At 38.5% G+C, this 60,948-nt stretch overlaps 4 protein-coding genes across 8 annotated transcripts; 2 read left to right on the top strand and 2 right to left on the bottom strand.

The window, feature by feature from the left end:
• Nucleotides 1-374: 374 nt before the first annotated feature.
• Nucleotides 375-5,920, bottom strand: plekhb2 (pleckstrin homology domain containing, family B (evectins) member 2). 2 transcript variants are annotated; one of them, XM_073862182.1, is made up of 8 exons: nucleotides 5,815-5,920; nucleotides 5,471-5,517; nucleotides 4,229-4,385; nucleotides 2,749-2,851; nucleotides 2,233-2,272; nucleotides 1,998-2,078; nucleotides 1,800-1,917; nucleotides 375-1,710 (listed from the first exon to the last, which is right to left on the bottom strand). In XM_073862182.1, the coding sequence occupies exons 2-8, from the start codon at nucleotides 5,501-5,503 to the stop codon at nucleotides 1,577-1,579; spliced, it is 666 nt and encodes a 221-aa protein (XP_073718283.1). In that variant the 5' UTR covers nucleotides 5,504-5,517; nucleotides 5,815-5,920; the 3' UTR covers nucleotides 375-1,576. The 2 variants fall into 2 exon arrangements, with proteins under 2 accessions (XP_073718283.1, XP_073718284.1); XM_073862183.1 differs by having other exon boundaries at nucleotides 4,229-4,379; nucleotides 5,465-5,517; nucleotides 5,815-5,904.
• Nucleotides 5,921-6,584: 664 nt separating this feature from the next.
• kiaa1614 (KIAA1614 ortholog) lies at nucleotides 6,585-55,922 on the top strand. 4 transcript variants are annotated; one of them, XM_055218424.2, is made up of 12 exons: nucleotides 6,585-6,822; nucleotides 8,436-8,820; nucleotides 9,055-9,251; nucleotides 12,222-13,076; nucleotides 14,624-14,693; nucleotides 17,524-17,664; nucleotides 23,436-24,574; nucleotides 24,764-24,902; nucleotides 25,229-25,481; nucleotides 27,353-27,477; nucleotides 28,574-28,746; nucleotides 55,810-55,922. In XM_055218424.2, the coding sequence occupies exons 4-12, from the start codon at nucleotides 12,257-12,259 to the stop codon at nucleotides 55,812-55,814; spliced, it is 2,865 nt and encodes a 954-aa protein (XP_055074399.2). In that variant the 5' UTR covers nucleotides 6,585-6,822; nucleotides 8,436-8,820; nucleotides 9,055-9,251; nucleotides 12,222-12,256; the 3' UTR covers nucleotides 55,815-55,922. The 4 variants fall into 4 exon arrangements, with proteins under 4 accessions (XP_055074399.2, XP_055074398.2, XP_055074396.2 ...); XM_055218421.2 differs by lacking the exon at nucleotides 55,810-55,922 and adding an exon at nucleotides 29,915-33,912 and having other exon boundaries at nucleotides 6,588-6,822; XM_055218423.2 differs by lacking the exons at nucleotides 9,055-9,251; nucleotides 55,810-55,922 and adding an exon at nucleotides 29,915-33,912 and having other exon boundaries at nucleotides 6,587-6,822.
• stx6 (syntaxin 6) lies at nucleotides 38,086-46,323 on the bottom strand. Its single transcript, XM_055218440.2, has 8 exons — nucleotides 46,115-46,323; nucleotides 44,524-44,692; nucleotides 43,663-43,758; nucleotides 43,514-43,576; nucleotides 43,304-43,432; nucleotides 43,119-43,225; nucleotides 42,832-42,926; nucleotides 38,086-40,766 (listed from the first exon to the last, which is right to left on the bottom strand). The coding sequence occupies exons 1-8, from the start codon at nucleotides 46,147-46,149 to the stop codon at nucleotides 40,690-40,692; spliced, it is 771 nt and encodes a 256-aa protein (XP_055074415.2). The 5' UTR covers nucleotides 46,150-46,323; the 3' UTR covers nucleotides 38,086-40,689.
• On the top strand, nucleotides 48,088-49,739 carry ier5 (immediate early response 5). Its single transcript, XM_055218439.2, has one exon. The coding sequence runs from the start codon at nucleotides 48,437-48,439 to the stop codon at nucleotides 49,229-49,231; it is 795 nt and encodes a 264-aa protein (XP_055074414.1). The 5' UTR covers nucleotides 48,088-48,436; the 3' UTR covers nucleotides 49,232-49,739.
• Nucleotides 55,923-60,948: the final 5,026 nt, after the last annotated feature.

The following is a 60,948-nucleotide window of genomic DNA, read 5'->3' as shown; positions in this document are numbered from 1 at the left end:
ATTGAAAGTTGACTGTTTAAGCACACGTGCTAAACTGTTCGCTTTAAATGCTTATATCTTCTGTATGCGAATGTTGATTCATACCAAAAATGCTTTTTTGCATAGTTGTGTTTGACACATGAAAACATCTCGGGTTACGTATGTAACTGTTGTTCCCTGAGAAGGGAACGAGACGCTACGTCTCCCTTGCCATACTTCCTGCGTCCCTGTAACGCCGTCTTTGGCAATATTTTAGAAAGTGATATACTTCCTGGCTCCCGCGTCACCCTATTTTTGTTGTTAAACCTCACCATTGGTCCTTGAATTTGAAGTTAACTAAAGTGTGGGAACCTTGGTTATTTGAATGTACCGAACAGACAACATGACAAGTCGTCTTAATTTAATAGTTTATTAATAACACACTGCTTATTTAATATATATATCGTGTATACATTTTACAACATAACATTAATATGTTGCAATGAAAGACTTTGTAAGGGCTAAGCAAAGCAAAAAAGAGCAAAAACAAACAGCACAATTAAAAGGACTCAATCGAATATGTTTTTGGATGCAAGACTTCATTTTTCTGAATCATCGGTCTCAAAGCCAAACAATGATCTGAAATCCATAACCTGAAACATCCCGAATGAACAGAATTTTACATAGTATGATTAAGCTTTAACACTTGTTACATAAATAAGTTCAAAGCACTGATACACACAACAGCAAAGAACAAATTCAATCACACAATTTTGTGCAAATGCTACAATAAATTCAAGAGTATATTCAAAGCCACATTACCAGAAAATACATCTGTGCGTCTCTAGTAACTTCCCTGTAGTTATCCCACCTGAAGCGTTCGGTCACAAACATTGTGAATAATTGTGCTAATTCATTTGAGATAGCTAAACGTTTTAGATGAACTCAAAATATCCACACGTAAACAGGAGTCGAGACGAAACATAGCATTTAAATGACAAACAAACAAAATAAATAATTTTATAAAGGATGTTGTAAATTCTCCAGAAATGCAAAATAAATACTGAGCACAACAAAATATTAAATAAAGGCCACCAACAAAAAACAAACATGAAAATATGGGAAATGGAAGTGGAAGGATTAGTTTAATTCATTCGTGAATAATAACATGACCAACTCCAACTGGCACATATAATAATCATCAACTAACATAATGAGTTATACTGTATTACAACCCTTCCTTCCAACTTAACCATTAAGGTACTGTTTAATAAAAATACGTTTTTAAGTATTAATCTAGAAGTATGTCACAATATCTATTTTGAGTGAACCGTTTCTTTAATGCAGATCAAAAAGAAAAAAATATTTGGTTTGCCCATCATCAATTTAATCAATTTTCAGGGACTGTACCATTTCAAGATTAAAGTTATTGATATAACTAGTACTTTTTGACTCAACTCTACTATTTGGAGTGTCAAAAGTATCAATAAAACTTTGGTATGAAGACAAATTGATTAGACCTACAGCGTACGTTACATGTAAAGGCTAAAGTTAAACAACTGCAGGTTGCTTGATCAGAGGGGACTTAAGGGTTAAGCTTAGTTTAAAAAAAGAGACATCAGAATACAGAAAACAGAGAGCCAAGGGCCAATCCTGTCGCAGCGCCGGCTAACATTCCCAGAGCAACGTCACCTGCGTCATCCCGGCGACGCTCCTGCACTACAACATGGTTGACGCCGGGTGTGTAACCACCTGACAAGAGAAAATAAACTTTATATTTGTTGCCTTGTAGAAACAAGGTCATGTAAAGCCTCTGCAAATGTAAATAAAGGCATCATCACCTTGATAATGATAAGGGTAGTTGACTGCATACTGCTGTCCATCTGCCGAGTACACCATCTGTGTAGCATAAGGTGGAGGATGGGGCACGTACCCTCCATAGCCATCAGGGTAGTAAACCTAATCACAAAAATAAAGCCAAAAATTTAATGTTTGCTTATGAAAGATAAATAGCTGTCAGATTGCTTAAAATATGTTACCTGCGGAGATGGATTTAATTCAGAATAGGGAGGAGGGGCTGATGCTTCCTCAGCAAAACCAATCTGATTGGGTGCCACAACCTACAAACAGAAATATAACAGAACAGAAGTCCATAGATTTTGGTCCAAAATAATTGTGGAAAAGTTTGCAGATTCCCTCCTGGCTATTGGAAAGGTAAACATGCGTTTGCTTTCCCCACCCATAATAAGGTTATGAAAGCACACAGTGACTCACCATATTGACTCTAGCGTCCTGTAGAGCTATGGTCCATGCCCTGATAGAAAACAAATAAACAATGATTTCCAAATTTCTTTTTTTAAGATGTCAAATAAATCTTTGGTGTCTCCAGAGTACATATGTGAAGTTTTAGCTCAAAATATCATGTAGATAATTTATTAAAGCATGCTAAAATTGCCACGTTGTAGGTTTTTGAGCAAAAATGTGCCATTTTTGGGTGTGTCCTTTAAAATGCAAATAATGAGCTCATATCTGAACTAAATGTCAATGCCGTGGTTGGATAGGGCAGATTAAGGGGCGGTATTATCCCCTTCTGACATCACAAGGGGAGCCAAATTTCAATGACCTATTTTTCACATGCTTGCAGAGAATGGTTTACCAAAACTAAGTGACTGGGTTGATCTTTTACACATTTTCTAGGTTAGCACTTGGGACCCAATTATAGCACTTAAACATAGAAAAACGTCAGATTTTCATGATATGTCCCCAAATGTAGGATTTCAAATGACTCACAAAGCATCATCTGCACTGTCTGCGCAGATGCTTATGACACGACCGTCCCGGCAGACGATCTGCAGGAGGGAATCTTTGCTTTTGCCGTCAGGTGGCGTGAGCTCTGAAACCAATGATAAACAAACAGTTTGTCAACTTCACATTGCATGTCTGTCATGTGACATGTAATAGCATTATTAATACAGTGCTTTGATGTCATGCTGGAAAAATGTGTAACACTTTACAATAAGGTTCATTAGTTAACTACATTAGTTAACATGAACTAATAATGAACTGCACTTATACAGCATTTTTAATCTTTGTTAATGTTAATTTCAATATTTTATTAAAATCTTGTTAATGTTAGTTAATGCACTGTGGACTAACATGAACAAACAATGAACAGAATTATCTTTATTAACTAACATTAAAGGAATAGTCCATTGTCTTAAAATAAAAATCCAGATAATTTACTCACCACCATGTCATCCAAAATGTTGATGTCTTACTTTGTTCAGTCGAGAAGAAATTATGTTTTTTGAGGAAAACATTGCAGGATTTTTCTCATTTTAATGGACTTTAATGGACACCAACACTTAACACGTAACAGTTTTTTTCAAAGGACTATAAATGATCCCAAACGAGGCATAAGGGTCTTATCTAGCAAAACGATTGTCATTTTTGACAAGAAAACTAAAAAATATTCACTTTTAAACCACAACTTTTCGTCTAGGTCGGTCCAGCGCGACCTAACGTAAATGCGTACTGATGTAGGGAGGATACGTGTTACATATATAAAACGCATATTTGCGGACCATTTTAAACAATAAACTGACATAAAAGTCATTTTTCTTGTCAAAAATGACATCGTTTTGCTAGATAAGACCCTTATGCCTCGTTTGGGAGCGTTTGTGGTCCTTTGATACTCCGTTGAAAAAAAACTGTTACGTGTTGAGTTGGGTGTTGGGTGTTGGTGTCCATTAAAGTCCATTAAAATGAGAAAAATCCTGCAATGTTATCCTCAAAAAACAAAATTTCTTCTCGACTGAACAAAGAAAGACATCAACATTTTGGATGACATGGTGGTGAGTAAATTATCTGGATTTTTCTTTTAAGAAAATGGACTATTCCTTATAACAACGATTAATAAAGACTATAACAAATGTGTTGATCATGGTTGTTCATGTTAGTTAATACAGTAACAAATGTTAGCTAATGAACCTTATTGTAAAGTGTTACCGAAAAATGTGACCCTTTATGTGCAATTCTGGCTAAAGTCTTACAATCTAATTGCAGAAAAATGACTTTACTCAGTCAATATTAAAGATATCAATGTTATCTTTTCACTGAATGTTCTTTACATTATCTAGGTAGGATGATTTTATGCAATGACTTTATCTGGGTTTTTACAAAAATAAACTAAAGAGGCCACAAAATAATTTCCAGTATACAATTAAATGACGGTTTGCATGACTGTAGATGAAGTGTAATTCACACTCACCTTTACACGCATTGGCGCTGCGGATGTTGATGCAATCCACCTTCATGTGAATCTGATCCTCCATGTCCCGTCGCTGCTGGTCATCGTAGAAGACCAGACGTCCATCAGACCAGAGGTCAAACCAGTTCCTCTTCCAGCGACGCAAGATGGTGCTCTGATTAAAAAAAACAACCGTAAAGTTTCAATGAGCTATCAACCTTCATAGCATTTCTGGACATCAAAAATTTACAAGGACTTTAAAGGGATAGTTCACCCAAAATTGCAAATTCTGTCATCATTTACTTACTCTCATGTTGTTACAAACCTGTATAAATTTCTTTGTTCTGATAAACATGAAGTAAGACATTTAAGGAAACTGATCATAACCCCCATTCACTTCCACAGTAGGAAAAAAGAATACTATGGAAGTGAATGGGGCTCATGAATATTCCTCAAAATATCTTCCACTGTTTTCATCAAAACAAAAAAATGTATACAGGTTTGTAACAACATGAGAGTAAGTAAATTATGCCAGAATTATTAATTTTGGGTGAACTATCCCTTTAAGTAGGCTGGTCGTCAGCATACTAGTGTTTAATACACTAAATGCTCACAAGGTAGGCAACTTCCTAGACTTGGACACTATAGGGCCCGAGAAAGAGAACTTATCATGAAATAAGTTAGCAAAAAGAGGAACAACTTTTGACGCATGCATTTTTAAAGTGTTTAAATAAGAAAGCCAAACCTTAACCTAAGAAACCTTTAACATTTTACACCTCTCAATAATTTATTAATGTTAGGTTTTAAATTATAAAAGTGCCATTTAGTCTCTTGGATTAAGTACAATAAAGATCCTAATAGATCATTTAATACGACCTTAAAATAACTAAGATTAAGTAATGAGTTAAAGGGACAGTTCACCCAAAAATAAAAATTCTGTCATCATTTACTCGCTCTAATGTTGTTACAAACCTTTCTTTTATCTGATGTACACAAGACAAGACACTTTGAGGGATGTTTGTAACCAAACCGATCACAAGCCCCATTCACTTCTATAGTATTCTTTTATCCCCACTATGAAAGTGAATGGGGCTCATGTTCGGTTTGGTTACAAACATTCCTCAAAATATCTTCCTTCGTGTTCATCAGAACAAAGACATTTATACGGGTTTGTAACAACATGAGAGTGAGTCAATTATATCAGATTTATCATTTTTGAGTGAACTATCCCTTTAAAGTCAGTTTCAATAAAAACTCACTCTGTCTGTGCAGCCACCCGCTTTTCACAAACGCCATCCTCCAAAAACAACCTGCAAAAAACAACATAACACATTGACTCCAAATACATGCGAGGATATTTACGCGTATAATAGCAAACATATGTAGATATTTGACTGTAAATACAGTTAGTTATAGTTTAACTTCGCCGACTGTCAGTTTTTGAGTTAGCACGAGCTCGACAGCTGCGACTGTTGGAAAAATACGACAACAAACCAAAAGCAACACACGTCCGCGTCCAAACACCTTTCAAAACCAAGCCAAACACTTCATATAACAAATGAATCTACCGAATGCGACTAATAAATTGCTAAAATAAGGAAACGTACCCTATTTCTGTGTGTAAATATTTGAAGCGCGTGCCCGACTAGCGCTGTGACATCAGCAGCATCCCTTTCCTATCAGCTCAGCTGATGTCATTACATCATATGACCAACAAGACTTTTAATAACTGTTTACAATTTTTACTGACTCGAAAAAATCGGGGCAGATAAAATAATATGACTTTTATCGTTTTTATAGTAAATTATAACTGAATCAAAAAATTATAAACACATTCGTGACGTGTTTATTATTTTTTGCAAGGGATTTAAAAATAAAAATAATAATATATAAAAAATTGAACGTCGAAATAAAAAAATTTAGGCTTTTTTACGCCATATGTAAATTAGCATTATTAAATGGTTAAAGTTACTTACTGTTATTTGCAGCCATTTAGCTGTCAGTTATTATTATAAAATTTGTATCTAATATTAAAAATATTACTATAAGTCCCAATTATCCACTACTGTTTATTTTCTAATTATGGAAAAGCCACACATAGGCTATAAGAAACTGCTAGAAATAGTTAATAAAACAGTATCTTTCTATTACCACTAGATGGAGCAGTTTGACCGTAATTGGGTGAAGTGTGAGTAAATGCAAACATAACCAACAAAATATCATGTAAACCAAATTGTTTTGTGATCCATTTTATAATTTACGTTCCATAAAGTCAAGTTTACAATTACTGGTAACAGTTTTGGGAATAGCCACATAATCTGACTTCAGGGTCCGATTAAACAGCTGGGATCAGTGGATGACGTCACAAATCCAGTGACGGTTATAATCTCATCTGAGCCATATTCACTCATGCTGGTGGAGAGGTCAGTGAGGGCCAGATTGAAATGTTGCCTCGCCAGATTTAGTTTTGTTTTAATCTTTGGACAGATTATCCAACCGAACCAATTGTGAGCAAAGTCATTGAAAACTTTAGATAGATATATACTCAAGAGCATTTATTCTATCTTGAGTGATAACTATGCGGTAAATACGGCACGATCACGATTGATTGGCAGGTAAGTGTCAGAGAAATTCGTCTGTCATAATTTTTTTCCCGTTGCATTTTGGTCACTAATTTTACACGTGTGTATTTTAATACTGACTTATATGAATACATTCATGTCAAAACGTGTTAGTATGTTGTTTTAACAGTGCTTTAGAAGTTGTATTATCAAATGTAAGCACACAGTAGGCCTAGTGGTCGAACGTGATGTCAAAATTAAAAGTGAGGTAAAATGTCTTTCCTTAATGCCCCTTTCAGATTAAATACATTTTTCAATACATGTGTGGTACAAAACGTATGAAACCGTGAAATTCAGTTTATATGCCAAACACACTAATGCAACATGCATACACCAATTTTACTCGTCTTAAAAATGCATATTAAATATGCATAATATATCTTTAAAAAGCAAATATGTTCATTGTTCAAAATTGGACATCACATTTGGCCACTACTGTATATAAAAGGCTGTTTAATGTATACAAAACACCTATATATTGTGATTATATTATATAACATGGCTACTTGTCACATGGTAATTGACACACATATTAGTTTTAAAATAATTTATTTTAAAACAATATTTAGTTAGTAACCTAGCAATTAAAAAAACTTTATTTGCCTTAGAATTTTATGTCGTCCGGATCAAAAAAAAAGTATAAATCATTTAAATTCAAATCATTATATACAGTACTGTGCAAAAGTCTTAAGCCACCACCACCCGATTTGTTGTTTTAGCAAAGTTTAAAGGTCCATCCATATTTATATTTCCCCTTTTTTTTTTATTAAAGGGCACCTATTATGGCCTTTTTTCAAGATGTAATATAAGTCTTAGGTGTGCCCAGAATGTGTCTGTAAAGTTTCATCTCAAAATACCCCACAGATCATTTATTATGGCAAATCCAAAATGCCCCTATTTGGGGAGGAGCAAAAACGCACTGTACCTTTAAATGCAAATGAGCTACAGCTCCTCACTTCATTACAAACAGACAGTGAGCGCTTTAAGTTAAAAACAATCTGATTACTACAGTCTGAGACAATTGTATCTAGTGGACAGAGTACAACTTGCTGAGGGTGGAAACTTTGGTAATGCAGGACTGTAAGTGGGCGGGGTGTTATTAATGTGACCTCACATTGATAAGAGAATCAAAAAGGAGTTTCTAATGAAACTGCTTTGGTTTAATGGAGATTAAAAACAAGAAGCGGGTGGATTTTTTGTTCATCGTAGGGTGGACTGCCAACACACATGATGTCCAAACACCTTGTAAAAGTGGATTTTGCTTAGGTGCCCTTTAATATACAAATAGATAATACAGGACATATGTACACAAAATTAAAAAACAAAACAATTTTCAGAACTAATTATATATGATATATAAAAATGGTAAAATAAGGTACTTTGAGCTGAAATGTGATGTGACTAAAACCACAAATATGCAAAAAATATAACTATAACATAATAACTAAATTAAGCAACTTGGCTCTGTTTGTAGCAAGTGCGGTTTGTCCATACCCCTATTACTGAGCTATACTTTTCTCTTCAACCAGAAAAAGGTTAGGCAGGGTTCTGTCTGTTTCTATGGCATGCACAAATGAGAAGGTCTATTCATTTTTTTTGTCTTGCAGTTCATGCGTCCTTGGACCCAGCCCAGTGCTCTCTACATCTGGCTTTCCTTCATAACTGGCCTCAGATCAGCAATTCAAGTGCTTACTGTGCAAGAAAAATAATCAAGTTGGACCATACAGTGATACTGTCATAATGTCAAGGTCACCAAGATGTCCAGCTCATGTCCAGAACAAAAAAGAGAGGCGCAAGTCCTATCCACGTTCACAATCAACAAAGGAAATTCCTTGGCAGTCGGAATATGTGCCTGGAGATTTCCGAACTTCCTCTGCCCAGCTTTTAAGAATTCTTCCATCTCCTTTCCTCCCCAATTGAAGGGTAGAATTACACCCCTCCCGCCGGTGGGCGGAGCCACCGGGCAGCTCCTCCAATAGAACCTTTTCCCAAGTCAGTTTTTCTCTAAGGTGGTCATGACTGTCTCCATAGTAACCTAGGGATCTTTGCACATGTAGTCAACTTTTACAGCCGGTCCCTTACCGGGTAACACGAGAGGAGTCGTGTGAGAGTGGTGTGCGATGAGTGATTTCCTGTGCTTGTGGAAGAGAAGGCAACTGATTAAAATGCCAACTTTGCTTCCTTAAAAAGTGGGAGTGTACCAAGCATACTTTTCCTCACTTTCAGCTGTCTCACAACAGCTGGAGCAAAAGAGAGAGAGGGAGAAATGTGGCTTTGAAACGCTCAGAAGTGAAAGCAAAGCAGAATCTAGACCATGATGGGATTTGACCAGCTGCGTGTAACCAGCGTTTAAAATCTTAAAATGGGTTTTGAAAGGGTACACATGGCTGCTTTGGAAGTCAGAAAGACGAAATAGGAACGAGGTAAGATCCTTAAGAATCCTTCTAAATTATTCCTCCGAATTTTGCCTGTGTGTAGATGTAAAGTTATAGCCGTTGGTCTAGCTTTCGTAGCCACCTGTGTCTGAGTCAGGGCTTTGGATGAAGTGCTGTGTGCTCGTGACACGGTTTTTCTTGACCTATGTCTCTGTTATCCCTCGTGTTAAATAAATGTCAGACGAGTGGAGTGGTCCCTTGCGAGAGACCCTTTACCACCATAGATGATTGTGTTTTCATTCCTGGTTCGACACTGTGACCCCTGTGTGTGCTGAGGGTCAGCGCCCGTGGGCTTATAAACAGAAGAAGATCTTGTGATCGTATTGAAAGCATTAAAATCCTTTCTTATTAGATGATGAAAGTGTAATTTAAGGCACACAAGGTAAACAACTCAAGCAAGAATTAAAAGCAAGCATCATCTATGATGTTTTTTATTTATTTACTGTAAGGAAAAAAATGCAGCATAAAGTTAAAACAACTTGGTTATGCAAGTCAGTTCAACCTACTTTAAGTTTTGACTTGTTGACATAACTTAGAAAAACACGTTAAAATTGCTTAAGTTAAAGTAACTTAAAATATATATTGATTAAAATATCATTTTTTACAGTGTTCCTTTAAAATACTTTAATTATTTTTCTCAAATTTTTTTTGTCAACAACAGCTTTTTTTTAGTTAAGAGATACAATCCTATTTTTTTATACTTGACAACATTAAGTCAGAATGTTTGTCCTTTTAGTAGATACATTTTTCTAATCTTTTGACAAAGTCAAGGTCGCTGGCCAATGTTGCAGTCACTAGTCATTGAACAACTAGATGTAATTTTTCGAGACACCATTCCTGGTGCTCACTGTTAGCAGCTCGAAAGGTCACTTTGCTGAAAAAACAGCTAAAAATACCCTAAGTTGGTTTCAACTGGTCTCCCAGCCTGGTTAAGTGGGTGTTGAAGATACTTTTTTAGCTGTTCAGGGCAATATTGACCCAAACTCATACCTATGTAATTTTGTTATATGTTATAATTTAATATGATAAATCTCTGCCTTTTCTAAAAAATTTAATAAATGTTTACACGCATGTCAACGCCTCGTGTGAGATGTCACAATCATCTTTAATAAAACAGGTTATGGTGAAAATAAAATTGAAACGGGGCTTTTCTCCCTTTTTAAAATATACAGCTGTACAACATGCGAGCGGGTTGGAAAGCTTACGTCTGACCTCTGTGTACATTTCTGGCAACGCTTCTGTTGCAAAGAAGGAGGGTGGATTAAAGTCACTGGGGTGGTACCTTTTCAAAAAGTACACTTTTGTACCTGAAAGGTGCATACTGTTACCTTAAAGATACATATCTGTACCAAAATGGAACATATTAGGACCTTTTTAATTCATTCGCCACCAGATATTTTTTGAAAAGTTGCCCGCCACATTTTTTATGAATTTTACAAAAGTTTCACAAAATGCCTTCCAGGAAAATTTTCTTCTAAAATATACAAACCTACAAATATATCAAATGAAAGAACAGACCCTCTGCTTTCAAACAAACAAACTCTTAAATATGGGTATTTGTCTTTAAAAATATTTTGTTTAGCAAAAAACTGAAATAATTGCATTTTTGTGAAGGAATTTTCTTATGCTGCGTTCAAAACAGCCGCGTAGAGGCGAGAAGCGCAGGTGATTTCAATGTTAATTCAATGCGCATCTGGAGGTCTCGCGGCGCGAATGAGGCGTTTAGCGACGTAGAAGCGTTTCCGCCTCGTATGCCGCGAATGGAGTGTTGTTGCTGTAAACGCGCGAGTTGAAAATTTTGAACTTTGGCGGAAAAGCGCGCCACGTTAACCAATCAGGAAGTGAACGTAGTCGCAGAAGCCTATGAAAGGCCCTCCCATGACGCGAATTCAGAGACACTTTTTTTATGCAAATGTTTCCTCTTAATTGACAAGATAACTCGTCAATGGTGGGGAAAGAGTTAAAAGGTATCATCCCAGTGACAATTTTTGTACCTTTTTTCTCTGAGAGTGTACCGATATAGACATTTTGTCTTATCACGTATCCCGCTGCGATTTTTTTTTTGACCAAATCTGTATACACCGCCCAACCCTAGGTCATGCTGGTCAAACTGAAAGACCAGCTAATATACCAGCTGACCAACCAGCTTGACCAGGCTCAAAGATCAGCTTTGCCAGGTTGTGAGGACCAGCTTAAACCGGCTACTTCCATCTTAAACCAGCAATGGGGCGTGCAAACCAAAGCATTAAATAGGCTGAAAACTGCAGACGGATGCCGACTGCCAGCTTTTTTGCCAGCTTTTAGCTAAGCGCTTTGATTGCTGTGATACTTCAGCTTTTTTATCAGTCAATGAATGATGTTGTGATATTTGTATTTGTTATTAATACTTTGGTGTGCACGCAACCTAAGACCAGCCAACCAGCTTAGGCTGGTTTTAGTTGTTTTTTAGCATGGCATGATGGGTCCGATCCTAAATAAACACACGTACTGATAAAAAGCATACCTTGTAATAGCCTGATAAAAGCATCTGCCGAATGCGCGAATGTCAAGTTGAAAGTTCCTTAAATTCCTTGTCCGTGTTTGTGTTCAGACAATTTCAGCTTACTCAAACAGTGATGTGCATCTGAGCGTGAACACGCATATGGTACCTGGAGGAAAAAACCTTAAGCATCATCTCATTAGAGAAGACCAATTAAATCAAATTAATCTCCCAGAAAACTCACTCATTTGTAAATTTCCCACAGAGGAAACTTGTTTGCTTTTTCCGTTCTACGTCCCAGTGATCTTAGATAATGGTTGCCAGATGTTAAGTGCATGTTCCTAATACCTGAACATCTTAGGTTTATTAATTTAAAGCTGTCAAGATGTCTGTTTTACGACAGTTGGAGGTTTAAAAGCAGTCTGGTGCTGTAACATCTAGTTGTTTAAAAACATTTCATCTTGCTTTTGTTTCCACAGCCATCATAATGCTCCACTGACTCTCTAATTCTGCCATGGAGGACGCAGTCACATCTGAGGATGCCGAACCTCTCTTTAATGCCTCCCGAAACACTGACGTCCACCCCAGGGAGGGACCAGAACCCAAACAGGTAGATGATTGCCATCCCTCTAGCACCAGCCCAGAGCTTGGCTCCTCGTCTGCCCCATCGTCTCCTCTTAATCAGCAAACCCAAGACTCTGCGGTATCGGCTCTCCAGTCCAAGGTCAAATCTCTTTCTGAGCGCAAAGTTGTTTATACAAACCAAGACAAGAGGGTTGTGCCGGGATCATTCATGTTGGGATATGCTCTCACTGACGCTTGGGGCTCTAGTAGCAGCGATGATGAGATGGAACCCCAAAAACCTCGGACATGTGGCTCCTCTGGGGCCATGCTGGCATCTCCAAGTGGACTCGGAGAAGGGGCGAGTCGGGAAAACCTCTCTGGAACTCAAGAGGACCAGGTTTCACCATGTGATAGGCCGTTGATGCCTCCTAAGTGCTTTTGGAGGTCTAGTGTGCCAGAGACACCAACTGGAAATGGCCCCTCCAAAATGGCCCCCAAGTTTCCGAGGGAACTGCAAAGATCTGACAGCTTGGAAAGCCACCTTCGCAGATACAATCACGGCGAGGTGCTGCAGACCGGACTCTGGCGGGCCGACAGTTTGGAGAGCGTGTGTAGCGGCGGGAGCTCGCCGACGCTGGCTGAAAGGGTCGAGATGAACCGTGGCCTTCTCAGACAGATGCTGCAGAAAGCCCAGATCAAAAACAATGAAGGTGACCAGTCAACAAACCCAGAACAGCGATTAGAGGACCCGACCCGTGCTGGCGGGAGAGGTAAAGCCATTTTGTTTCGAGAAGCGCAGATGTAATCCGCGTCATCGTAAAGGGCGATATAATTATGCTAATCCTAATTTAGTGTATGTCGAGAGCGTGATGAGATGACATTGTCTGCTTCAACACGTTTACAGATTACTCTTGAGGATTACAAGCCGTGTGTGCACACAACCTCCTTAATACAGAGGTCATACAGACATGAGCGCTGAATAATCCAGATATGAGGGAACAGAGAGATAGGAATTAGATTAAATAAAAGTCAGATAAAAAGTGGCTGTGAGATCGAGGACATAAAGACGAAAGAAAAACAAGCAGTGCGTTGGGTTTGTTTGCTTTTTGCGTTTTAGGATAAAGTTGCAAAGTAAAAAATGTGCAGAATAATTTTTATTGTATAAAAATTATATTTTATAATATTATGGTGAGTGATGTTAATGGTAACGTTTTAGCCATTTTATGTAAGAAAATCTAAAATTATTGCATAACTCACGTTGTAGTGTGCCGCACTAAGCAGAGTTTCCAGAAGTAAATTTAAAAATATTATTTTTACCGGACAACCTTCTGACTTCCTTTGGGGATTTAGGCCCCTTTTAAACCGCAAAAAATTGTCATCATAAAATTTGCCTTCTGTGTAAAGCAAACACGTCCTGGAAATGATTGTGGGATTGCTCCAGAAATAGGGACCTAATAACATTGGCGTATCAAGTCCTGTGTGAACAAAAGGCAGGAGCGCTACTGTCGTAGTAATGTCACAGATAATAAGCAAATTTAAGAATCTGCGGAAAATTCCACCTAGTGCATCACGATTACAGTTACATAACACGTCACACTAATGCAGGGTTCACACCAGAAGCGGTAGAGGCGGCAAGAGCGAGTGATTTACATGTTAAGTCAATGCAAAGACGTGAACTGCATTCTGCGGCGCGAATTGAGCGTTGCCACTGGAAATGCGGGAATTGAAAAATCTAAACTTTGGTGGATTTTTGTGCTGCGTTAACCAATCAGGACCTTGCTGTAGTAGTGATGCGATTACAGGAAGCGAGGGGAGTCGCAGAAGCGAATTTCCGTGTGAATGTCACGAATGACTAGAATTTCACGCGTGAATGAAGTGAGTAAAATCAAATGTTCAAGCATCCAACTACGCACGGATAGCGTGTTTTTGCCGCCTCTACCGCGTTTGGTGTGAATGCACCATAAGGTGGCCAGATTTTTTAAATGTAAAAGGTTCAATGGTCAAAATATCATTGAAATCTTATTAGTTATTATCTATGAATTAAAAAACGGGGAAAAAAATCTTTTTTGTTTTCGTCTTTTTATTGTTGTGGGTTTGTGGAGGACCGAACACCAAAAAACATGACTGGTCATCTTGCTTTATGCAATTTTTACAGGATGTGTGTGAACGCACAGAAAATCACTTACGGTGTGAATGAACCAAAATCAAATGATCCATGGACAAATCCTGAACACATTTTCCATGTGTGAAAAAGGGTATAGAGGGATCAGATTCTCTGTCATTCCTACTCTAAATGTATCTTGATCTGTTTCCGCAGGTGTTTGTGGCGTGAATGATAGTGATTTGGATTCTGGGATATCTCTTCAAGGCAGCGAGACCAGTCAAAGGTGGGCACCACACAGTCATTCATGCACACTGAATTTCTCAAAGTGATTCTGTTCACTGTTTCTGTGATTCCATAATTTATCTAAAAGAGAAGACAGGAAGGAACATGAGATCTGGAGAAAACGTCTGCTGATTTTATCATTTGCTTTTCCTGCATCCTCTTCATATTTAACTTCACTAAGGAACAAAGGAAATAGCTCAGCTCCTATCTCCAGAATAATGAAGCATGCCATATTATAACATAAAACAATATATGGAGGTTTTATTTCATTTTAAGGAGGTTGCTGCTGAACTTTTAAAGATAATAATTAACAGCGTTAATATGCAAATATAAGCACAAATTATTCACAGTCGAAAACCCACAGCAGATTTACATCCCCTGATAAAAAAATGCAACTGACACTACCAAAAATGTATTTGTGCAACAACTGTATAATGCTGTGAGATGCTATGAAATTGTAAAATATTTTAATTATAATAAAATGAATGTAATTTAATGCATAAAGTATGTAAATGATGAAGCAAAGCGGCATTAGAAGTGTCTTTAAACAGAGGTGGCTCAGAGAAGCATATCAGATGAAAAATAAGCACTCAATACATTAAGATTAAAACAAAAATCATTGTTGATTATTGCCTTTCATAGTATAATCAGGATTATTAATATCAAATAACAGAATAATATAATACGTTTTTATATACGCTATATTCTTTAAAGCAACACTATGTAGTTTCCATGTAAAAATGACTTACAGCTCCCCCATGTGGTTGAAAAGCGCAACAGTGCCTGGTATCAGACACCCTTCTGCAGGCAGGGGGAGGGGCGGGGCTGTGTGCTCTACCCTCCACCGCCACTTTCAGAGTGTGCTTGTAGCAGCTAGGAGGCTGCTCAGGTTGCAGCAACAGTACAATTTGTCCAGTTAAGAGTTGTTCTATCACTGAAATAATTTTAAAGACATTATTTAAAGGTAAAAAAACTACATAGTGTTGCTTTAACACAGACAAAATATGTTGTGATGTGTTTATGGATGCTGTATAAAGCATTGGTAAATTAGGTCGTCTTGTAGCATGAGAAAATGAGAATAAACTTTGTGAAAGCAATCACTGAAAGAACGATCACAAAACTTAAATTTAATCTCACAAAACTTCCTTTATAATGAATTAATCTGCACATATCTAACTTTCATCGTAAATAAACGTATGAACTTAAAGCATATTTCTTTACATGACTAACCTTCAAATATCTGATGAGGTTGTGAAATGTTTAGGGTGCTTTTCGCATCCTGGGATTTCCTTGGAACAAACGTTGCACATTGCAGGAGTGGTTATTTTAATGACAAATCTCTCTGCTCGCGCGCCGATCTCTCTGCTCGCGCGCCGATCTCTCTGCTCGCGCGCCGATCTCTCTGCTCGCGCGCCGATCTCTCTGCTCGCGCGCCGATCTCTCTGCTCGCGCGCCGATCTCTCTGCTCGCGCGCCGATCTCTCTGCTCGCGCGCCGATCTCTCTGCTCGCGCGCCGATCTCTCTGCTCGCGCGCCGATCTCTCTGCTCGCGCGCCGATCTCTCTGCTCGAGCGCCGATCTCTCTGCTCGCGCGCCGATCTCTCTGCTCGCGCGCCGATCTCTCTGCTCGCGCGCCGATCTCTCTGCTCGCGCGCCGATCTCTCTGCTCGCGCGCCGATCTCTCTGCTCGCTCGCCGATCTCTCTGCTCGCGCGCCGATCTCTCTGCTCGCGCGCCGATCTCTCTGCTCGCGCGCCGATCTCTCTGCTCGCGCGCCGATCTCTCTGCTCGCACAAGAATCTCTCTGCTCGCACAAGAATCTCTCTGCTCGCACAAGAATCTCTCTGCTCGCACAAGAATCTCTCTGCTCGCATGCCAATCTCTCTGATTACTTTAATTACCGCTCAGACAGTCAGCAACAAACAGGGCAGCAGCAGCAGGCCACTGCACAGCAAAATCTCACAACTTTGCAGCCACCAACTTCTCAGCAGCAGATGGCAGTAGGGAAATTACCAGGTTATTTACAGTGTATTTAGTAAAGTTAATGTAGTACTTTGTCAATTAAGGTAGTATATATAATACGTTTAATGTAGTGAAATCTTGACTTATGAACACTTTCAAACAATTATTTTCTGTTAGTCTTCTTACTATCAGACAATAATAGTAGCTTTCTGAATCACCTAAGTTTATTTAATGAGCAAACTCTACACATTGTTTTGTGATTTTGCTGATTATTCCCAGATTATTTTCTGAAGGCTCAGCTGATAGAAAGAAAACGGTTTCATTATGTCTGTAAAGTGTCAAAAGAAGCTGTTAAATAAAACTGTGAAAAGGACACCCACACCCGCAGATGAAACCTGTCCAAAACTAGTCGTCTAAGCAGGATCTGTTAAAAACAAAAACAGAACCGACATTTCATATAGTGGTTAAAATACTTCCATAATTAATAGCAATTATTAGGACTAGGGTCTCGAGTCTTTAAAATGTGGAGTCCAATACAAATATAGTGAATTTCTCAAGTCTCACACATTCACATTGAGACACACGCATTCCAGTCAGTTCACACGTCACATCTTGTATTTCTCACGCTGAGAAGTAACTGGTTTTGTCATATATTACTTATTAGCATTAAAAATCTGTATTTACTACTGATATTTAACATTTTTATTTGATTAATGTAAACATATGTCCATTTGCCACATAACATCGGGTACAACAACATACTCAACCTCCGTCAGCCTAATTAGTAATGACGGCCCGCTCCACTTAATCCCCCCTCACTCTACACAGGAGCTGACGTGTTTCTTTCTTTCTCTCTCCGACCGGCCCACAGGGCCTTTGTGTTGGCTGACGACCTTCCGCTGAGCCCTCGGCACGAGCAGGCCAAGCGACTGCTAGAAAGAGCGCGTATGAAGGCCCGGTCCAATCCTCTCAAAGCCGACCACACCATCCTGCCCGTCCAGAGGGACAGCCTGTAAGTTTTTAAAACCCTGTTTCTTCATATATGTCTCTAGTTCGCTGAGGATTCGAGGTGGGGGCAGGGGTTTAGACGCTTAAGCATCATGGGAAGGGAGTGCATCTACATAGGGCTCTCCACTTTTAAAAACAATACTGGCACTTGAGATCGTAAGCTGTATTGTGCCGTGCTGGACTGATTCGGCTCGATGGGAAGACAGGCAGCTGGTTATGTGAATTTTTGGTAGAAGCAACAGGTGCTGGTTTGTATTTAATGATGGTCAGCACTGTGGACAAATTAAATAAAGTTGGATCTTCACTGTATTTGACCATTTTACAGAGTTGTGCATTTTTATAAAAATATGAGGTCCTTTAAACTTAAATAATTGATGTTGGTGCCTGTTTTACATTGACTTGGATTTGACAGATACTTTTATCCAAAGTGACTTCAAGCTATACTTTTCTTAGTATGTGTGTTCCCTTTTGTGATGTGCTAACACAATGCTTTACCAATTGAGCTACAGTAACACTCACAACAGGAACACTTTATGACCATATGTGCCCATTATTTGCTTATAGTGATCATTTAATTTAATTTAATTTAATGTTAGTCTGAATTCAAAGTTTGATCAGTATTTACATGTTATCAAAGACAACTTGAATTTTACAGTTACTCTAAATCCCAGTTTCCTATCCGGCGCTCAGTTCTCTACCTCAGCACTTTCACACAAAGACAGACGGGCGAGCCCCGAACACAAGACAAGCTCTGTGCGTTGCACGGGGACATCCGAAACAGATTGGAGCAATTTTATATGTAACAACATGACACACACACACACACAAAAATAAAAGATGCAGATGCAAAATCCTCTTAAGTGCGTCTGACGTTTTCTTGTAAATAAGCATTTTTTATCAGGCTCTTATATTTAGGTTCAGTAATTTCACTTTAAGGGCAATGAAAAGGTTATTAGTCATATGTCATTTTAGTCTTTTCATTGGTATTTAACAAATTTGACCATCTTTGGCTGCAAAACCCTTAGGCAGCATTTACATTGCATGTTTGTAGTGACTCAATTTCGAGTTTTTCCCATCATGTGGCACAGATCGGATATGATCCACAAATGTGTAAACACGTTAAAAGCGCATAGATTCCGATATTCACTGATTGGTTTTAGGCCTCATTCATATGTGGAAATAAATTAGATGTGAATTGGATACATGCATTCGCTTACGCAATGTAAACGGACTGATCGGATATTCCCATGTCAAGACGTGTCGTGCGTCATTAACTCTTTCCCCGCCAGCGTTTAAAAAAAGTGCCAGGCAACACCATGTTATGTTATGTTATGATTTTAACAAAAGTTTAATGCCTTTTCAGAAAAGTTTAATGCCTATTCAGAAAATGTTGTTCTTTAAATATATAAAGTACAATATATCGATAGAACAGACCCTCTGCTTTAAAAAAAAAGTTTAATCCTACCTTCTTTTGTTTTCTTTTTATCACTTCTCAAATATGGGTAATTTCTTCAAAAATACAAAATTTTGAGCAAAAAGCTGAGATAATTGCATTTTTGTACAGGAATTTTGTTAGAGATCAGATTCAGAGTGATGATCAAAACATATTCGGACTTTGAACTGTTTGACGTAAGGGGTTGCTACTGGGTTTTATAAGTTGGGTAAGAGCGCCATCTGGTGGATAATAGCGGAGGCATGAATTGCCGGAAAAACTCGTCATTGGCAGGGAAGCACTTTCTCTTAATTGACGAGTTAACACGTGTTATCTTAATTGACAAATTAACTCGTTCATGGCGGGGAAAGAGTTAAAAAAATGCGACACTGGCAAATGACGTCAACTGGACACCACCCGCGATCACATGACTCTTCTTAGCAGCGCAATGGAGGACAACGGCTTTGCTTAGTAGAGTAATGTCGAAGTTTTTATCAGTTTGATATATATATTTATACAACAGTTCTTTCTGGTTCTCGAATCTGATTGGCTAAGAGCTATACGATATTGTACTGATAACGGCACTGTAACCGCTTCACCTTTCGTATTATTCCGCCACCTAGTGAATGGAGGTCGTAAGCAGGCTCATCTCTGAATGGAAAAACACAGACGCCCTGTTTGAATCACTCTCCGTGCGTCTCATTAGTTTACTAGCTCATAAATCAGTCTGTGAATCCCCAATCGGAAGTTATTATTCCTTCAAAGATCAGCGCTCTTGGATGTTACGTTAAAGTTAATGGGAGTAATGTCTTGTCACATCGTGTAGACGATTAACACTTGGAAAGAGGAATATAAACACTCGTTTTTTTCTGGAGCTATATCTTTTATCAGAACGCGAAAACACCGTGGAACTGCAGGTAAGCCCCGCAGCTTTTAAATGTGGACATTGATCATTTACTGTATCGTGACGTGACTATTAAAACATGTTATGAGATATCGCCACTGGTATATTTATAAGCAGCATGCAAAAACATCTCTCTGACACTTATAAAAAACCGTTTTGTATAGTACTGACAAGAACAAAGTTTAATAATAATAATCGAGTGCTCGTATCGCGTTAAGAATAAATGAGAAAACTATACTTGTGTAACGTTACTATTGCTTTATTAACTTTTACCTCGCGCCAAAACAATAAAACACAAAAGACACTAAATATGAATAAAAAACAAGTACTAGTTTGATCATGACACCAAATACTGCTGATTTGATCTCATTTTGACGATCATAAACAAACAAGGCCAACATGAGAGCCGGGGAATCCCTTTCAGAGATGTGGCCCAGAGAGGGCGGTGGTCAGCGGGGCGAGTGAACACTGACGTCCGCTCATGCTTTGGTTCTCATTCGTACCGAATCTCACTAAGCAAACGTTCTTTACTAATCGACTGCAGATTTAAATATAATATAGATACATTCTCGACTGAACTAATCTTAAAACTACACTTTGTGACCAAGAAACGGTAATATAAAGAAACGGCTTTTCCGTCCATTGAGTTGTTATGAGATTCAAAGCAGCCGAAAGTTTTACCTGTCATTCTGGCCGCCCTCAAATCCGTGGCGGAAGAAGTAGTTCTCAAACAAAGAGGCTTTTAAAATAACTCCGTTGTTGTTTTCTAGTTTTCGTTTTTCAAACGTGTGCCGTCGAACTGTTGTATAAAAGCAATATCGCTCTCGGAGTCGTGCGACACAGCTCTATATCATCACGGCTGCGACCGCCTCCGGCACAAGGCCTGCCGCCACGTGCCTCTGGCCTAATCACAGCCGTGATGATATAGAGCTATATCACACTCCTACTCGAGCGATATTGCTTAAATATATATATATATATATATATATATATATATATATATATATATATATATATATATATATATATATATATATATATATATATATATATATATATATATATATATATATATATATATATACGTATATAGATATAGTTTTATCAGTTTTCTATAATCTTTTATTTAATTATTTTGTCTGTCCATTGAGTATCGTGGCTTTTTTTTTTTAAACCTCAGTGGTTTAAGCTGTTCCATATGTCTACCTTAAATTGTTTTGCCAAGTGTTTAGTGTAAATGCTGATATTGGATACGAGTCGCTTTTAAAAGATGATGTAGGCGGGTCGTCAAAAAAATAGGATGCAGGCAACAAATCGGAATTCGGTGTCAAAATTTGCAGTGTAAATCCAGCCTAAATACATGCAAAAATCTCCAGTCACTCCTCACGGTTCTTTCTGAATAAAAGTAAAAGGATAAAAAATTTTGACAGTACCCTAAACAACTCTTGCACGTAAATGTACACGCATCGTTGTTCATTCAATTCATCTTTCGTGCACTTAAAGGACTTTGCAGAAAAATCGATTCTGCCAACAAACCGTTATTTCTAAATGGCATGAGGTAGGGATTAAGCGTATTTGAAGCCAACGTATTTGATGAGCGTATAGGTGCTAAGAGCATTTGGTTAATATTATTATTTCATTTTTGACAAAAATGGCGGCTTTTGCATCCTGAGCTCCTCAAATACTCTCTCGGGATTATACAGTTTGTTGCCATTACCTTATTCGTTAATGAGCAAATCTTACATATTTAAATCAAATGTATTTATTAAATTTACATTTTATCTATTTGTCTGCAATATAATAATGTATATTGTATAATGTATTTGTTGTATTTACATTTGACGTATTTAAAAAAAGACGTCGGCCTGCGGCCTCGTGCCTCTGGCCTAATCACAGCCGTGATGATATAGAGCTATATCACACTCCTACTCGAGCGATATTGCTTAAATATATATATATATATATATATATATATATATATATATATATATATATATATATATATATATATATATATATATATATATATATATATATATACGTATATAGATATAGTTTTATCAGTTTTCTATAATCTTTTATTTAATTATTTTGTCTGTCCATTGAGTATCGTGGCTTTTTTTTTTAAACCTCAGTGGTTTAAGCTGTTCCATATGTCTACCTTTAATTGTTTTGCCAAGTGTTTAGGGTAAATGCGGATATCGGATACAAGTCGCTTTTAAATGAGGATGTAGGTGGGTCGTCAAAAAAATAGGATGCAGGCAACAAATCGGAATTCGGTGTCAAAATTTGCAGTGTAAATCCAGCCTAAATACATGCAAAAATCTCCAGTCACTCCTCACGGTTCTTTCTGAATAAAAGTAAAAGGATAAAAAATTTTGACAGTACCCTAAACAACTCTTGCACGTAAATGTACACGCATCGTTGTTCATTCAATTCATCTTTCGTGCACTTAAAGGACTTTGCAGAAAAATCGATTCTGCCAACAAACCGTTATTTCTAAATGGCATGAGGTAGGGATTAAGCGTATTTGAAGCCAACGTATTTGATGAGCGTATAGGTGCTAAGAGCATTTGGTTAATATTATTATTTCATTTTTGACAAAAATGGCGGCTTTTGCATCCTGAGCTCCTCAAATACTCTCTCGGGATTATACAGTTTGTTGCCATTACCTTATTCGTTAATGAGCAAATCTTACATATTTAAATCAAATGTATTTATTAAATTTACATTTTATCTATTTGTCTGCAATATAATAATGTATATTGTATAATGTATTTGTTGTATTTACATTTGACGTATTTAAAAAAAGACGTCTAGTGAAATCTAAGTGAAATCTAGTAGCTAAACAAGAGAAAACAGCTTTAACCAAAAAATAAATTTAGCTTGGATATAAAAATAATGAATTGGTGAACAGATAAAATGTATGATTCGAACTTGAAGCTTTAATGAAACAGCTTTGAGTTTGTGCTCCACTAAACCTGTCATATCAGCAGCTGTTAGTCTCCCTCACCGCTGTTAATTTCCTCCTCGCTCGTACATGACGGGTAAACAGCACTGTGATGTCACAAGCACTGCTTTCGGCTTGCTCGGGTAAACTTAACCCCTAAACTTATCTCCCGGGATTGACTGCTTAACACACATTCTCCTCTGTGTACAATCCCATAGGTTCAAAAACTTAATGTGCATAACAGTTCCCATTGAAACAACAATATCTTTGTTGGACTTTATTGCAATAATGTAGAGCTGATAATATTAAAATGAAATTTTCCCTTGACTTTGGCTCCTCCGTTCACAGCCTCGACATTCCTGACATGCTTTAATTTGCTCATGGCTTCATGCTGAAAGATAAAACGCTGGCTGCGTTGGCATGTGTCTCTTTCTAAACACTAAGCTTGCAGGAATGCATCTGGTTTCATTCATGTCTATGCATCCACAGGGAGCTGCTGTCCTGGGTTGGCGTACACCAGGCGGGGAAGGAGTGCGTGGCCTCGGGCAACCTCAGCGACTCCTCCAGCAGCGACTCTGCGGGCGGAAACAGGCGAAGACATGGCCACTCCCCCACACGCGTTCGCTTCGAAGACGAATCGGAGAAGGACGCAGAAGTGCGCTACCTGGAACGACTGCGCCAGCGACGCAGGGCCGGAGAAAGAGCCCAGGGGTTGCTGGTGTCCAAACCCAACTTATCTTCTTACATCGGTGGACAAGCGGAGACCGGATATGACTCGGGTTCGATATTCGGGAAGGCCAAAACCAGGAAAAGTTTGGTGAACGGTCATCACCAAAGTCCCAACAGGCAATGCAACTCCTGCGGGACGTTTCTGCACGAGTTCCCCGGAGCTAGCTTGAACTCGAACACTCTGTCGTTACCACCGACAAACGGTGAAGCTGAAGGGAAGAAGATACCGTGTTGGGTGGCTCCCACCCTCCCCAATCGTCTGGTTCGAATTGAACAGATTAAGGAGACGTACATCGGAACGCCGAGTCCCGTCATCGTACAGATTGACGAAACGCACTGCAGTCCTGTGGATAACGCAAACGTAAGAGGAACGTTGCAGAGGCTGAAAAAAAAGGTCAGGAAACTAGAAAGCAAGCAAGAACCTCCGGACCACGAAAAACTTTCAATCAATGGAACTCAAATGTGTTTGTCGAATGGACTCATAACATTACCGCAAAATCCCTACGCCACAACAGACAGGTGCAGCCCCACATCCATCAACAAAGGCTTGGTGGCTCCTCCGTTGCCTCCAAAAGGAGAAACACCCTTCAGTCATCCCCAGCCGATCCCTCCACCTCTCCAACCTAAAAAATCCGCTCTGAAATCAAGCTCCAAGAGTCATTCCGGCGGACAGCGGACAGTCACTCTCGCGTCTTCGCCGGAGTACCGTGTCGTACACCTGGACTCCTCAGAAGTAGGGGGCGCTGTGGAGAGCTGTCGGCAGGAGCACCCCTCCGCTGGGTTGGGTTATTGGGAGGACAGGTCTGTAATGGTAAACCCTGGACCTTTGTGCAGAACGAGCCCGGTTATGTGTGCCGGAAACGTACCCGTACAAGGGGAGGAATGGTCACAGACTAAAGGTTAGTTTATTAATGAGACAAAAAGCGGTAAAGGCCAAAAACCAAAAGACTCATTTAAAAACAAATATAAAAATTGTCCATAATTGTCCAAACCTTTCACAATCATATAATTTGTTAAATCATGTGGATTATTTGTACATTATAAAGTCGAACACCTAATGTTTTCATCCATCATGCTTTGGCTTGCAGATGTTGAGACTCATGGAGCGTTGGGATCTGATGCAACATCCAGCAGTGCTGAATCAACCCAAACTCGTCTGAATGATGGACATGTCAGAGGACCAATCAAATCAGTGCATCAGAGAGCCACCAGCCCAAACCTTTTACAGTGAGCAAAAACATTTCCCTTTTTGGTCCTTGGCAGTCATTTAGTCTCTCCGAACAAAGATTTAATTTCCGGACTGATTTCTTTAGCACTTCAGTCTCAAAGTGGGTCAGGAGAGATATGGGCCAGATTTCCTTGAGTCAATTGTTATCTATAACCATACTGCCCCCTACTGGTTAAGAATCACAGTTGCACAGACATTTATACTGTGGTAAAGAACCACATCACATTGTGGCTTATATAGACCTACCGTTTGGTTGCCAACCCAGATCAGTCTAGTTCCTTAAATAAAACAAACAACACACTGAAGATTCTCTGCTGTGTTGTAGTGTGGGGACGGACGCAGAGCACCGGGAGGGTCGACCCAAACTATCCCTGCGGCGCTTCTTCTCGGCCATGGGACTGAACAGCGCCGGGTTGCTCGGAAAGGGACGTTCAAGCAGCATGGATCAACTCAGCCTGCACCCTAAACCTAGCCCGAACACGAACCCAAACTCGGGACCCGCATCACCCTCAACGTCCCCCAGTCCCACACATAGACACCAGCTGAAGAAAGCACCTTCACTACAGACCATCCGCCTGGTTAGCATCTAATGTGTCTACTAGAAGGCCTTTATAAACAATGCTTAAACATTTATGTTGCATCTTTGTTGATATCATTTGTAAATCTCTCCCAGCCTATTATGCTGTTTACATTGACTAAGGTCCATTAAAGGAATATTACACTTTTATAAAAAAAAAACTTTTGATAATTTACTCACCCCCATGTCATCCAAGATGTTTATGTATTTAATTTATTTAGGAAAACATTCCAGGATTTTTCTCCATATAGTGGACCTCAATGGTTTGAAATTTCAATTCAGTTTCATTACAGCTTTAAAGGACTCTAAACCAGGGGTCTCCAACAAGGTGCCCGCCAAAGCACATTCTATTAGGTCTCAATTGTAATATTTATTTATTACATATTTTTTATATAAGCTTGGCTTACACATGTAAACATTTTAAACAATGATAAAACATGTCAACAAGTAAAATAAAATGAGTAAAACAAAAATGTTTTAAGTAGACTTTACCAAAAAGTAGCCCTCCAGATCGTTTTATCCATTATGGTAGCCCGTGCTCACAAAACAGTTGGAGACCCCTGATCTAAACAATCCCAACCGAAGCATTATCGTCAAAAGTACTTTTTAGCCACAACTTTTCGTCCTGCACTAGCCGTGTTACGCCACAGCGTGACCTTCCGTATTACGTTTTCACGTCGAAAGGTCACGCATGATGTATGCGAAACAAACGCTTCAGCGTTTACAAGTGTTGAGAAAGAGGACCGTTCTGATGTTGTGGTATGTGGAATGATACTGATTAATGTCTTTGTGGCAATTTATTGTTTAAAACTGTCCGCAAATGTGCGTTTCACATATGTGACGTAAGGTTGCACTGGCGCGTCACACGGCTAGTGCAAGATGAGAAGTTGTGGTTTAAATATACTTATTTTTTATTTTAGTTTCTGCGAAAATGATGATCGTTTTGCTAGATACGGATTGTTGGGAGCCCTTTGAAGCTGCATTGAAACTGCCATTTTAAAAATGCAAAAACCATTGAGGTCCACTATATGGAGAAAAATCCTGGAATGCTTTAATTTTTTTTTTCGACTGAATGAAATTGGGGTGAGTAAATTATACAGGATTTTTTTAACTGAAAGAGTTAATCTTTAAAAAAATACTTAATCCAAATAAAAAGTGAAATTACTGCATTATATTATAGTATGTCTTTACTGTGCTATTATTCAGTGGCGGCTTCTGACTGCTCTTCTGAGGGGCGCAAAATCAAAATATGTTTTCGGATTGTCATGTGTTGCTTGTGTTTTCAAAATATGTGTTTGTTGCGTCATGTAACCATGTGCATCACGTGTTTTGTCAAAATAAGTGCCTGCTGCACACGCATCAAAATCGTTTATGATAAGAGACGCTCACGTTCACAAAATACACGCAAGACACTCCCTTAACACTAAACTCTGATTACGCATGAGATTATGCGAGTATCTGGGAAACGCGAGCGTCTCTTTTATCATAAATCCTTTAGACGCGTGTGCAGCAGGCACTTATTTTGAAAAGACACTTGATGCATATAGCATGCTCGACGCGCAGAACACATATTTTGACGAGCATGACGAGCTACATACATGTTGTGATTAACTTCGCATCGTGCGCCCTCGAAAAAAGAAGTCACCGGCCGCCACTGCTATTATTTGTACATTTGTGCCTCAGGAGCTGCTATAAATGATAAGTTGAATCAGCTTAAGTTATTTTTAACTTTATTTTTATAATTTATAGCAACTCCTCACTAGTGAAGAAAGTTGAAATTAATTGTACTTTCAAGTTGATTAAACCTAAAAATTGAAGATATTGTGGTGTTGAAGATATAAATATAAAATCTGTATGATTGCTCACCACTAGGGGTCTCCATTTCTTCAACTGAGAAGATCCTCGTCAGCTCAAAACCTCCAGATCCCCAAGAAGAAAACGGATAGATCTTCAGCATACAGTCCAGTGGAACAGCCCTGCAGTCCTTTACTCACCAGGTACATAATAACAACCTAAAATAATAAAACACTTAAAGATTACTTATCAATTACATCTATTTACAGATTAAATAATATTACATTTATGCATTCATCCATTCAAGTGACCATCTTTATATTATAGTCTTATTTACAAAGTGCCATGGTAATACCATATTTTTAATATTTTACTGGAGTAGTAACATATTAATACCGTGTTCATCAGTCTGCATATATGCCCCTTTATAACCCCTATGAATAAGATCAGTTGCGCTCTTCTATGTAGTGTGCAATCTATTCGTGTAACGTTCAGACAGCTGTCATGTTGTGCAACAAGACGAGTGTCTCCATTGACTGTCTCAAAGGCCGAGCGAGATATAAATAGAGCTGTGTGGGTCTGCCAAAGACAGAAGTGGAGCGCTGGAATGATCAGCTGTCTGCATACTTCTGCTGCTAAATTCAGCCTCATGCATGCATGTGTTACCAGAAAAGCACACGCGCTTGTGTGTTTGGGTTGCTTACAGTTTCAGTGTTTGTAGGCGCTGCTGTGATTTGATAGCAGCTCTGAGCATGTAAAGTGTTTATATTAGTGTGTTATGTGTATGTGAGAGGAAATTCCAGCCCTGGTGACTGGAGCAGGTCTGCTGCTTACATCACTTTCCTCGGTAGCCAATGAGAAAGCTGAGAGCTGTTACGCCGAGATGCTATTATTGGCCGCTCGCTCAGATCTGAGAAAGAGAGAGGGAGAGAAGGATAAAGAGACCAAAAATAGCAATCTATCCAAGTGTTGTTATTTAAAAGTCTCTCAACCACATATATTCTTAATATTTAATGTTAAGATTAGAAGCATCAGGGTTTGATTTTACTCATTGATTTTACCATAATTTTAATCTTTGTCATGACCTTATTCAGTCAAGATATCAAGGTTATATTGTTTTTTACATTATGTTGGATGATTTCAGTAAATCACCAAAAAATGACTTATTGTTTTTACACACTGGGTCACATATAATAAGTGCTAATGTGCATTCATGAAATTTAGCATTTAATTATGTACATACATCTTGCATTTCTGTTGTTATTTTTAGGTACCTTATTCAATTTCCATGTGTTTTAGGAACCTCCAGCGTGCATTGAGTGTCGAGGACGTGGGACGGCCCAGCGCAGTGCGATCGGTGGGTCGTGTGGCTCAGGCCTTCCCGGACGGCACAATCCTGCTTGAGCTCTCCAGACCTCCAAACGGTCCCTTTGGCTTTCTCATCTCACGAGGAAAAGGCAGGTCGGACTCAGGTGAGAGACTCTGAACTGACGTCACAGTCAGCAAGTTTAAAGATGGTTATTGGTGGGTCTGCTAGGTTGATGTGCCTTTGAGGTGACTCTGAAACAAATAGTTTACTGCTTTCATAAGAGCATCTGACAAATGAAAAATTAAAAAATGTATGCCTTAAAGGATTAGTCAATTTTCTTAAAAAAATCCAGATAATTTACTCACCACTATGTCATCCAAAATGTTGATGTCTTTCTTTGTTCAATCGAGAAGAAATTATGTTTTTTCATGAAACATTACAGGATTTTTCTCATTTTAATGGACTTTAATGGACCCCAACACTTAACAGTTTTAATGCAGTTTAAAATTGCAGTTTCAAAGGACTCTAAAGGATCTCAAACGAGGTATAAGGGTCTTATCTAGCCAAACAATTTTCAATTTTGGCAAAAAATTTCACTTTTAAACCACAACTTCTCGTCTTCCTCGCGTTATACGTTATAACGTCAAGAGGTCACGGATGACGTATGTGAAACTACGCCCCAGTGTTTACAAGTCTGGAGAAAGAGGACCGTTTCGACGTTGTTGTATGTCGAATGATACTAATTAATGTTTAAAATGGTCCGCAAATGTGCGTTTCATAGATGTAACACGTGACCTTTCCACGTCATTACGCAATTACGTGAGGTCGCGCTGGCTCGTCACGCAGCCGGAGGAAGAAGAGAAGTTGTGGTTTAAAAGTTAATTTTTTTATTTTTCTTGCCAAAAATGACAATAGTTTCACTAGATAAGATTCTTATGCCTCTTTTGGGATCATTTAGAGTCCTTTGAAACTGCAGTTTTGAACTGCATTGAAGCTGTTGAGTGTTGGGGTCCATTAAAGTCCATTAAAATGAGAAAGATCCTGGAATGTTTTCCTCAAGGAGCATGATTTCTTCTTGACTGAACAAAGAGAGAGATCGACATTTTGGATGACGTGGTGGTGAATAAATAATCTGGATTTTTTTTAGAAAATGGACTAACCCTTTAATATCATTCAAGTAATAATTCAATAGTCAATCAAGTTACAAAATTTTGGCATTATTATATAAAAAAAATTTATTAGTGTGTGCGCGTTTCCTGGAAATTAAACCTGTGATCTTGGCATTGCAAGCATCATAATCTAAAAGTTGAGCTTTTATACTGTGATCATAGGGGTGTATGTTGAAGGGATGGGCGACAGCAACACTGAGAAGCTCTACGCGGGTTTGCTTGGGGTCGGGGACGAGATTCTGGAGGTGAATGGGGAGAAGGTGGCTGGACTGAGTTTGGACCTGGTGACCCGTTTGATGACTCAAAACAGCACCGCGTCCATCCGTGTGCTCCGGCACAGACGACTCCAGCGCTAAACGTGAGAGAGACTTTCCAAGAGCTCATCGACGGTTGTTGATGTCTCAGCAACATCGATAACCGTGGCAATAACTGTCAAACAGTGTTCAGACATGAGATTGTGTGCATAAAAGAAGCAGTGTTTTGTTTTACTGCACACACTGTTTCTGGTGAAGAAGGTTAAGGGAACTTTGTGTGCGCTATTAAGGGGATAGTTCACAAATTAAAATTCTGTCATCATTTAATTAAAACCCATTCACATAGCACTTTGGGCCAGGAGAATTTCTGTGAAGTTGCCAGGGGCGCTTCTGTGTGAACACAAACGCTTCCCGTGAATGTTTTGGGATCGCTCCCGTAAAGAGGACTTTGTAACATTGCCGTAGCATACCCGGAGAGCATTCTGTGTGAACATGTCACAGAAACAATGCAGTGATGAGGATGCACACGGGTCATTCTCGCGAAATTAGACTTGTGAGGTGTCATGAAACATTTTGATAATTCAAAGTAAAATAAGAAGCATACAGTTACAAACATCTCTTATTTTGTACATGATTTCAAATGACATCATAAAAACCAATTTTGTTGTTTTTCCATATTTAAGGGGAAAATTTTCATTACCGCAAGTGTCCATGACTGGATTTGGGTTCTTTGACATGGAAATATTTATAATTAAAAAATCTAAAAAATGAAAAGCTTCAGTGCATGTTATACTATAAACATTTACAGTAAAGAAACATGTGGTATTTGGTGATCATTGGTAAATGTAGAGACAATAATAAGGAATATAAATGTGTCCAAGACCAATTTTATCATCCTCCACAAAAATTTTCAATCATTGTTTAAGCCCTCAATGAACTAACATTTAAAAAAAATGTTGGAAGGGACATAATTGACTGTGACACACAAGATGGCTACCAGGGAAGCAGTTCTTATTTTTTCTCTCCAGATAAAAGTTAAAATTTTGTTTGTCATAGTACCTAGACAAGTTTTAGTTCTCATTACCGAAACATGAGTTTGTAAATGCATATATTTAATGTAATATCATGTTGTGGTAATGATAGTTTTTGATAATGATAATCTAAAAAATTTAAATAATTCTATAGGAAATATTTTTAAAATCCAGATAAAAGTTGAAATTTTGTTTGTCATAGTACCAAGACAACGTTTTAGTTCTCATTACCAAAACATGAGTTTGTAAAATGCATATATTTAATGTAATGTCATGTTGCGGTAATGATCATTTTGGATATTGATAATCTAAAAAAAATGTAAATAATTCTATAGGAAATATTTTTTAAATCCTCTAAAAATAATGGTTATAGTAAGTTCAGACCTTAATCTTATATGTGCAAAAAAAAATTGGCCTAAAGGGTTTTTTAAGAATTCTGATGCTGGACACCTTCTAAGTCTGGATTTTGTGAGAATTACGTGTACGTGTCATTGCAACCAGAAAGCTCTTTGAAACAGGGATTTAATTGCAGATCAACATTCACATCCAGAAATGTCGGCGGGCTGGACTGGAGCAGAGATCAGGAGGCTCGTCACTATCCGCGTTGGGGCTGAGATCATTCACCAGCATGACAAACGAAATCACAGATAATTAGCAAACTTTAGATGCCATGGAAAAAATAAGTCACGTGTCTTTACGGAATCTTAACGGTATGTGTGTGAATGCGTGCACAGATTTCGGACAATCATTGGCAGTGTAAATGAACCAAAGATCAAACAACCCCGGACAAATCCCTGTATTTTCTTTAATCTCTGTGTGAAAATCTGGGGCACCATTGTCTATAGGAAAAAAATTATACTGAAGAGTCAATGGTGCCCCAAATCTGTTTGGTTGTATAAAGACATTTATACAGTTTTGAAACAACTTAAAGGAACAGTATGTAGGATTGTGGCCAAAACTGATATTGCAATCACAAAACTTGTGGCTAAAACTGGTACTGCAATCACACAACTGGTGGCCGATACACAACATGACAACATAAACATCAGTTGACGGCTGCAACTCCACTTTTTAAATGACAATATCCTGGCCTGTCCACTGTTGTGAGTGATATAAGTATAGCCCTTTTCACACAGACATTCCGTAAAATACATGGGAAAGGCATCCGGGATTTTTCCGGGATCCTTGGTTTTTTTGTTTATTCACACTGCCATGATTACGCCGGCATCTGATGGTCCCGGAAAGACACGTGACCTATTGAAAGTCCCGCCCTCTCTTCTACGCAGCGTCTGAAGTTTGCATATTATATATTATTTCTCTCTCCAAGAACCACTCGCGTGCATTTTTTTTATGATAAGATTATAAAGGAGCGCGTGACGCGCCGTTCTAATGCTGGTGAATGATCTCAGCTTCGGAGTGGATATTTGACGGGCTCCCTGATCTCTGCTTTAATACAGTTTTCAGACATTTCGCATCGTGATTGTTTATATGCATTTAAAACCCGCATTTTGAGGAGCTGAACGATATATCTTGTTGGGATGATGCTCGGGTATTTTCCTTTATTATAGCTCAATGAGCACGTGACGCAATATTCTTTTATGCTGCTGAATGATCTCCGTTTCAACGCAGTAAGTAACGAGCTAACTTACCTGATATCTGCTTCAGTCCAGTTTGCTGACATTTCTCGTCGTGAATGTTGTAAATCCCTTATTTGCCATGACACGCGCGTCCTCACTATGGCACGTGCGTCATTGTTTATGCGTCTCATTTATCATTTCCTGATAACTGCGTCAATATAGTTTGCAACATTTCTCATGGTGAATGTTTATATGCATGTTATCTCTCGTTTTAAGGAGCTGAACCATAACTTTTGTTGTGATGACGCGCACGTCCTCACTACGACACGCCCATTACGGCATTGTTTCGGCTTCTTGTTCACACAGAGGGTTATCCGTGTATCTGACTAGGTCCTCTTTCCGGCAACGATCCCAAAAGATTGGCGGGACAAGTTTGTGTTCACACAGACGCTTGTCTGGCAGTTTTACGGGTGTTTTCTGGGACCAAAGGTCTGTGTGAATGGGGTTTATTTGAAATGAAAATGATTTCTTAATGTCTAGTGACATATCAGGGCCATTTTATGATTAATTGATATACATTTCTTACATACTGTTCCTTTAAGGATTAGTAAATGATAACAAAATTTTCATTTTTTGGTGAACTACCTCTTTAAGCAACGATGGTGTGACAATGTTCCTGTAAAGCACTGGGGGAAAATGAATGCGTTATGCGAATGGCAAATTTACAGCAAACATTTTCGATACGGCATCTAATTTTTTACTGCGTTTGAATTTTTTACAGCTGAATATTATTCGGGTACAATAATATGAAGGGCAAATATACCTACGGTATACAAGCATTATTAAAAGATTATTAGGAGGTAATGAAGGATGGTCTGGATTCAATCTCAAGTGTGTTTGTGAAACAGATCAATGAAAGATCAATGTTTCATATCATGTTTAAGATTTTCCTTTACTGAAAGGCCAAAACGTAAGCAAAGCAAACCCTTTTCCAAGCTGCTAAAAATGCATTTTACTACTCAATAAAAAAGCTATTTTCTTTCAAATGCACGCCAGTGTAGAGGTACAGATGCTGCAGTTGCATCGATTATAAACTCCAAATGCTCTTCAGTAAATGAATACGATACGTCTCCATGAGCTGGTGCAATAAAACGCCTCTGCTGTGCAATCTGATACCATTAGTCTGCTGATCAGTATTACGGTACATGCAACACAAAATGTTACCGATCTAGTGTATTTTGTTACATTTATTTATACATTGATGTTACTATAAAATAAAACATCTGGCTTTTGTGGGACATCTTGTTTTTTTCCATTCTAAAAGGTGCATGAATGATCCATGAATGAATTTGGATGTTAGATGCAGTAACGGCAACATTTTTTCATAGTATTGTATTGTGCCTGAGATTGAATCTTTTGTTTTAATGCAAATTTTATATGAGGGCTGGGTTTCGGATGAAGTGGTAGCACTAGACAAGTGAAGATCTCAGATGTTTTTGAGGGTCTTGGTTGCTCCAGCTGTCAGCGTGAAGAGGTAAATGGGGGGGGGGGGGGGTATGTTAGTCAATATCTTTTCTGTCCTTCCCCCCTATTGATTAAACCGTGATTGATCCCATCCTGATCTCCGCCAGATTCAAATATCCAGAAAATGCGAAAGCAAAATACATGGACCTGGGTGATTATTTTGATGGATGTCAGTAAAGGCACATCTGTCATCCCGAATATATGAAAATGGGAAACTTAATGTATCCTAACTAGATTTTTGGAGATTATTATGTTGGGTTGTTTCCAGGGCATGGCTATGCAGTTGCTAAGGTCTGTCACGTTGCGTTCTGATTGGTTCGTTTTTAGTCCGCATTAAAACCCCGCCCCCGTGAGTATGATGATATTGTATTAAATGTAATATAGGTCTATTGGATTTTTTTCATCTGCTATCGCTTTGAAAAGTAATATCACACATGAACTCGAGAACAAATTTGCGCGTTACACATCGAAGGTAAAATGTTTACGGTTAGGGATTTATTTAAGTATGACAATGTGAAAAATTCTTGCCTTAACCTTATATTCAAAGTAAGATGAAAAAATGCAATCGCTAGTTTTACTTCTTATTTTCCGAAATTGATTTGTGCTACTACTAAAACCACTACGTGGAAAGCTCCCAGGTGTCTGTGAATACTGTTAAAGGCCTTACACAAGAACATTACATGAGCGCACTTGAAACGATGGAGATCGGTGCTCTTGAGTGTGTAGTTTAATATTGTTTGTGTTGCCTGATTTTGTGTGTGTAGGGATGCTAATGAACTCAGCTGTCTGTAGCCCCGCCCCCCTCTCAGTTCCCCACGGGAGTGAGAGCTCAGCTGTCCTCTTCACTTACAGCAGGATAAAAGAGCCAAAAACAGAACCTGCATCCTGCACCTGCTGCCACACACACACACACACACACACACACACAAAACATACCCTTACACTCACACGCAGACGGAAAGACACACAGTCACTCAGACGCCTGACACACTCACTCACATACAGGCACAAACACACATACAGAAATACGCACACAGAAAGAAAGACACACATACACATGAAAACAGATACACGCACAAAACACACACATACCAAAAAAAACACACACATGTACAAACAAAAAAACACACTGAGACCTACACACACAAAGACACAAACATGCTAGACAGACAAACAAGCACACATAAAACAGACAAACATTCAAAACACAGGCATATAAAGACAAACAAATACAGACACACACAAACAAACAAACATATACAGACAAACACAGATACACAAACATATACACACACAAAACACAGACAAACACATACAGACAAACACAGACACACACAAAACACAGACAAACACAGACACACAAATACACAAACTCATACAGGCAAACACAAACAAAACAAATACACACAAACATACAACACAAACACATACAGACAAACAAACACAGACGCATACCCACAGACACACACAAACAAAACAAAACAAAGACACACATACACAAAACACAGACACACAAACTCATACAGGCAAACACACAGACACTGACACACACCAACACATACACAAAACAAATACAGACAAACACACACACACACACACACACAAACACTTACATGCAAACTCACAAATAAAAACATACACACACACAAACAAACACACACACACACACACACACACACACACACAGGCAAACACATACACAAACACACACATACACAAAACACAGACACACAAACTCATACAGGCAAACACACACACACAACACAGACAAACACTTACACCTACACAAAAAAATACAGACAAACACATACAGACAAAACAAAGACACACACAAACACAGGCAAACTCACAAATAAAAACATACACACAAACACATAGTCACAAACAAACACACACAGGCAAACACACACACACACACACACACACATACACACAAACTAATACAGGCAAACACAAACTAAACAAAGACACACAAACATACAACACACACACAAACACTTACAGGCAAACTCACAAATAAAAACATACACACAAACAAACAAACACACACATACACAAAACACAGACACACAAACTCATACTGGCAAACACACACAACACAGACAAACACATACACCTGCACAAAAAAATACAGACAAACACAAACAAAGACACACACAAACACAGGCAAACTCACAAATAAAAACATACACACAAACACATATTCACAAACAAACACACACACACACACACACACACACACGTACCTAAAACACAGACACACAAACTAATACAGGCAAACACAAACTAAACAAAGACACACAAACACACACATACACAACAAGACACACACAAACACTCACAGGCAAAAACACAAATAAAACCATACACACAGAGACACACGCAAACACATACAGGCAAACACACACAAAACAAAGACACACAAACATACAACACACATACACAAAACACAGACACACAAACTCATACAGGCAAACACAAACAAAACAAAGACACACAAACATACAACACAAAACACAGACACACAAACTAATACAGGCGAACACAAACAAAACAAAGACACACAAACACACATACACAAAACACAGACACACAAACTAATACAGGCGAACACAAACCAAACAAAGACACACAAACATACAACACACAAAACACAGAAACACAATCAAAATAAAGACACACACACATACAAGACAGACTCGCACAAACACATACAGGCAAACGCACACACAAAACAAAGACTCTCAAACTTACAGCACATACATACACACATAAACAAACAGACAAAACACAAATACACACAAACAAAACAGACACAGACAAACACACATACATACAAACATATACACACACAAGACACAGACGCACACACACAAACAAACATATACAGGCCAACACACACAAAACAAACAAACACACACACACACACACACACACACACATAAAGGCAAACACAAAAACACAGGCAGACACACGCACAAACTTACAAAAAACAGACATATGTACCCACATGCACAAACACATAAAGTCATATAGATGCACACACGTACAGACAAAAACACACACACACACACATAGGTGAATCATACAGGCACACACACAAAGAACAGACATACAGACACACACACACACACACACACACAAAATGTATATTTAGAACTGCTCCAGCTAAGCAAAACCAACTGCATATCATGTTTTATGTACAGCTTTCATTGACATAATAAAAACATTTCATACTGCATATGCTAAATAAATCAATCATCTAATAATGTGCCTCTCCAAAAATGTTCTTTCTGTGTAAACATTACCTCTAAAATACCCCAATGCAAGAGGACATTATACACCCCTATAGATTACAATCATAATCTTTTGGCGTTCAATGTTGCCGGTCTCAGGTGTTGATCTCTCATCATTACTGGGCCAGACAAAAGAAAGGATAAGGGGGGGTTAGAGGAGGAAAAACACCACCTGTCATAAGATCAGCATTGAATGGCCTCTTTACATCCGTCCATCCTGCCCGCTGGCTTATTGGATCAATAGATTCCTGCTTAAACGGTGACCATCACCGTCAACCTAACACTCGATCAATGCCAATATTCTGATTCAAACAGGAAATTACAATGGAAGTCTATGGGGCAATACTTATGCATGCGCATGAATGTTAAATATATTTGGATACATTTTCAGCAATTCATACGTATTTTAAGAGGTGACTAATTCATATGACCACACTTATACGTTTTGTATGATCTGTTTTCGTCCCTGTGACGTTGGAGTTAGGGGTGGGGTTTATTAGTGTTAATTTGTGATAATTGTACGATTCACTTTGTATGAATTAGCAAACTTGTAAAATACATTTAAAATACTTTCATTTTGATAGCCTAGTCAAAAAATTTAAGTACAGACCGCAGATGCTGTCAATAAAGTTACACAAAAAAACTCAGAGATTATGTTAGTGATTTGTTTTTATTCAGGCTTAGGATTTTACACATTGACAAAAACTGCAGGGTGTGGGAGAACATAAGGTTGTTTTACATACATTTTCTAACAGATAAAAATCAACAAAAGAGACGGGTCAAACAAACACAACAAGATTTCACACAAAAAGGAAGAACAGCGTTTATCAGACGTTCACAACCTTGATCTTTATGTGCAGACCGGTGACCTTGCTGTTTATTCATATTGTACATTTGCATAATTTACAGAGCAATATTTGCAATAATACTTCAAACCAATCAGAAATTACATGTCGCATCATGTGACAAAGAGGAGTCGGTATCATGTAACACTATTTTATCGACCAACAAAAAAATATCGAGTTAAAATACTGTAAAGTCCCTGTATTCATCCTCTATTGAAAAACAGTGGAGTGGAGTGATTGCTTAAAAACATACAGTTTATGTAAAATTTATAAAGTAAGTCTAATGCCATGCTCATGTCATATTTCACCTAAATAATAATAAAAAACGAATCATGTTTTATGTTAGTTAAGTATTCCAAAATGTATAATTTCTCTATCATACCGAGCCCCTAAGGTGACATTGGAGTAAAAAATCTAAAGTTTAGTTTCATGTGCTCAGGTGAAACTTTTATGTTCTCACGCAAAAATTTTTTAAAGATTAGTTTCGCATGCTCACGTGAAACTATCGTGTGCGCACGTGAAAGTTTCGAAACTAAACTTGTTAGTTTTGCATGCGCACGCGAAACAAAACTTTATTTAATTTTTGCTCCATGTACCCTTAGGGGCTCCGTAGCATCAAGCTAGAATTATAGTTTAGTTTTTACGCATATGCGAGGGTCCGGATACAGCGCAAATATCATCATCAAAATAGTTTGTGTGCACTGTACGCGCACTTACGTGTGCACGTATTTCGAACATCTGTGTACATATACGAGTCAAATAAACTATGCTTTACAATGCTGTACGCTCGACTGTGCGTGTATATTCGCGTACACATAAAATCGTATGTAAATTCGCATTCATTGCCTTTAAAGTACTGAGATTTTGTTTTCATTACAGTAAATGCATTAAATCGTCATATCACAATGCAAAAACCGTAATATGTCTAAAAGTGAAAGGTTTTTATTCATGCAAAACATTTTTGTGTTATTTCTGGTGAAATATGACAATTTTTTAAACATTTCTTCATAAAACTCTTCCAAGAGATTTAAACAAAATAAAATGAAACAAACCATTCAAATATCTAATAAGATAAATGTGCTCCATGTTTTACACATAATATGTGTATTATCGCTCTTACGACAAAGCCAACAAATGAATACAATGATTTGCATACTATTGACTGCTGCTTTATAGATTTCATTTGCATGAGCAGTAAAAATACAAATCGAGTTAGTGTAAATATAAACGGACCGAAGCTAGGCATTAACTGAATATACGCGATACTGTTTAAAATATAAGAAATACTACCAAGTGTCGTGTCAAGAGCGCTCTGCGTTTTAAAAAGAAATGCAAGTCGACCCTCCTTACACCTAAGGCACTGGCTAGATACGGACTTAAACTTTACAGAATCCAACTACGTAGTCAAATTCAGTTTAACCTAAAAACTAAAGTGATCGTCTTTTTGACTTTCAACGCAAAAATCATACAAACAATTGTCACGCAATTCACAAAGTAAAGATCCAATAATATCAAACTATTAAACACAAGTAAACTGTTTTTGGATTTAGTTGTTAGCCTATATGAGCAGTTATTCATAACAATACCTTCAATGTTTAAAAACATAGTTCATGAAGTGCCGAAACCTTCATACTATAATCTCACTAATAAATGTTTCACAATAAGTCGAAGTAAACAAAGCACACAGAAAGAAAGACTTTTAAGCTAACTTAGTATAATTAGTAACATACCTGCTTAAACAGCATCTGTTTCTCCAGTGTTAACATGTGACGCCCCGTTCAGACCACTAGCAACTTTCTCGCTGTCTGTCGCCCATCTCTTTTAATGGGATCGTTAGGGGGCGTTTCTAATTCTGGTCATCATTTGCATAAAGTTAACTTTTCCCAACTTTGTTGCATCGCTAAATACGCCCACTTCCTGTCGCAGGAAGTCGCCAACACTTCAACTGAAATGAATAAGATCATGTTGCTCTGCTACCGCTAGTCACTTGCGGTCTGAACGGGGCTTTAGAACTTCATATTAAGTGGTGATTATTTACAGTGGTCTAAAGCTACTGTTACAGTAGTGCACGGTAAAGATAATAAACATTTATTTTTTTAGTAGCCCTAGACGTCGCTATACGTTCGTACAACCTCGTGTTAAAAATGATGGTCCATTCGAAAATAAATGCACGACTTACCCTGCGTTACCTCACTACTTCTAAACCGTTTTTCGTTTGTTCACTTGTAATCAGTATTTTACACATTTGCGACACTCTTTATTCATAGGGAAACTAAAAAGAAAGTATAAAGCAGCATCATAATACAGTGTAATGGAATAGAGATGGAGAGGAAAATGTTTTTGTTTGTTTTCTCCCTTCCAAGCACCTTAGTTTGTGAATATATGCAGGTAAAGGGCTGTAGTGGTTTGTTCACAGAACAATGAGGAGGATTATCACAACAAAAAGGATAGCCACCAGAATGCCGATAGCACACCACTGTCTTCGATCTGTGGGGATAAACATCAATAAAACGGGTTAAAACATTTATATGTGGATCTTATCAACAGCTAAACCATAGGTAGGAAGTAATATGGTGTGACCTTAAAGGGATAGTTCACCAAATGACTTCCATTGTAGGAAAAAATAATACTATGGAAGTGAATGGTGCCCCAGTACTGTTTGGTTTAAATATCTTTGTTAAATTTAATACAGGTTTGGATGTAAGAAAATGATGACAAAATTTTCATTTTTGGTGAACTTTACCTTTTGGTTCCAAAAACGCGCTCTTGGATTTTGCATAAAATTAAGAATTTACTTTTTAATACTGCTTGATGCTGTCATTTTTAAAGGATAAGCATAAAGTAATTTGAATGTATAAATCCATACATTTATTTCTAAATTAAATAATATTTTTTATTTTTGTTACAGAGAAATAATACATTTTGAATTTAAATTGACCTAACTAACATAAAAACACGATAAAAAAAAATATTTTCTTTATTATTATAAAAAGGCTTGGTTCCAAAACACGCTTAAAGTCGCCATGAAATGGAAGTAGCGATTGCCTTATTTTCCCCGTGATGACGTATATCCGAATGAAACAGCTTCTGAAGTGAAGTAAGGCAGGTCTGGATTTGAATTTGTCCATCGAGATCTGATTGGATCGTTTGAAGTTGGGTCGTGTTGCTAATTGCTAATCCCTGCGATCTTCTCCCGGACCTCTCCCACCTGCCATACCATATGACCGGAAGTGAAGAGAGATCGTTTTGAGGAGGGGAGGAGATTTGCATTTTTGATTAAAGATTATGAGCACACACAAATTTTTTTTTTAAATAATGAAGCTCACAGATAAGTCATTTGTTAATAATACCACAATATAAAAAAAAAAAATATATATATATATATAGTTTTTCATTTCGATTTCATTATGACTTTAACGCCATTTTAAAAAAAATGTTTCAGTATTGTATCAGGTCAGTATTAAAAAGTAAATTCTTAATTTTACGCAAAATCCAATATCCGCCGTGTTATTCTGTCACATTTTCTCCCTTTTTTCCCAAAACGCGATAAACGCCAATACTCCTTCTCTGCAGAATGCAATAAATGCGCTCAACCAATCACAGCGCACCATTCCACGCATTGTAAACACGTTGAATACACACAGAATCCTAGTTTTCCTCGACTTCTTTGTACTTAGTGATCAACAAACAAACAACTTTGATGGCATTGATAAACCTGTGGTGGTTCAAGTTCAGCGACGACATCCCAAGAATGACAGCAGAATTGACAGTGTTCTTAATATGACAAGTAAGTGTTTTGATTAATGCCATTAATGTTTATTTTTTTAATCACTGTATACCACTAGTCAACTAAATGAAAATAACATGGCAAAGATGAATGCACATTTATATATTGATTCAATAGATTTATAGCATTTTGAGAAAAAAGTCATGGATTTATTGCATTTTGCGGAAAAAAATTCAGTTTTTATAATAAATCTTTAAAAAACAAATTATGGATCTGAATATTTTATGTTTTTATAACCTAAAGATGCTATGTGAACGTTTGTAACAGAAAATATTGGTTTTCATCACTTTCTTGGTATAGAAAACACGTTTTTACCGAATTTAGTCAAAATGGATATATTGCTTTTGGAACCAAACTCTTCAAATATTCTCACAGTGCGTTGTTAAAATTAGATGTAATTCTTGGTCGCTCAAGCAAGCAAGGAAGTTTGGTTTCCTGCTATCATCATATTTTGCATTACAAGGGACAGTGTCAGGTTTAGTCAAGGGGTCTTAGCAAGAAATTCATCATGGTTTCTTTTCTTTTATGCATAAATGGAAACTTTCTGAATTCAGTAAAAATAAGAACCAATGCGTCAATTACTAATGTTTAAAAAGACTCAAAATGGGTTTTTATAAAAGTGGCGGATATTTAAATGAGACGTTTCAGCTCAGTGGCCAGTGAAGACTTTTTGAGAAACTTCAACCACATGCCTCTAACCATGTGAGACAGTCAACCAAGCACGTCCACTGTACAACTAGTAAGGGCTTCCATTGTATCACTTACCACTGGTCATGTGAGAAACCTTAGCCAGTTTCTTCATAACATTATCCATCCTAGAGTGAGTGTTGTCCATCTCGTGTGAAAAGTCATCTAGCATCCTGAAAACAGGCCGGATAGAGTCAAAATTTATCCAGAAGGATTTAAAAGTTACCAACCTCACCCTAGTGGTGTGACCCCCAAAAACATTAGATGCCCGATGATCCCCAAAGCCCTATAGCACTAGTATGCACCTAGGGCCCAATACATTAACAGATTTGAGCATACTTTACTGTGAAATTCATCTGACTTACACAGCCTGCTCATCTAGTTCTTGACCGATCCTTTGAGACATGTTCTTCAGGACGCCGATGGTTCCTGACACCAGCTCTAATTGCTCGTCTTGCTTTTCCGCAATGATCTGTTGACATATATTGATCACATTATTACACACAAAGGTTACCTGTAATGCCTAAATAAATATAAACAATGTATGTACCTGTTGCTGATTCTGTTGATCATCAATGAACTGGGAGTTTGCAGACTGCAGCTCATTATCAAGTCTAGTGTACTTATCACTACTAGGTTGCCAGATTGGGCCACGGGACCCAGCGTCCCCCATCAAAGTCTAGTAAGGAAAACGAGAATCTACTGTTACATGATTATTTAATTTGTATCTTGACTTCTGTCATCTTAAGACGATACAAACCTGTCGATTCTTCTTCTCTGACACCGAAATGCCTGCTGGACTAGTCATGTGGTCTTTCAGTTCCTGGAAAAACAAAGAAATACAACACAATATATGGGATGTTTACATAAACACTGGTTTAGAGTTGCATGTCGCTTAAGTGTGTGTACCTTGACTGTTTGCCGTGTACTAGTAATGAAAGCTTTTCTCTTGGCCAGCTCCATCATATCCAGATTGAACTTCTTTGGATTAGACTCCACAATACTTGCATCTGAAGTTAAAGCTACACAACTATTAGATAAAACATATGTAATACCCAAATGATTACCAGGTTTATACTTAAAGGAACACTCCACTTTTTTTGAAAATACGCTGATTTTCCAGCTCCCCTAGAGTTAAACACCTGATTCTTACCGTTTTGGAATCCATTCAGCTGATCTCCGGGTCTGGCGCTAGCACTTTTAGCATAGTTTAGCATAATCCATTGAATCTGATTAGACCATTAGCATCGCGCTAAAAAATAACCAAAGAGTTTGAATATTTTTTCTATTTATAACTCGACTCTTCTGTAGTTACATCGTGTACTAAGACCGACAGAAAAATAAAAGTTGCGATTTTCTAGGCAGATATGGATAGGAACTATACTCTAAAACTGGCGTAATAATCATGCCATTTTACAACAGCAAAGTCCTTGATTATTATGCCAGAATGAGAGTATAGTTCCTAGCCATATCTGCTTAGAAAATCGCAGCTTTTAATTTTCTGTCGGTCTTAGTACACGATGTAACTACAGAAGAGTCAAGTTCTAAATAGGAAAAATATCGAAACGCTTTATTTTTTACCGCAATGCTAATGGTCTAATTAGATTCAATGTATTGTGCTAAGCTATGCTAAAAGTGGTACCACCAGACCCGGAGATCAGCTGATTCCAAAACGGTGAAAAAAATGTTTTACTCTAGGGGAGCTGGAAAATGAGCATACCTCCCAGAAAAGTGTAGTTTCCCCTTAATATCAGAACTTGTAAGGATATTGATGGTCTCATCCAGATCCTCCAGGTCCCATTCAATGGACCTCAAGCTGTTTCGCAGCTCATTGGTGGTCCAGTCAACTTCCTCCTTGGTGGCACCACCCGGGTCCTGTGATAACTCCATCCATCTTTGGTAAAGCCCTTGAGCGTTGTTCACGGCCTTCTGCACCTCCCTGTGATAAAAACAATCGAATATACATAAATAATATATTATATTAAGTCAAAACATGTACACATGAGAGATCTTAAAGTGCTATAATTGGGTCCCCAGTGCTTCTATCAACCTAGAAAATGTGTAAAAGATTAACCCAGTAAATTAGTTTTGGTAAACCATTCTCTGCTCCCCTTGTGATGTCAGAAGGGGATAATACTGCCCCGCTTAATCTGCACTATCCAACCACAGTCTTACCGTGGGTTCACACCAGCCGTGTTTGAGGTGTCAAATTCGCGTCTACCGCGTCTAGTTTGCCGCTTGAACATTTTAAATTTACTCGCTTCATGTCTCGATGACGAATTCACGCGGAAATTCGCGTCATGGGAGGGGCTTCTGTGACTCCGCTCGCTTCTTGTAATCACGTCACTACTAGAGCAGGCTCCTGATTGGTTAACGCTGCACGTTTTTCCGCCAAAGTTAAACATTTTCAACTCGGACGTTTCCTGCGGCAACGCTCAATTTCGCGCCATTCGCGCAAACTAGACGGGCAAATGAGCATTTGCACCGTGAGACCTCCAGATGCGTGTCAACGCGTCTTCACATTGACTTAACATTAAAATCACTTGACGCCTCTACCGCGGCTGGTGTGAACACAGCATTAAACTGCGTTTTTTGGCATGGGGCATTTACATTTAGCAGGCATGTTTATCCAAAGAGAATTACAAAATCGATAAAAAATACAAAAATTCGTCTTTGGAAAGCAATAGTATGAGAAATATTATTATATGGTATTTTACCATGGTTTTGACATATACCATGGTACTTTGAATTATGTTGTACATACCATGTTATATGAATATAGTAATCATTTGGCATTAAAGTAACCTGGTACTTTCTAAGTATGTATACAATGTATTGAATCACCCTATAAAAATCACTTTACTGTAGTAAAACCATGGTATCTCCAAATTAACAATGTTTTTACTACAGAAACCATAGTTTTAACTGTATTTATAGTACACACTATGTTTAAACAAATGGTACCCAGTCCGCCAAAAAGCATGGTGGTTACTACACTTTTACTATATTAAAATCATGGTTAATATTCATTAGGGTTATCTCGCAATATTTACAAATAAAGCAAAAGTATGAAACGATTAAACATAGCATTTCAAATACGGATTTCGTGACATGACACAACAGTGGGAAAGATCGATAAATACGGTTGCCATGGAAACACGATAACGATTCCACCGAAACAGCTGTTTGGACGAATACTAACTAGTAACAATCGACCCATAGGTCAGATTGTGTGTATACACCGCTTAAATCGGAAAGGTTTATCGTAAACACTTAACTGAATACGCCGATTCATCTAAAACCTAGATCTGGAAGTAACGCATAGCTGGAATCCCCCGGAATCTCTGAACTACAAACTCACCCTTTCACCACAAAAAACGGATCTTCCATCGACATGTTTATTTCTCAGATGAGGCGACTTTCGCGAGATAATCTCATGCTCCTGATCGCCGCTGGTTTTCTGTCCTTAAACAAACAAAGGAGTGCGCAATGTGTTGTGTTGTTTACATGAGGGACGCAATCCAGATCCGCTCACCCACCATTGCTCGGCGGAATCACATCCGGGTCATAGAGCGTCTAGACACGCGCACATGCTGCCCAGTAAATAAACAGCGGACGTTCTGTGTGCGTTGTTTTGAGTTATTGTATAAGGACAAAGCAACATTTTCCTATATTGCACAATAAATGTTACAATTGTTAATATACGCACAGACATACAGAAATGTAAAGATGATTGGGATATTTAGTAGTCATATTCTGCTTTATAAATATGTAATAAATGATGTATTTTTACATTCAATAGTTATAATGTATGTGATAAACTGTGATTTATTTTTGTTATTATTTGTATACATTTATATAGGATAATTCAAATAGACATCCTTGATGTTTGTTTCCACACATATGAAATAGTTCTGAAAATATGTATTTAATTAATTATTTTGGATAATAAAACAACACATTATTTCTAAAACAATGTACGACAAACGCATAAACAATTTATTTATTTATTAATTAATATTATATAAAAATCCAATTTAATCGTTTTTTTCTCTTTAACGGTGTTGCTATGCACCACATATGCCCTCTAAAGCACTATGCTTCATTCATTATGCATCATAGCGTATCGCCTTTTTATTGACTGTCTACATTGAGTGCTGTGTTCACTGATGAGATAGTTGATGCATATGTGTAGATATGTATGATGTAAACCTACAAAACAGTCTGACCTACAGTAGTAACCAAAGCTGTATATATTACTTCTAAGTCTGTACAATTATAGCATCAGCTGGCACTTTTGAGCACCATTCGCATGCAATAGAATATAAATAAATATTAATTTATGTATTCTTTTTACAGTATCAAGTGCGCCTTTAATGGTTACCAATACGTCCATAATCTGAATCTGAATCTTTGAAAGCTATGTCTGTGATCGTTAAGTAAACAATCACTTGAAAGTGCCTTACGTCATATCTAGCTCTTCCTGTCAGGTTTGTTTATGACCTACATCTTAATAATGCAGGCGCGCGCACGAACCAATGCACAAGGATTATTTATAAATGATGAAGAAAAACAATAATTAAAGCATCTCTATGTGTAAGCATCCTCTTCAACTGAACGTCAAATCTCCACTCTCTTCATTGTGATCGCAGTGGCTAACTGTTTCTTCAAACAAAACATTGCCCTTCCCCCAACTAACAGCTCCATTCACATTTGCCCAGACACCGCAATGGATTTGCACAATAGAGTCACGTGACACGACTGTAGCAGACAAACCATTACATCAGCCAAGGAAGTCAGATGAAAAAAAATTAAAGGGGAAGTAACATTTTTTTCCTAACGGTAAAACAAGCAAAACTACGGTATGTTATGCGGAAACTGTTATTAATACATTAATAATACTGTTATTAATATAGATAAAACATGATACTCTAATCGTTTAAATATGCAATGTTTAGTGATACATGAGTAACACAATAAACATGTTTAAGAACATTTAATTAGTATTAATGTATTTCATATGTAAATTCTGTATATACACACACGTTACATTTACGTTCCTAAAATGGGTTAAAAGTAGCTCGGTACTATATAAATCACCTAATGCTTGGAATGAATTGTAAACATATTTTCTATTTTAGCTTGAAAACAATTCTGTCCCTTTAAGCAATTCTCCCACGTTAGTATTTAAATATGACTCATCGCCATAGCGCTCGCCCATTGGCCATCGCTGGTTTGGCGGGGTGTGATTCACAACGATGGCAGAACTCAACTAGAGCTGTGATTGGCTAGTGTAGTCGATGACGCTGATGTATAAATTCGAGTTAAAAATAGAAACGGTCTCATTCCTCCCTTGACTATTGTTGGGTGCTGAGGGGAATGCGTAAGGTTGTGAAATCGTGTAATCTCACCCAGTAACGCAGCTTTTTGTTTTATTAATGAGAATGAGGCATTCGCATTTATTAAACGCCTGTCATTTTTAAAACCACAATAGTTGGACGATTTTTCTACATGACTTTAGAAGAGGTCACGATTTGGCACTTGGACGTCGCTAACTAATGTGTTTTCGCACTTTGAGCCGTTTCACAATAACAATCCTAAAGAAAAACAACCCTGATCGGACCGAAACGCCCAGCGAACTTTGTACTCCCGAATTGTGACCTTTACCGGATCGACACCGGCCATGGAATACAAAGTAGAAGCCCATCGGATTATGAGTATTTCCTTGGGGAAAATCTACAACTCTCGCGTACAACGAGGCGGCATTAAATTGCACAAAAACCTCCTGGTTTCCTTGGTCCTTCGCAGCGCGCGCCAGGTTTACCTGAGCGACTACTACAGCGGCGCGTGTCTGAACGCACAGAACGAGGCAAAGGAATGGGACCTTATGGACTCAGAGCGGGAGAAATTCCCGCCCGCATCGGAGGAATGTGAGCCGGCAGAGAGACCAGAGGAAACCAGACAAAACGACGAGCCTCAGATAAACGAAACGGTTGAGGAAAAACACGACAATGAGGTTAAATCGGACGTTTTATCTGAAGATCGAAACCAAAACTTATCATCAAACCCGGATAACAGCGCTTCATCTGAAACGTTATCGGCGGCTGATATCATCAAGCAAAGCCAGACAACTCCCTCAGACAATACGCAAGGGGAATCACGCGAACCGCAGAAAACGCACGTTTGTTTAAACAGGAAAAGAAGCGCGGAAGAGTCGAAGTCCGACGACGCGCCTCAGAAACGGACCAAAGTTACTTCCTCAAGCGCGAGCGAGGGCGACGAAGGCGAGAAAATGGAAACGGGCAACGTGTCCAACCTCATAACGATTTTTGGCTCCGGTTTCTCGGGACTTCTCAGCAAGGACGCCGCTAAACCGGAGGCTGAGGCGGACGACAGTGACTCAGGGTCGGGACAAATATGTTGTGACCAAATGCTTAAAAACTTAAACCCGTGGAGTACAGCAATAGTGGCTTTCTGACTCTAAAAGTAGCCACGCGTGGCGAAGTTACTGTACCTTCTCATCCGGGTTAGCCTGAAAGCATTTGTAACACGTGGTGAGGCGTGGGACTTCCCGGCCTGAAGACTTTGGTGGTGCTACAAGCTCAGTTTGGCCCGTGAACGTGTCTGGGCATGAAGATCACATGAATACTGGTGCTACTTCATGGGATTACAGTTTCTGACATCACTGCATACGAATTGAAGTGTTAGACTCTTATTCAGACTCAAAAAGCCATGCAAGGGAATTGTGGTGTTACGACATATGCAAAAGTGTTATGCTGACTAGACCAACTGGACTGATTCATGGTTGACCACAGCAAACTTTTGAGACTTTTGCCATTGTCTTTGTTTTATAAAGACCTGTATATTTTGTAATATTCAATGTGTGTACATATTGTTTACCATGTTGCATTCTGAATCTATGTATTTTGGTATTTGCCATCATGACAATTTACGTGGTGCTCACGTATTAAAATATTGTGAAATTATATGGATTTGTTCTTTCCTTTCTTATCACTAAAGGTCTTTAAATGAAGGCCTGTGTATCATGATATATAATATAAACATCCAAGTATGACATAATAGACCCCAAATGACGTCAGAATGCAATTTTGTCCATACCTTAAGGATATATTTTTGCCTGATGTAATCCTTAAAAAGCTTGATTCATCCCACTTGAATATTTTTATTTAAACTAGTTAATATAAACTCATTTAGTGTATCCCTTAAAAAATTCCTTATCCAAAATCATGAATGACTTGAAAATGCCATGGGAATTACATTAACATTTATGCATATTTCAGACGCTTTAGCCCAAAGCGACTTTCAGTGCATTACAAGATATACATTTTTATCCATATATGTGTTCCCTAGGATTGAACCCATGACCTTTGGCACTGCTAACGCAATGCTATACTACTGTGCTGTCTATACAGTCATTATAATTAATTGGGAACCCTGATTCTTAAATTCAAAATCAAGACCTAGATTGTAACTAATATCCAAAACACGCCTTTTTCGAATACCTCAGCATATTTGTACAACTATTCAGTCAGACCAAACTGATCCAACAAGTCTGATAAGAACAAGAATTCCCAGGCTGATCAGCTGCTGTTCCACTGAAACTCTTACTGCAAGTTGTAAAGAGAGCTTTTGTGTCCCTGAAGCATGCATGGCATCCAGGTTTAGTTACAGTACAGACTGCAGACCGAGTCTTTTCGTGCTCCCAGATATCCAGCATGACATGACTAGTTCTTACAAGACAACACAGTCATGATAGACTCATCGACTTTTTCATTCCTAGATTATTAGTCCAATCATATGTTAGGATGATGAAAATCATGACCTAACGTTCACAAAAAAAGTTAATTTCGCAAGAGTACTTGTGAAATGTAGGCCTATTAAGGAGAAAATGAGTCAGTTGTGTAATATGTAAATGTTATGACAGATGTATTTATGCGGTAACAGTCATCGAAACTAATAACATGAGAACCTGAAAAATCAAGTGGATTAGTTATTCCTTATTACTACAATCTTATAATATGAGTATATTTAGTTGATGTATATAGTCAGGAGGTCAAAGATTGACATGTGTGGGAACCATGATGTATGTTATAAGTCCATCTCCTCAAAGATCTCCTTCAAAGAAACCCATCTGAAGTCATTTTTTGTGATCTACTGTATTCTACATAAGATCGTCCTACGTAATGCAAAGAACATTGAGTAAAAATATAGCCGTGATATCTTTAATATTGACGGAGTAAGGTCATGTCAAAGATTGAAGTCAATGTGAAATCAAACTTCGATGCTCCTAATCTCAAAATGAGATTATGACACTTTAACCTCGATTTCACAGACAGGGTCACATGAATAAATCGTATTCCTGTCCTGAAGCTGACTATAGATCATCTCCGTGCCCGGCTTGACCGTATTCTTTCGCACAGACATGGCAGCTATTGATAGACTCATTTTCCCCTGAGAAAGACCAGAAGGCTTGACTAAAGCTGCTCTCTCACCCTGCTCGGTTGAGAAATGTGGGTCATCAGAATCCCTGCCATACAGGGTGAGTCATCTGACCGCAACAGAAACATATAGGATGTGGCCTGAGATCTGATTTCGGATACATTAGTCCTTCAAATCAAATCTTATGGCATTGATATACCGTACAGAGATATCCCCCCAAACAACTGTACTGAAAGCATGCTTGTAAATGTTTTTATATGCATGCGATGCAACAGACACATTAGAGAGCGTACGATTGCGTGCATGGTCGAAGTTAAACACATACAGCTGTCCTCTCCTGACTGGCCTCTCTCTGCATTCCTGTGTCCTGGAAGGAAGGGGGTGGGAGGAATAGCAAAGTTGTGAAAATGTTTCCTGCAGTTGAAGAATATTTTAGGAACCCTTTATGGCATTCCGGTCTGTAGATATGGCTCGGGTCCCTCCTTAAATGGTAGTCTTTAGGGGTTTGTTGAAATAACTAACCACAGGTATGCTAGTGACCTAACAGTTAACACGGAACGTGCAATCGAGCAATAAAGATAAGGGAGTCAATGAATCTTTTTTAGCTCTTGAGGTGATTTATTGGGTTTTAAGAGCCATGTGGTGTCTCGATGTAATGTGGTCAGTCCAACCCTTCACCAAAGAGTGGGGCGGAAAGATGCCTGAACAAAACACCAGCCTGGATACAAGTAGAGACAAGATCAACCCCAGCAGTTCTTTTGTTCCTGACAAACAGAAAGTCAGGAAATCTTTCTGCCGCTCATTCAACAAGATGGATATCTCCAAGCTGAGACATCGAATGTAGTGACCTATGAAGCGATTCATCAATGATCTAATCAATCTCCACAATGTTTTGAACTTTAAACAGTAGGGCTGTTACTCATCCACCTAGTATTCAGGTTAAACACCAAAAACATGTTGTTGTATAGTGCGCACTCAATGCTCAAGAATCTTGACCTAGTAAATAAATCTTCAAGTATGTTGGTGAGTTTTGTGCTAACTGATATGTGCAGATTCACGCCACGACTTAAGAGTCATTGTCCATTCAAATCAGCTTTGCGCGCGCATTACCGAACATAATCAGAAACACTGAACCATCTGCTGAAAGATCAGATGCCGTTTCCTGCCGCAAGCCACTCGCTCGTGGAAAGTAAACACCAACATAAACTCTCACCAGCCTGCCGGCATGGCATGCGAAAAATGTTTTTAAAGAGATCCGATTGGGGAACGACAAAATAGGAATTAACTCAGAATTGATGTTCGTACGAGAGCTCGTAAAATAAACAGGGAAACTACGCCTGTAGTGTGCAAAAGAAGTAAACAGGGAACTGAAATTTATAACCACAAAGCAGTTAGAAGGTTGAAACTTCTTTACAATGACTTGGCGGCCCTCCCCCCACAGCCGAATCACAAAGACAGATCAGCAGTGCCCTTTTAAAGGAACAGAGAGAAAAGGGCCCTCACCGTGGCCCCGGCATTCATTGCGTTTGACCCCTGCCGGAGCCCAGACAAACTGAAGTCTTTGTTTATCTTGGGAAACTGGCAGAGAACAGGAGCGAATGGGGTCTGGATGGGGGAGGGGCTGAGGATGGAGGGGGGTCAAAGAGAAAAGGGGATCGGTGGCGGGGGGAGGGGTATCCTGGGAAAAATGCCAGCATGGAATCAGTGACAGGGCTGGGCTTCCTGTAACAGGAGCAGCCTGGGATGGCGAAGAGGAGGTGGGGGCGCAGTTGTGGTTTGGAGGGGGGCAATCCACATTTTAGGACTGGGCCAAAGCTCTCGAAGAACACAACCACATGCACTTTTGAAGAAACGCACACGAGACTGTTACGTCTTGGGGGCACGTTTAATTACAGTGAGGTTGACAGATTTATAGACTGAATTATAGACTCAATTGGGTTCAATTGATGTATAGTATGGATGCACTGTAAAAGTGTCCACCAAATGCATACATACATATGATTACTCAGCATTTCTGTTTAGTGGAACAGGTCTCATAAGATTTGTGCGTCATTGAATGTTTAGATGGCTTAAACGTTACAAGCCGGGGCATGTTGAGAGAGCAAAGGAAGGCTTGGGGCAATTAGGGCAGACAGATGGTCGCTATGAGAAAACAGGCTGGTGTACCTTTCTCGTTTTTTGTTGTTGCAGGAGGGTCATATGTTCGTACAGGAGCCACGCTATTGATAGACGTGAGAATGGTGAGAAATTTTGTCTTGGGTAGGGAAACAGTTTGCCCTTTAGACATTGAATACATTTGTGCATTTATCCAAAGCAAATTACTGTGCATTCAAGCTTTACATTTTTATCAGTATGGATGCGTGTTCTCTGGGATCAAACCCATGACCTTTGCATTGCACTGCTGCTATACCAATTGAGCTACAGGAATGCATGTACACACACAGATTTACATTTTAAACTGGGGGTCCACGGTGGCACTACTGGGGGGTCCGTCAAATATTGTCTGAATTCAATTTTGGAAAAATGAAATAAGGCATCAAACAAAAATGCAGTAATAGGCTAATAATAAACAATAAAACAGAGCAGAGCATAAAGTTCCCTTGTTAAAAATCTATTCATTCAAATTAAAATGTTATGTAAGACTATGCAGTGTTGAGGGTAACGCATTACAAGTAACGTGCATTACATAATAATATTACTTTTCTGAAGTAACGAGTAAAGTAACGCATTACTTTATAAATGTACACATTAATATTTGTTACTTTTTTTAAAAGTAATTTGAGTTAATTTTCAGTTTAATTAATTTGATATAAAAGTATATACTGAATTAAATTGAATGTAGTCACGTAGAACTACGCACTCTTATGCGTGCGCGCCTAAGCGGAAACAGTTTGAATCATAAACAGAGATTGCAGACCAGAGCTCGACATTTTTGCGATGGAAATATGCGATTTCCGAATGCAGAACTTCTCAAAACACCTGCAAGGCCTGAAAGAGATCAAACCTCAGCCAAGTAAAAAAAGTAATGCAAAAGTAACTTAAAGTAATGCAAGTATTATTTCCATAAAAAGTAACTAAGTAACGCAATTAGTTACTTTTTGGGGGAGTAACTTAATATTGTAATGCATTACTTTTAAAAGTAACTTTTCCCAACACTGGAAGCAACCATTATAACAAACTATGTAAATCCAGTTTTAATTTATAACATGTACTGGGGTCCCTGTTCCTCCCATCAATCCATTAAGGGGTCCTTAGCCTGAAAAAGGTTAAAGACCTCTGATATTGTCACTACTTTGCTGTTGCTAGGGTGTTCTTGTTGTGGGCTAGGGTGTTGTTTACTGACCCAAGTCAACATTCCAAACAGCAGACGACTCTTGGCCGGATCCATATCGGATCTTCAGTGCAGATCCGGCACGAGGTCGTCTGCTGTCTAGGAAAGAGTTTCTAGTCTTGGGTTTCTGGCTCTTGTTCCTAAAAATGGGTCTGTGTAATAAAAGTGATGTTAGTTTTTTCAAGCACCATTAAGTGCCAATTTGGTCATATTAAATCTGTAGCTTTATTTTTTTTTTACTTTTCCTAACCATTTGTGTCAAATAAAGAGGAAGTACCTATCTATCTAAAATTTGCATGCCCATAAAATACCTGTATCCAATGCACAAGGAAGTAAACAAACGTGGAAAAACAGTCAAAGTTCACTTTTGCGGCTCGGGGAAAGTTTCACAAAAGTTTCTCTTTGTTTTGGTCCTTAAGGTTTCTTTGGAGTTTTTGTTTGCTCACCATGACTCACCAAAAGTCCACTAAAAGCCACACATTCAACTTTTTTGAAAACGTCTCTATTTTCAACAGCAACTTCATCATACAGCCCTCTGGTTCTTTTCTTAAAAGTCAAAGAAAAACAAATCTATTCCTCCATGGGAACACGAGCTATAATGGGATGACAGGGAAGAGTTATCTAGGACTAAACGGGTCCAAAAATCAAGGTCAAGATCACCAGTTTTCTGCTGTTTGACGCAAGCGTGAGTGTATTTGTGTCACGGTGTTTCCAGGGAGACAAAACAATCTTCTCGCTGAAGAGACTTGGTTACGACCGGTGTGCAGCTGCCACAACAATAAACACAACTGATCTCAGTTACACACTGCACATAGTTTTACAGTAACTACTTTTATTGATATCTGGAAAAAATCGTATCTAAAAAGGTCTGCATTATTAAAATGTGAAGTTTAAATACACTTCTGCGGGATTTGTTAACTCAGCTAAACTTAAGGCATCAACGCTCTTTGTCAATGCACAAAGAAAACATTGTACCACAGCTCCTAGCAACAATACAGGAAAGTGATATCCTAGCTCCACCTTTTATAAGACTAATGCCATATGGAAACAGTGGAGATGAAAAACTCTCTCTCTCTCTCTCGCCAATGAGAAAAGCGGACAAAAAGTGTTTTAAAATTTGCTGAGGATAAGACAACCTTTCACTCTGAAAAACTTGGGTGGTGCTTAGATGTGCAAAAATGTTACTGCCACAATGCTACGGTATTCGATTTAGCGTGAAATATTTATTTACTATGCTATGCTTTATCTTCTCCGTCCTGTCACAGGCTGAGATGTCCTTATCTCATTCAACACCTGCCGACTGCGAGCGCCACCCTTTCAACTGCCCAATCCAAACCGTCAAGTTAAAGAGATAACGTCCATTTCTATACAGTATGTACATATTTGTCTGTTCGTCCGAAATCACTATTTACTGTATGTATGAACTTGATGCCTACGCCAGCATAGGACAACAAACCCCTTTGCCAAATTTAATGTCGACCTTAACTCTTATTAAATGTGTTTCCCACAGGCCCTGGCAGTCCAGGGTATTACTTTGCACTAACACGATCCTGTTCATTAGTCAAACTGCTCTAGGGACCCGCTAGAGACCGATTATAGATTACAACCACGCTGCCACGCTCGCTGCGATTTACCACTACATGCCAAGTCAACAGATGCCTAAGGAGACTATAGGATTTCACACAAACTTCCAAGAGCTTGGACTGATTCACAATTAGAAAATCCTGGGCCACCCATTATGGCAAATAGGAAGGTACTGCTTTGAATATAGAGATTTAGTGTTGGTCCGGAAATAAAGGCTGAGTATAGTAGAAAGGGTATGGCATTGAGTGATGGCTTTTCCTTTGAAATGTTAAAAGTTGTATAGTTTTTAGTTCATATCTACAATGAACCTCTTGCAGATATACATTACTGTTCAAGAGCTTAGGGGTCACTTGACTGAAATGCTTTAGGTGATCTTAAAACTTTTTAATGTCTGAAATTACTAAACTATTACAAAAGTATAATTGTGCTGATATAATAAATTTTTCATTAGAAAAATTTATTATTACAAAAATGAAATAAAAAAGGCTAAATAATGAAGAAAAAGCCGCCAATAAGGGGTAAGAAAAAAATGGAAATTCTTTTAATTATGTTTAAAAACATCTCAGACTGAGACCTCAAGAAGTTGAGAGATAAAATGGTAAAAGTCAGATTTTGCAAATTCTAGAAAAAATGAAGAATATAAGAAATTTTGGATGCTTTTAGTCAAAGCATAATTCCCAAAGTTTTATTCCCAAAGTTATATTTGTGTTATTCCAAAGTTTTGATGAGTAAAATAAAAAAGTTTTGAACGGCCTCTCTCTACAGGATAAATGGACCAAAAGTATTGATAACTCAACTTGCACCACACAGATTTTTGTCCAATCAAATGCCCTCTATAAAGTCGGTAGCCATGCTTCCATTACCCTTCAAATTGCGCAAACTGTAATAGCGAATTGAAATTGTGCCCAATCAAAACACAGCAATTTTGCATACACTCACATATATTTCAAAAGTAAAAAAATCGCAAAATTATAAAGAAAACGATTGATATGGTCACCTGACGTGCGTTAAAGTCACATCAGGGCTCAACATAAAGGACTGCCCGGTGGCCCGGGGCAAGCGCGAGAGACGTTCGGGCCAGTAAAAAGTATTGTCACTTGCCCCATCGGGCCAGTGCTTTACCTTCAGTCACTAAAATATATTTTTATCAATGAATATTATTTAACATCTTGGAAGCAGACATTTACTTGCTATATTTTGCACAATTTGCTGTCAGTTTACAGGTAAAGCAGAAAAGTTGGGAGCCTTTTTTCGTTGAAACATGTCTAATGTATATGTTTACAATTATATTTGACTTTTGAATTATTGTTTTTAAATACGTGACACTGACATTTTTTTATTGGGGCCAGTGAAAACCTGAGCCAAAAAAAAATTTCATTGAGCCCTGCACATGATTTTTCATATATGTCGCGGGATGTTTGGTTAAAGGACAAGACAGAATGAGTGAGTTCGACTTTATATGGCGTCATAAGAACTGTCAATCGCATGACATCAAAATACCACAAGAGCGATTCGGGAGTTGATTGCTTTCAGTAGCCCTTTTCACACAGACATTATGGAAAGTACACAGAAAATGCATCCGGGATTTGTCCGGGATCGTTTGATTTTTGGTTCATTTACACTGCCAATGATTTTCCGGAATAACACAGATACCGTAAAGATCCCGTAAAGACATGTGACGTGTTAAAAGTCCTGCACTTGGTAGTTTTTTTTCTCTGCAGTGTCTGAAGTTTGCTTATAATCCATGATTTTTATTTTCAGACACCACTTGCATGCATTTTTGTTTATGATAAGATTATAAAGACGTGTGTGACGTGCTGTACTAGTATGCTGGTGAATGATCTAAACTTCAGCGCAGATAGTGACAAGCTGATCTCTGCTTTAATCCAGTTTGCAGACATTTCTCATCGTGATTGTTAAGTAAGCTAAAAGGTACGAGAGGCTGTGGTGTATCGTGAATAAGTAACGGCTGAAGGGCGTTGTTAGGTACGATGCGACGTGGTGCTAAGGGCGCAGTGATGAACAGAACCGTTGGGTGAAGCGGTCATAGCAGTGTTTTATCGTGAATAAAGCACACCTATTGACCAATCAGAATCAAGGATTGGAACTAACCGTTTTATAATGTGCATTTAAAACCCTTATTTTAAAGAGCTGAACGATATTTGTTGCGATGACACGCATGCATTTTTGTTTATTATAAGCTCGCTCATGGCGCGATATTATTTTATGCTGCTGGATGATCCCGACTTCAGCACGGATAGCACCGATCTCCCTGATCTCTGCTTCAGTCCAGTTTGCAGACATTTCTCATCGTGAATGTTAATCTGCATGTAAATCCCTTATTTTAAAGAGCTTATCCATAACATTGTTGTGATGACACATGCGCCCTCACTACGGCACGCCCCTTTCGGCATCGTTCCTGCATCTTGTGCACACAGAGGGCTTTCCAGGAATGTTATGGGAATGGTACTTGGTCCTCTTTCCGGGAGCGATCCCAGAACATTTACGGGACGTGTTTGCATTCACACAGAAGCCTGTCTGCCAGAGGTATTTTCTGCGACCAAGTGCTGTGTGAATAAGGTTCAGTGTTGGGGAAAGTTACTTTTAAAAGTAATGCAATACAATATTAAGTTACTTCCCAAAAAAGTACCTAATTGCGTTACGTAGTTACTTTTCATGGAAAGTAATGTTTATGTTACTTTACTTGATCTCTTTCAGGCCTTGCAGGTGTTTTTTATGATCGCAAAAATGTCAAGCACTGGCCTGCATCTCTGTTTCGGACTCAAACTGTTCCTGCTCAGGCGCACAGTGCGCGTAATTCTATGTTAATATGTTCAGTTTAATTCAGCACATTATTTTATTTTTAATTGAATTAATTAAACTGAAAAGTAACTTGCATTACTTTTAAAAAAGTAACTCAAATATTAATGTGTACATTTATAAAGTAATGCATTACTTTACTCTTTACTTAAGAAAAGTATTATTATTACGTAATGCGCGTTACTTGTAATGCGTTACCCCCAAGTCGCTCTCACAGTATTTTGATGTCATCGGCCTGTATGAAGTCGAATGCACCCTTCGCCATGTTTTTTTGGAATGACAACAAAATTACGTTTTAGTCTCATGGTTAATGGAAACACCATCATTTCGCAATAGTTTTGTTTCCGCTAAAGTTTTGTACAAATCTTTAATGGTAATGCACCTAATGTCTCTTTGTTCTAATACCACCAGCTTGTTGTGGTCTTATTAAAAAAGAAAATGACAAACTTTTTACTTTCACCAATATCTACCTAAACTTCTGTTCGCCATTGCAAAACCTTTTTTTTTGGACATGATTCTGTCAAGTACATTGGAATATAACATAGTGGCATGTAAATATCACAGTATTTGACTGTAAAATATGTAATTCAAAACCACATATTACAGTACAATAGTTTTATCATTTAGCTAACATCTCTGAATTATTGTAACACGATACTTTTTGTAAGGGCATGCAGTAGTGCTAAGGCTAATAAGCATGTTTTCATAAAGGACTGACAGTAAGTGTATAGAGGACAAATTGGCCAATAAAAGGGCAGATAGTGTGTGTGTGTGTGTGTGTGTGTGTGTGTGTGTGTGTGTGTGTGTGTGTGTGTGTGTGTGTGTGTGTGTGTGTGTGCGCGTGTGTGAAGAGCGGAAACAAAGGGGTGGTAGAGGGGGATATCAGAGCAGAAGGAGAGATTTGGAAGGAATGGGTGGGGGGGTTTGGGTGGAGGTATTGGTGGCGGCAGATGCTTTCCCAGCATGACTTTAGTGAATCTGTAGTGGGGGCTGTTATTGGGGGTAGGGGTTGTTGGCCTTGTTTGACATCAGCTGTGAATCTGGTCCGTGTGTGTATTGGTTTGTTTGTTTGTGGACGCATTCCACGCGCATGTGCAAGAGGGTGTTGGAAACGCATGTTTTTGTTTGCGTCTGTGGGGTGGTGGAGGAGGGGTGGTGTTACTGTACGCATTATAAACATCCTTGGGTGCTTGGGTGTCAGTTTTGATTAGTCTGTCTGCAACAGTAGCAGTCTAGCAGACTCTGTTTATGTGCGGGAGTGAGAAGGGACAGACGGACAGAACGACAGACAGACAGATCTAGCTCACTATATTCAGGGAATATAAAGGTGGTGTCACATGACTTGTCCTCTCTGTGTCTTTGTACTGGTGCTTCTACCATTACGTCTGTGTGTAATCATGCACTTCCTATGAACACTGCCGGCCATTCATCATCCAAACACACACACATACTCACAGAGCTTTTTTTCTTATTGCAAACCTCTTACATATACCCGCCCCTCTCTTTCTCACACACTCACAGTTCTCTTCCTGTGGATGGATATATAGACCGACTAGACATACAGACAGATGATAGAATGGACAGACAGAAAGACATGTATGTGAAAGCAGATGTGTAAACAGACAGACAGACATAAGATATGAATGTTTGGTGAATAGAAAGGCGGACAGACAGACAAACAATGACACAAACAAGATATGGATGGATGGATAGATAGATAGAAGGGCAGACAGACAGACAGATAAACATACATAAGATATGAATGTATGGATGTATAGACAGACAGACAGACAGATAGATAGGTGGACAGACAGACACACAAACAAGATATGGATGGATGGATGGATGATGGATAGAAGGGCAGACATACAGACAGATAAACATACATAAGATATGGATGGATGGATGTATAGACAGACAGACAGACAGATAGATAGGTGGACAGACAGACACACAAACAAGATATGGATGGATGGATGGATGAATAGAAGGGCAGACAG

This window comes from Misgurnus anguillicaudatus, chromosome 23 (genome assembly GCF_027580225.2).
Source record: "Misgurnus anguillicaudatus chromosome 23, ASM2758022v2, whole genome shotgun sequence".
Classification (NCBI taxonomy): domain Eukaryota; kingdom Metazoa; phylum Chordata; class Actinopteri; order Cypriniformes; family Cobitidae; genus Misgurnus; species Misgurnus anguillicaudatus.
This window is presented reverse-complemented; position numbering and strand designations above follow the sequence as displayed.

What these genes read in the sequence shown, in the direction of transcription:
- ier5 (XM_055218439.2), top strand. Translation starts at nt 48,437, where the DNA reads ATGGAATACAAAGTAGAAGCCCATCGGATTATGAGTATTTCCTTGGGG.
- kiaa1614 (XM_055218423.2), top strand. Translation starts at nt 12,257, where the DNA reads ATGGAGGACGCAGTCACATCTGAGGATGCCGAACCTCTCTTTAATGCC. An exon ending in CACTACAGACCATCCGCCTG is followed by an intron (nt 25,482 to 27,352) that starts GTTAGCATCTAA and finishes GCTCACCACTAG; the next exon opens with GGGTCTCCATTTCTTCAACT. An exon ending in AAAAGGCAGGTCGGACTCAG is followed by an intron (nt 28,747 to 29,914) that starts GTGAGAGACTCT and finishes CTGTGATCATAG; the next exon opens with GGGTGTATGTTGAAGGGATG.
- plekhb2 (XM_073862182.1), bottom strand. Translation starts at nt 5,503, where the DNA reads ATGGCGTTTGTGAAAAGCGGGTGGCTGCACAGA. An exon ending in AGGACGCTAGAGTCAATATG is followed by an intron (nt 2,079 to 2,232) that starts GTGAGTCACTGT and finishes TTCTGTTTGTAG; the next exon opens with GTTGTGGCACCCAATCAGAT. An exon ending in CTACCCTTATCATTATCAAG is followed by an intron (nt 1,711 to 1,799) that starts GTGATGATGCCT and finishes TTCTCTTGTCAG; the next exon opens with GTGGTTACACACCCGGCGTC.
- stx6 (XM_055218440.2), bottom strand. Translation starts at nt 46,149, where the DNA reads ATGTCGATGGAAGATCCGTTTTTTGTGGTGAAAGG. An exon ending in AGGATCTGGATGAGACCATC is followed by an intron (nt 43,759 to 44,523) that starts AATATCCTTACA and finishes ACTTCAGATGCA; the next exon opens with AGTATTGTGGAGTCTAATCC. An exon ending in CAGAGAAGAAGAATCGACAG is followed by an intron (nt 43,433 to 43,513) that starts GTTTGTATCGTC and finishes TTTCCTTACTAG; the next exon opens with ACTTTGATGGGGGACGCTGG.